The following is a 72,089-nucleotide window of genomic DNA, read 5'->3' on the forward strand; positions in this document are numbered from 1 at the left end:
AACCAGATCCAATAAAAATTCCTAGGTCTACTATTCACTAATGACCTTATCCCCACACTGGAAGTTAATGAAGAAAACACATTCAAGAAAGTCTCTGAGCTACATAATGGTTGGTCACCAAATATTCTACTGTGGTGGGGTAGGGTAGAGACGATCAAGATGATGATTACACCTGTCGTTAACTACCTTATCAGTATGCTTTCCATGATTCTATCAGAAGACATTACAAAGAAAATCGACAAAGCCCTCAACAACTTTTTATTGCAGGGAAAGAAGCCTAGAATTTGTTTGATAAAGCTGAAACTTTGCAAATCCAAAGGCAGAGTTGGACTACCCAATTTGAGGAACTACCACACTGCTTTCTTCTGCAGACAAGGGTCAGCCTGGTTTATAGAAAACCCACTGTACCACCCCCCCGTGGGTGGAAGTCGAGGCAAATCTAATTAAAGGCATCCCGCTACCCGCCATTATGACTAAGAACTCATTGATCCCTCCACACTCAAAATACATTATCCAAAACACTAAACAAGCTCTCACACGCTTAGAAGTTCACTCTGATGTCAGAATAGATAAATCCAACTTGGTGACACTATGGAATAATCCTAATCTGAAATTAGATAAACTCCCAATATTTTAGGAGGATTGGTCTCAGAAAAATATCAACATGATAAAAGATTTGTATAACAATACCCTCCCTAAGTCCTTTGCTAAACTACTAGAAAATAACCTGTAGGAACCTGGGGTCACCAGGCCCTAAGGGCGGTAACGTGGCGCGAGCCGGTCGGGCAACCAGAGGGCTATGTGTTAGGCAACCATACACCACACGCTTCTCATGGACTAGAGTCACACACAATAAGGGACGCCACACCGTTTAAATTATGCAAATACTTCAAGTTTATCCAAGTATAGCTGGTCAGTTGCAGTTCAGGAAATAACAAGGTAATACATGAATCATAATACCATCGTTCAGTACATGCGACACTCTGGGTGATATCTATGCAGTGCCTAACCTCGTTCATGTACCCACGCCCGCTGGTTAAATGCAGGAGATTCTAGCGCGGTGCGCGCTTATGTAAAGTCTGTCCCTGAACAGGCCGTCTAACACAGCGTAATACTGGTAAGGGGGAACATTGGGTTCATCAACATGGCGCCTGTCGAACTGAGCGCTCCTCGTGACCACTGGCCCCTAGTACTGTGAAGCAAGGCATATAAAACACAGCGCTACGCGCAATCAGTTGCATGTGGAAACGTTTGCGTAGAACAGTTATCACAACGCGTTACTCATAATCAGTCGCATAACATTACTTTCGAGCAGAGCATATAACACAATGCGCTACTCGCATTCCTAGGCATGTAACTACGGTCGAGCAGAGCATATAACACAGTGCGCTACTCGCGTTCCTGGGCATGTAATTACTTTCGAGCAGAGCATATAACACAGTGCGCTACTCGCATTCCTTGGCAGGTAATTACTTTCGAGCAGAGCATACAACACAGTGCGCTACTCGCATTCCTTGGCAGGTAATTACTTTCGAGCCGAGCATATAACACAGTGCGCTACTTGCAGTCCCGGTCTCTCCGGCTGGGGAAGCAGGGTCGGTGGCGTGAAGCGCCACACGAGGGTAATGTCAGTCAGTTCTTTGGGCGGCTTCCAGCGGGGAGGGTGACCGGACTTGAGGAGCGGGTCCCTATGCTCCGGTGCAGTTCACAGAGCACTGCGCTCAGTATTACAGAAGGGGGGACACGGACAGGATCCCTCGGCGGGGTCTCTCCGTCGCGCAGGCAGGGGCGGGGACTCCCACGGAGGGGACAACCCGGGCCAAGTGCGGTGTGGTTTCCAGACCAGCAGGGGGCGCACCAGGGGGGATCTCGGCCTCTGGGCTTACCTCCGTCTCGGCGTCAGCAGGCGTTCGTCCTCACGTCGTTGGGGGAACTCGGTCCCGATCTTGCGCACCTCCTCACACGGCTGCGACGGCAGCGACGGGGCCCCGGACTTCGCCTGGGCCTCGCGACACAGCAGGGCACTCCTCCAGGCCTCCAGGCCGCGGCGGTGAGCGCGCTGGCTTCGTCGTCGCAGGGGGGGGCTCAAATTAAGGATGGGGGTAAAGTGCTCAGCGGAGCACGCTGCCGGGGGTCCCAGACCAGGGCAGGGAGCGCGGGGGTCACAGCGCTAGTACCTGGTCGATCCCCGGTGACTTGGCAATCGGCTTAGTATTTTGTTCAATAGGGTAGCTTGAACACGCAGTCTCCGTTCTGGCATGCAAGGCTTACAGCTCGCTCTTGTCATGCAGTCTCAGTTCTTAAAGTTAGGTTTCAGTTCTCAGTTGACAGATGAAGTCTTTTGGCGCAGATGTATCTGGCGCCCTTAAGGGGTTCTGTTACAGGGGTAGGGATGGAGAGGGCGACTAGGTCCTTCCTAGTCAGGTTGGCAGAGAGTCTCTGGGTCCTCCTACTACTGGGCAAGATCAGTGGGATTCACAGGGCACCTCACTCACTTAAGAGGCAGTACCTAAATCCTGTCACTCTCAGAGGCATAAGTCCCTGGCAAGGCCCTACCGCCTACACTCCTGGTGGATTCTTCCAGCTCTGCTTCACCCCAATGGCCAACTCACCACAAACGTTTCCTTGCCACTCTTAAGTAGCCCTAGGTCAGGTGACCTCTAGCCAAGGCGGCAAAAGTAAAACCCCACCTCCCTTCTAGAAGGTTCCAGCTTCTTCCAGGAGCTTCCCCACTCTAACTATGGGACAAAAAGGCGGGCTGGTGTCACAACATTGTTGTGGGTCCCAGCCAGCTCCTGGCAGCTAGGGTGCTACTATGAAAAACGACCACCCTGCACTAGCAGGGGTCTGTGGCAGCCATCTTGGGCGAAGTAAGCACCTGCACCTTAACATTACGAAAACGAAAAAAATGAGGGAAAAAGGGCCAAGTCCAACATAACCCCTTTCCAGCCGAAAGCCAGGGTAGACCGATCAATGCCTTGATGGTCTTCCCTGCTTGGGGCGAGAAAAGGTGGACGCAGGCCCGCAACGGCAGGAGCACCCGCAGGTTCTCCGCCGCTCTGGAACCCAATGGTTCCCTAACAAACCTCACTGGACCAACGAAACCACCCCACTGGGGCTCCCTAGCTAGTTGTGACCAGGACCGGCCCCTGGGCCGTCCAGATGTCTCTGGCCCGGGTGATCTCGCGGAGTGGGGGGCAGTAGCCCCAGGCCTGTAGTGCCCGTTGACCACTCCGGTCCTCCTCCTTGCAGTCCTAAACTGCCTCTGGTCCTTCCTCCTGGGGTCCACACCCTTAGGCTGACCAGCCTTCAGGGACGAGGCTCTCCTCCCCCTAACTCTCCTTCTGGGGTTCCTCACCCTACCCTGCGAGGCACCCTCAGACCACCACTGTCTCCTCAGTACAGGGCCTTGACCCTTCAACTGATTCCTCAACCTAGGGTCTAAACCCTTAGGCTGAGCCGGTGCCAGAGGCGAGACCTTCCTCCCTCTGCACCTCCTTCCAGATTTCAGCACCCTCCTAACGGGAAAAGTACCCCTGGAAGTCAATTTCGGGGGGACCCTGTTAGCAGAGGCCCCACCCGCCAGGTCAGGCAACCCCTGAGCCCGGCACCCCAGCCCAGGATCTAAACCCTGCAACTGGGCCAACCCCAGAACCTCAGGAGCGCTGGTTACAGTCGCCCTGGGTCCTCCTGACACTAGGGGCTCCCCTGCACTGGATGGCCCATCGGGACAGCCTAGGCTCCCAACCTGGGGCTCCCTTGCGGAACTCTCCAGGCCCTGAGACTGCGGTTGGGGCACCTCGGGACACCTCCCCGTCTCACGCCTTCCTATAGATAGGTCGTGAGGCCCTACAACCCTCTCTCCCTGGGACCTAGCTGGGCTATCTGCCACTTCTCCCACCTCGCTGGGTTGGGAGATCCCTGCACCACCCCATTCAGGGTCACCCACCAATGCCTCCTCAGACACCCTGGTGATGTCATCCTGGGGTAAATAAAATTCTAGCTCCTGTGGAGCTTCCGGTATGCTGCCACCAGTGTCCTCACTGGACACATTCATCTGGAGGGCACGCAGCTCCAACTCCTTCATCCGAAGCTCGTGCGCCATCCTCCTCTCCTCCATTGCCCATTTCTTATTTTCCCTTTCCCTTTCTCTTTCCTGCTCCAACTTGGCTAGTTCCCATCTTAATTGCCTCTCTTCCCTTCTGTCCCCATACTCCTGTGGAGACGCGCTCCTACTAGACCCTGTCCTACTACTGGCCCCAGAACGTCTCCCTGGGGGCACATTTTCAGACTCCTTTACGTTTACAATGTCTAGGACTTCTTGGGCGCTCTCCTCCTGAGGTGCATCTGGCGCCCCCTGTCCCTCATCCCCTCTCCCTTCTGGGTGGGCTTCTACCCATGCCCTAATGGCGGTACGGAGTTCCGGCGCTTTGGCCCTCCGCATCCCAGGCACCCCCAACTCCTGCGCGAACTCCCTTAGTTGCTTCTCTGTGTACCCCTCGAGGTCAGCTAACCGGGATTCCATTCTGGCAGGTGGGGACCTAGACACTAAGGAGAAAATTCCTAGGGTGTAGGCAACAGTTAGTGGCTAACCAGGTTTCTTGCACTCTTTACCTGGACAGTAGAACTAATGATCCAGCAACAATGGTTTCTGAGCTGTGGAACAAAAAAAATGTAGGATAGGCGTTTAATTGTGGCGCCCTTCGCCTCACGGAAGGGTGCTGTATGGTCACAAGTCCCAAGGATCCCACCGCTGGCCAACAATGTAGGAACCTGGGGTCACCAGGCCCTATGGGCGGTAACGTGGCGCGAGCCGGTCGGGCAACCAGAGGGCTATGTGTTAAGCAACCATACACCGCACGCTTCTCATGGACTAGAGTCACACACAATAAGGGACGCCACACCGTTTAAATTATGCAAATACTTCAAGTTTATCCAAGTATAGCTGGTCAGTTGCAGTTCAGGAAATAACAAGGTAATACATGAATCATAATACCATCGTTCAGTACATGCGACACTCTGGGTGATATCTATGCAGTGCCTAACCTCGTTCATGTACCCACGCCCGCTGGTTAAATGCAGGAGATTCTAGCGCGGTGCGCGCTTATGTAAAGTCTGTCCCTGAACAGGCCGTCTAACACAGCGTAATACTGGTAAGGGGGAACATTGGGTTCATCAACATGGCGCCCGTCGAACTGAGCGCTCCTCGTGACCACTGGCCCCTAGTACTGTGAAGCAAGGCATATAAAACACAGCGCTACGCGCAATCAGTTGCATGTGGAAACGTTTGCGTAGAACAGTTATCACAACGCGTTACTCGTAATCAGTCGCATAACATTACTTTCGAGCAGAGCATATAACACAATGCGCTACTCGCATTCCTAGGCATGTAACTACGGTCGAGCAGAGCATATAACACAGTGCGCTACTCGCGTTCCTGGGCATGTAATTACTTTCGAGCAGAGCATATAACACAGTGCGCTACTCGCATTCCTTGGCAGGTAATTACTTTCGAGCAGAGCATACAACACAGTGCGCTACTCGCATTCCTTGGCAGGTAATTACTTTCGAGCCGAGCATATAACACAGTGCGCTACTTGCAGTCCCGGTCTCTCCGGCTGGGGAAGCAGGGTCGGTGGCGTGAAGCGCCACACGAGGGTAATGTCAGTCAGTTCTTTGGGCGGCTTCCAGCGGGGAGGGTGACCGGACTTGAGGAGCGGGTCCCTATGCTCCGGTGCAGTTCACAGAGCACCGCGCTCAGTATTACAGAAGGGGGGACACGGACAGGATCCCTCGGCGGGGTCTCTCCGTCGCGCAGGCAGGGGCGGGGACTCCCACGGAGGGGACAACCCAGGCCAAGTGCGGTGTGGTTTCCAGACCAGCAGGGGGCGCACCAGGGGGGATCTCGGCCTCCGGGCTTACCTCCGTCTCGGCATCAGCAGGCGTCCGTCCTCACGTCGTTGGGGGAACTCGGTCCCGATCTTGCGCACCTCCTCACGCGGCTGCGACGGCAGCGACTGGGCCCCGGACTTCGCCTGGGCCTCGCGACACAGCAGGGCACTCCTCCAGGCCTCCAGGCCGCGGCGGTGAGCGCGCTGGCTTCGTCGTCGCAGGGGGGGGGCTCAAATTAAGGATGGGGGTAAAGTGCTCAGCGGAGCACGCTGCCGGGGGTCCCAGACCAGGGCAGGGAGCGCGGGGGTCACAGCGCTAGTACCTGGTCGATCCCCGGTGACTTGGCAATCGGCTTAGTATTTTGTTCAATAGGGTAGCTTGAACACGCAGTCTCCGTTCTGGCATGCAAGGCTTACAGCTCGCTCTTGTCATGCAGTCTCAGTTCTTAAAGTTAGGTTTCAGTTCTCAGTTGACAGATGAAGTCTTTTGGCGCAGATGTATCTGGCGCCCTTAAGGGGTTCTGTTACAGGGGTAGGGATGGAGAGGGCAACTAGGTCCTTCCTAGTCAGGTTGGCAGAGAGTCTCTGGGTCCTCCTACTACTGGCCAAGATCAGTGGGATTCACAGGGCACCTCACTCACTTAAGAGGCAGTACCTAAATCCTGTCACTCTCAGAGGCATAAGTCCCTGGCTAGGCCCTACCGCCTACACTCCTGGTGGATTCTTCCAGCTCTGCTTCACCCCAATGGCCAACTCACCACAAAAGTTTCCCTCCCACTCTTAAGGAGCCCTAGGTCAGGTGACCTCTAGCCAAGGCGGCAAAAGTAAAACCCCACCTCCCTTCTAGAAGGTTCCAGCTTCTTCCAGGAGCTTCCCCACTCTAACTATGGGACAAAAAGGCGGGCTGGTGTCGCAACATTGTTGTGGGTCCCAGCCAGCTCCTGGCAGCTAGGGTGCTACTATGAAAAACGACCACCCTGCAGTAGCAGGGGTCTGTGGCAACCATCTTGGGCGAAGTAAGCACCTGCACCTTAACATTACGAAAACGAAAAAAATGAGGGAAAAAGGGCCAAGTCCAACATAACCTTAATAACATAGATCTATATACATTTTTGAAGCTTAAAGCTCAGATCTCTAAACAACCCATAAAACCGATACCCCTTTCTCTTCCCCTTACACTGAATCAACTAGCCATAGCGGGCCACATGGTGTCTAGAATATATAAACTACTCCTGTCTAAGCCAGGTAAACGACACATGGAAAGGAAATGGGAAAGTGAAACTAAAACTAATTGTATCATGTGGGATTGGAAACGCATTCATGTGACACCATTTAAGAATAAAATCTCGCCATCACTCTCACAAATGAAATACAAGATTATCAATAGATCATATTGGACACCAGCCAAGTTGCATAAACTTAACCTCACTCAATCTCCCCAGTAGGAGATTTAACACATATGTTATTCTATTGCCCTCTCTTGCAATCCTACTGGGATATGATCTTTGAATTCATTACACACAATTTACATATTAGACCAGCCAGAGACTTCTCATATGTTATCCTAGGTTTCCTAGACCCACAAATAAAAAATGACAATGACCGTGACCTCCTGGACCTAATGCTCACTCTAGCATGCAAAATAATATTGCGAAACTGGAAAAACTTCAAACAGATTGCCTACAAATCTTGGCAAGAAGAACTAATCTTCCTATGGGGTGCCGACAACATAGCTCTAAAACTATCTCCCTGGCGCTCTCCTTATAGGAAGATGCGGGGCACCTTGGACGCTTCCTCCCTTACCTTCAAGCCACCATGAAGGTCCTCTAAGACATCTATCTATTCACACCCAATCTCAGTACACCAGCCACCACTCATCCTGAGTAATCACACAATCCCAACATACATGCATCCTGCGACCATTGTAGCGTCCCTCTGGAATTAATTCTTTTTTTTCCATTTTCCTTCTTTCTTTTTTTTATAGAAAAAACAGGGTTTTACCACTCACTTTGGAAGTTTTATATTTCAGGTATAACAGGCTTTTGTCAATATGCGATGAGTAATCAGTAGACAATCGATACTAGAAGCTGTACTTGTGTATTTGTTAAACCTTCGTGAGATCCCTTTCACCAACGGTACACCAGAGGAACATACTATTAACTATGCCTGGATACGTTTTATTTGACAATATATATGTTAATGGTTATACCTAATAGCACTCATACTAAGTGAGTTTAAAATGTATCATGACTACCTGTATTTTTCTGCTTTTACTTCCCCTTTTTGTGTTTTATACCCTGATAAAAATTATTTGAAATCAAAAAAATAAAATAAAAAATTTGCATTGACATGTGTGTCTGCTAACTTACATGATGAGTTCATAAGTGACATAATTGTAATGTGTGCTGTGAACACTAATATTCAAGATAAATTATGGACTATGGGTGAATCTACTTTACAAGAAGTAATAGATGTTGTTAAAAAAGCGAAGTTAACTGTCAGATGCACTAAGGCAGTTGCACCTGACAGGGGGGATAGAGCAGTTATGGAGAAAGTAAGCAACATAGTTGCAAAAATGTACACTAAACACTAAGCCAAATTTGAGGATAACCCGGTTAATAGGAAACAGGTTGCAGATAAAAAATGTTCAGACCAAAGTGAGCTACCTATTTCAGAGCTAAAATGTTATAGCTGTGGTAGCAAAAAACATTTGGCCAATGATAAGAAATGTCCTGTGAAGAACCAGAGATGTTCAGGGTGCGGGGAAGTCAGATAATTTGTGAAGGTATGCAGGAAGCATAACGTCAAGGGTGTGAATCTTCTTACACATGATTCATCCATTAGTGCCGACGGCTCTGATAATTAGGAATTTGAGTATGTGCGTTTTGAGCGTTGGTGAAGATGGTGTAGCAAGTGAAACCAGCCACCTAAGAAAGAAACCCAGATGTGAAATCTGTATTAGTGGGGGGGTTGTGAACTGTAACAGCAGATTCAGGCTCCTCCTATACGATTCTTAATGGGAAGGCATGGCAAGAGAAATTTATACCTGTTCTAGGGGACAAATTAGTGCCCACAAATACATGTCCTAAAACCTTCACTGGTGAGGAAATCAAGCTGTTAGGTGTGAGGGCAGTAACATTTAATTTCAAAGACAGAGTGGCAGAAGGTAAACTGTATATCGCTGAAGTTGGTCCATCTGTTTTGGGCTGGTGGGATCAAGGAGAATTGGGTATTGCACTTTTTTTTTTAAACATCTGGTTATTAATTTTTACATAGTGATTACAACTTATAGCCATGCATTGTCTATCAAAGTTGTATACATTTTCAGTTAGTAGTTTTGTAAATGCAGGAGTCAGGACAAGAGAAAAGAGCATAAGAGAGCATACAGTATTCATATCTTTCTGCGCTTTGCTGGTCTTCTCGTCACTACAACATGTCTTACAGGGGTGGGAGTTAAGTCAGGCTGGCATTCTCTGTGCGTTAAATTCTAATAGCTTAATCATATATATAAAACATTTATTCTATGAAACGTATTAACAACAAGAGAGTCTATTGGTGAGAGACATGCTATGCGTACATTAGGCAGGTTGAGCTGGTGGTAGGCAGGCACTATATACATTTTTTATTTATCAATGCGATTATAACGGCCATCTAGAGGTCACCTAGGTGGGTTGGTGGTTCCCATCCCTAGACGAAGCTTGGCTATGGATCGTTTTTATTTATTGCAGAGAAGGGGTTCGGGATGCCACAGGAGAGCCATCGCCCCCAGATACAGCCTTTGCTTCCCATTATCGCACTACTTCCGACCACAAGTCCGCTATAGGGCGGCGTCACACTCCTCTGCTATCCTCCTCTATTAATTCTCTTTCTTCCGCCCGGGCCCAGGCTGTAACATCTTTTTCCTATTGCAGGATGCAGGGCCAGCAGAGGATTTCCATCTGAGAGCTATCCTCCTCCTAGTCAACACCAGGGCTAAATCTATAAATCGGTTTCCTATTTTTTTATGTTTAGGCCTATGGAATAGGCCCAGCACGCATGCCTCCATTGTGCAGGGGATAGTACGTTCTAAGACTGTGTGTAGTGACCTAAGAATATGATACCAATACGTAGATAGTGATGGGCAGTTCCAGACCTGACCATATGTTTAAAGTCTGCATCTGGCTGTGCGCAACGCGGGCATTGTTTGTCTGTGCTGCCCCCTATTACATTATGGCTGTGTGGAGTGAGATAGGTCATGGGTAAGGTGTTGAATTGGGTATATTTAAAGCTAGCGTTTCTGGAGATCATCTTGGGTGATCTCAGCACTCGGTTCCATTCTACCTCGGTGACGGTGCGCTCTATAGTCAGTTCCCATTTCTGTCGTAGCATAGGTAGCTGATTCTCAACCATTCCTCTCAAGGCCCATTTAATAAGGTGTACTGCCATTTCAAATGAGCTCATGGCATGCAGGAGCCTGTGCATTGTTTGGTTCGTGTGTTCACGCTCCCCATAAAGACTGGAATGTTTCCCGCAGCCCATGGTAAGTCAAGAATTGCCCACTGGGCACATTGGACTGGACAATCAGGCCCTTCAATGGGATCAGTGCTCCTTCCAGGTAGAGGTCCCCCACTTTTGAAAGGGCCACGTTTTCCCACTCCCTTAGTTGGTTCACAGTATAGGAGGAGTTTTTGGCATCTCCTCTCGGCAGCCCCACCAGTGGGAGGTCAGGTGAGTATAGTGTGATTCCTGGCGTTCGCATAAGGCTACTTTGCCAGCATTGCAGTGCCACCGTGACCAGTGCACCCCGAGGTCGGAATCGTTTCCTGGGGAGTATAAGCTGAGCCTGTAGTGTCTCATTTAGGTCGGTACAGTGCGGGTGGGTCAAGTGTCTCCAGCTCAATCCCCTCAAGCCATTGAGCCAACCACTGCAGTTGGGTAACCAAATACTATGCCTCAAAATCCGGGGCTCTCAACCCTCCTTTTTCTACAGATCTCTGGGACATAGCTAAGAACACTATGTTGCGGACCCCGTCCCAAATCAAGTCTCTCAGTAACATGTCTAATTCTTTAAACCAAGTCTTCCGGATGACCACCGGTATTGGGCATTGCACTTGATCCCAACACAGCCCGGAGCCCGTTCTAGTGGTACAACCTGTAGAGGATCTTACGCAGAACGTGTTGAAAGAATATCCGGAAGTCTTCTCTGGCGCTATAGGAGAACTTAAGGGATTTCAACATAAGATCCAGCTCAAACGCCATGCCAGTGCACATGTGCATAAGGCTAGGAACATACCTTTGGGCATTAGAGAGGCGGTAAAATGTGAGTTAGAAAAGTTGTGTGCAGAAGGAATTGAGAGAGTAGAAGCCTCAGATTGGGTTTCTCCCTTGGTTATTGCCCATAAGGCAAATGGGAAGCTTAGGTTATGTGTAGAAATGAGAGATTTGAATAAGAACATCATTGTGGAAAAATTTCCCTTAACAAAGATAAGAGAAATGCTTTCAGTCACCAAGGGTGTGCGATGGTTCACCACAATAGACCTCACAGCTGCCTACCACCAAGTACCTTTACATAAGAACAGCAGGAACCTTACTAGTTTCATAACTCCTTTTGGCTGTTTTAGGAATGTCAGAGTTCCTTTTGGACTCTCTTCTGCTGCTCCCATGTTTCAGCACATAATGTATGAATTATTTAAGGATGTAAATTATGTCATGTTTTCCCAAGATGATTTTTTGATTATGGGGAAGACCAAAACTGAAAACGACAAAACTGACAGGAAAGTAATGGACATTTTGAGCTCTAAAGGTTTAACTGCTGAGAGTGCTCGCTGTTGTCGTGACAAGTTCAGAATGTGAGCTCTAGGGGATGGAAAATGCTGTGCGGGGGAGACCGTTAGCGGAGCTTGTACAAGGAGCAACTGTGCGCTGTGCTAGGATCATAAATAGGATCATAAATAAACTACATGAAATCCTCCTGTGAGCTCTAGCCTGTGCCCAGCAGTAGCAAAGCCAAAATTGTAATAATTAAAGTCACTCATCACACGTCTGGTCTTTGCAGTTAGTTTATTTAATGAAGTAACAAAACCCCACACCGCATTCCTGCCAGGCACAGCTTGCTACTGACTGCCAACGTACAGCCCCAACATTCTCAATATGACATGGTAGAACGTGTGTATTTCATAATGTGGTTGTTATGTCCGCTTACTATTATTATTCAACATCGAATACTGTGTTGGCTTCACATTCCATGGAATATGGAACATGAAGCCTGTGTCCGGTGTTGGGTCAGTTACAGCTGTGGGGAGCTTACTGTCACATAGTTCGTGCTGCTTTTCTGTACCTGCCTGTTTTTTATGGAATAAAGTTACCCTGAAGACAAATCTTCAGTGTCCTTCATTAAAAAGAATGGCGACGAGTGGATTCTTCAAGAACCAGTGAAGGAGGATGAAACTGGATTGTGTGTAACTTTAACAAAGACAGGCAGAGTCGACGCGACGGCAGACTGACGCTTTATTCACATATTTACTGGGCACCCATCCGCAGTGTGGGAAATCGACGCAGCAATGCTGGTGAGCTACTGTTTTTTTTTTTTTAAACATATTTTATTAGTCGATTGCATACATATTACAGCCCCCTGAGTATTAGGGTCATCAGTGAAATCACATTGCATTATATCACTACAGCAAGCTGTTGGCATGTCTGCCGACCAGAGATACCACAAAATGTTATCCTGAACAATAACAAACTCCCCCCACCCTGTTCCTTGCCTCGCACCATGTGCATATATTCCCCATCCCAGCCGTAAAGTCCTGCTGCCACGTCATGTCCCGATGAGATGAATCCCCCTATCTTCCCCCCGGCCTGACCAGCCCCATAAATCATCCCCATGCATGCTCCTCGTCCTCCACGGGTTGTTCCAGCCACAGCCCCCGGTATTCCGCCCACCTTTTCCATATTTTGTATTGTTTGCGTGGACATCCCCGGGCTACAAATATGGGTTGTTCCAGGCCCATACAGAAGTGTAGGCCGTTCTTCCATGCTGTCACTGATGGAGCTCGAGGCGCCTTCCATGCTTTAGCGATGTCCCGCTTTGCTAGCGCAAGGCCCAGCCGCAGCAAGTGCCGCTTGTATATATTGCCCCCAATGCCCTCCATGACATGCAGCAGTGCAAATCGTGGCGTTCGTGGGACCGCCCACCCCAGTACTTCGGACAAGCAAGTAATCACCCCCCTCCAAAACCGGTCTAAGGCAGGGCAGTGCAAAATAGTATGAAGAAATGTTCCTTCCCCCTGGCCACACCTCAGGCAGTCCGGCGTAGCAATCATACCTGCTCGGAACAGTCTGGCCCGGGTGAAGTAAACCCTATGCAGGTATTTAAATTGTATGAGGCGCAGGCGCATCAATATAGCCGCCTCCCTCGGAGCCGCCAGGGCCTCTCTCCAGTCTTCCTCATCCAGGGCACCTACGTCAGATTCCCAGTCCCCCCGTAACTTCTGGAGCTATGTAGAGCAATGAATAACTAGGGCCTGGTAGATCCTGGAGATCTTTTGGGTCCCCAAGTCCCCCATAAAGAGTCTCGCTTCCAACGGACTAAACTCTGGGAGGGATGTAAGTCCCTCTAAGCTAGGGGACAGCGCATGACGCAGCTGGAGATATCTATAGAACTGTGATTGGGGCATAGAGAATTCTCTTTGTAGATCCTGGAATGATTTGAGCGTTGTGTCCCTCATAACATCTCCCAATGTCGAGATGCCAATTGCATCCCATCCGCGGAAGCCCCTGAGCGCCATCAGGTCTGGGAAGCGCCCATTGTTCCAAAGGGGGGTCTCTTCAGTTAAAACATTCCACCAGCCCATCCGACGCAGTGCCTGCCGCCAGATCAAGAAAACCACTTGCGTGGCCGACGGCATACTGCTGCGCACCAGCGGCGAGTACAGGATAGTATGTAGTGTATTAGATCCCATAAGCAGCCTCTCCAATGCGTATGCCGGGTCTTTCCTATCCCCATACCACCACTCGTTGAGAACAAGGAGGTGCGAGGCTTGATAGTAAGACAAGACATCCGAGGACGTAATTCCCCCGCAATACGAGGATAGAAAACATGTTCTCAGGGCCACTCGCACTTTACCCCCCTCCCACAGGAACCGCCCCAACACTGAATTCACCTGCCGGAACCATCGAGGCGGGATCGGATATGGATGATTTTGCAGCAGGTAGAGCAGCTTCGGCAGTGCCACCATCTTAAATATTGCCGACCTGCCATATAGTGTCAGTGGCATTCGAGACCAAGTCTTGAGATCCGAACGGATCCTCTCCCATTCCGGCGCTATGTTACGGTTCCAAGAAAGCGCCGGAGCCTCCGAAAGGAACACCCCCAAGTATTTTAGCCCTCCCACGGCCAGCTGAATATCCCTCGCCCACGCCCCGGGCCTCGAGCTGTCCCCCAGAATCCACAGTGTAGATTTGCGAGGATTCATATAAAGTCCCGACGTTTCCCCAAAGATCTGCATGATCCGTAGGAGTCGTGGCCCCGACACATCTAGTTCCGTAAGGAAGAACAGGACGTCATCCGCATATAGTGCGATTCTGTCCGATACCTCCGGGGACCACTCGAAGCCCCTGACCTGCGCATCCATACGCACCCATGCCGCCAACGGTTCCATCGCCAGCGTGAACAGGTATGGGGACAGGGGACATCCCTGCCTCGTACCCCGCCGTATGGGAAAGACAGGTGATGACGCCCCCGCCACCCGCACCGTCGCCGTCAAGTCCGTATAAAGGAGCCGGATGTAGGAAAGAAAGCGCGGGCCCAGATTGAGTCGGCACAGTAAGGCAAACAAGTATACCCAACTCAGAGAATCAAAGGCCCTATCCATGTCCGCCAACAGGAGCGCCGCCTGCTCCCCGGTATGTCGAACCGCTGCCACTGCCACATGCGCCCGCCTTATGTTATGTCTTGTGGCTCTCTTGGGCATGAACCCTGCCTGATCAGGGTGTATAAGAGCCGATATATGGGGCAGAAGATGATTGGCCAAGGCCTTGGCAAGGATCTTTGCCTCTACATTAAGAAGGGAGATAGGGCGATACGATGCCCGTTGATCCGGGGGTCGACCGGGTTTGAGAAATACCACCACTTCTGCGTGTCTCCAGTCTGGAGGGAGTATGCCCCTCTCCCTAGCCTCCTCCACCACAGCCCGGTAATATGGCGCCAATTGTGTGTTATAGCATTTGAAAAACTCGCTCAGGAACCCGTTGGGCCCAGGCACCTTCCCTGAATTAAGTTCCCCTAAGGCTGTGCCGAGTTATTCCTCCGTTAACGGAAGCTCCAGGCAATCCCGCGCCTCATCAGACACCGGAGTAGGGGGTAGATCAGCCAAGAATTGCTCAACGGTAGCCGCTGGCAGACATTCCCAGGGGGCATAAAGATCCGCATAATAGGCCGCAAAGCTTTCGGCTATAAGGAGTTGGTCAGTAATCGGTGCCCCTTCATTATCTAATAAGCCCTGGAGGGCCTGGTCGTGAAAGGCGCCCTGGCAGAGCCGATAGATCATTTTCCCAGATTTATCCCCCCACTGATATATCCTGCTACGTGTCGCCAGTCAAGTCTGGCGGGCTTCATCCATAAGAAGGGCTGCACAGGACTGTTGGGCCTGGAGCAGTTGCCTCACCCGCTGCTCTCCTCCCTCTTCCCTGGCCTGCCGCTCGAGTGCCTCAACGGAGGCCTCCGCTCGCGTCAGTTCTTCCCTGCGCCTGCTGCGGGCCACCGAACACCAAGAGATATCCACCCCTCGTAGAGTGGGCTTCAAGGCCTCCCACAAGGACCCGACACTAGACACCAACCCTCGTTTGAAGTGAAATAGTGGGAAATAGCTTCCCTCATATGTGAACTGAAGGCTGCATTCTGCAGGTGCCACAGCGACAGGCGCCACCAAAATGGCTGCCGCCCTCTGCCCATTGCCAGCTTGAGGGACACTGGAGAGTGATCATAGAAGCCCCGGGGCAGGATCTCTCCTAGCACCACTTCACTAGCCTTCACCCAGGGAATAAATATGCAGTCCAGCCTCGAGAAGGTGGCATGAACCGCCGAGAGGTACGTGTATTCCCGCCTATCCCCGTGAGTCCACCGCCAAACATCAATTCAGTCAAGACTAGCCACTAGGGAGCTTAGTTTCGTGGAGCAGCCCCTCCTCATACCTTCCACCCCCCACTTCGATCTCTGGCCAGGTCCATAACATCGTTCCAGTCTCCTCTCACTACAGAAATCATATCCGGCATATCCGCCCAAAGGGCCAGTACCTTCTCCACAAAAAACCACTGCAAGGGGGCGTTGGCATACACACTACCCAAAATCATGGGGACCGTCACAACCGTACCCCTAATAAAAAGATAGCGGCCCTGCGGGTCAATCCACTGTTGTGCGTGTACATATGGGACCCTACGATGAATTAGGATCGCCACCCCTCTGGATCCCCTCACAAATCCTGCGTGAAAGATCTGCTGGTACCCATAGCGCTGCAGGCATGGAGTCTTCGTACCCAAGAGATGCGTTTCCTGCAGCATAAGGATATCCGCCCGTGCCCTTTTGGCATGATGTAATATTGCTCCCCGCTTAATTTTGTCAAGGGCCCCCCTCACGTTCCAACTTACAATTCTGAGAGTACCTGGGACTCCTACGTCCCTTGACGTTGCGCTAGCCATAGGAAAGGGACCCCATCTCCCTCACCAGTAAAAAGCTGCGGCTAGATGTAAGAATAAAGTCAGAGGCCCACAATAGAAGTGCGATGCGAAACCTATAACAATTCTCCCCCAACAATCCCCCCACCCCATACCTCAATAACTCTGAAGCATCTGTCGCGGTGAGGGGGATACCCAGGCCCCAACGGGGGAAATGACACCGCCCCATCCAATGGATCCCCAACTCACAGCCCATGGTCCTTGGGACAAATCTCAACCAGAACTAGTCCAGCAGAAAGTCAGCCCACTCCTTACCTCCCCCAACCATTACAGTCCAAGTATTATGGTAAGTACATTGAGGGCCAGGGAGACCATCCCCACCCCTTACCAACCCCAAGCATCAGTAGATCAAAAATCAGTGTCCATGCTCCTGGCCTCCCCCGCGGAAGCCCCACCAGAACCAGAACGCCTCCTGGATCGTGACCGCCTGTCCCCCAACCGTTGCCGTCGCTTCTGATCTTTCCGGGCCACCTCTCCGGAGGAGGAATTGGACTCCCTACTGGGCGGCGTGGGTACTTGTATCCGCACAGTCTCGTCAGTCCATTTGAATACTTCCTCCGGGGAATCAAAGAAGTGAGTACGGAATTGGTACACCACCCGTAGGCGAGCCGGGAATAGCAGGGCATATGGTAGCTTAAGTTCTCGCAGCCTGGCCTTCGCTGTCATGAAAGATTGTCGCTGTTGCTGCACCAGGCGGGTATAGTCGGGGAAGATGGATATGCGCACATTTTCATACAGCAGCGGTTCTTTAGCCCGGGCTCGTTTCAAAATTGCATTGCGATCGGAATAGTTCAGAAAGCGTGCTATCACCGGCCGCGAGCGTGCCCCCGGCGGCGGCTTCTGTATCAGTGCCCGGTAACCCCGCTCCACCACGAAGCAACGGGACATCGTATCCGGCGGTAGCCAGCTGTCCTGCCACCGCGTGAGGAAGCGTTCCATATTGCCCGCCTCGCAGCCCTCCGGAAAACCCACGAACCTCAAGTTGTTCCGTCGGGCCCGTCCTTCTGCATCTTCCACCCGAAGCGCCAATACCCGCTGAATCTTTTCCATGGTCGCCATTTTATGCTTCAGCGTGGTAACATCGTCCTCCACCCCTGAGATCCGGGTCTCCGCTTCTGTGATGCGAGACACAGCGTTGCACAGGTCCTGGCGCAGCAGCGTGACTTCCGACCCAACCGCCCCAATTTTGGCATCAAGCATGTCTCTGGATTGGGTAATGGCTGCCATGAGGGCCGCGTTGTCTGGGACAGTCTCCGGCGGTCCCCCAGCCGCGCCAGCCGGCGCCCCGGGGCCAGTGAACTTATCGATAGGGCCATGGCGAGCAGAGCCACCGCCTTTGTCTCTTGTCATGGCCTCCTCCGGGGGCCTCCCACAGGGCCAATCGCGGCAAGGCCAATCGCCGGAGCAGCGGCCCCGGGCCCAATGAATCCCCCCGAGAGGTCGAAGCCCACTGACTCAATCCAGTCCTACCAACTGCTGGGTGGCCGCACCGTCCGCCGCCAACGCTGCCCGTCCTGGAGCTTCGAGTCCGGCCGCCCTCCACTCGGCGATCCACCAGGCCCAGTGCCTAGATTCCCGGCCTCTCCTCTCGCGGCCCGAATGTGCCGCCAATTTCATGCCGCCATGGTGTTCCGCCGATTCCCTGGGACCACCTCTCGTGTGTCGGGGGCCTGAGCGCCGACCCACCCCACTCCTCCATCAAGGGGCCGCCCTCCGGGCCACCGTACTCATCACACTCTCTCCTCACCTCCGCAGCCCGGCCAGTCCGCCGCCCTTGTCCATGGGGGGGCCCCCCGGCCCGCAGCAGGTCTTTGCCCACGCGTGGATGGCCTCCTCCACGCAGTCGGGGACCGGACCCTGCCAGTCCCGCCGCCGCAGTCCACAACTCCAAGGGGGCCCTGCAGTCTGCGCTCCGGGCCGTCCCTCTGCTTCTCCCGGCCCCCGGCTGCTGAGGAGGGGCTGGGGGGGGAGAGAGGTTCAGATGAAATGGACGTGAATCCTTCTGCCGCTGTGACTCCCAGCGCTCCCCCAGCGCCAGCTCTCAGTGTATTGTCTCCGATTTCGAGGGCACGACCCCTCTACTGGGCCCTCTGCCACTGCCGCCACTCCCTCCAGATGTCCGGCCGGCCCCACTTAGCTCTCCGTCCGGCTCCCGGGGACGTGGCCGGCCCTGCTTATGCCTCTTCAGTGACTCACAGGCTGCCAGCCCTCAGCGCCGCTCCCATCTCCTTTCGTCCGGCCCAGCACTCACAGTTTCGCCTGGGGCCAGGCGCACCGCTACCCGCCACCTCCAGGGGCCTCCCGGATGTCGCACTCGATTCCCCGGCTTCGGCGATGCACCTGGGCCCCGACCCGAGCGTGGCGCGAATCCGCCGCCGATCGCGCGCCCGGACGCCCCGGAGCTCCACCGGGTGTCCGCTCGGGGGAGTATCGTCCCCACACCCCCTTCTGGGAGGATAGTTGGTTGGGGGAGTCAGGATACTGCAGGATATTGCCGCGGGCTGGACGGAGCTTGCCTAACTCGCGTCCGCCATTACGGCTCGCTTGGCCACGCCCCGTGAGCTACTGTTTTAATATTTAATTATCCATCAGGCTTCAAATGTTATCTTTGGCCTTACCGGTATAATGTTGAAACCCTCGAAGTTCAAACGATAGTTACCCAGCAACGCGTCTTCGTGCCAATAGCTCGTGAACCTGCAACGCACTGTTTCCTGCTCCCTCGCGACTCACTGGATTGTTCTGTTCGCACATCAGACGTCATTACAGATTAGACGTGCTGTGTGACAACGTCACGGAGGACGGCCATTTTTAATTGGGAAACTGCTGGAATACATCGGTTTTTTTTGGCTAAGAAATTCAAACTAAGCAGACGCCAAAGATTATAAAGCCCCGCTATCCATTTCTGCAGCTTCAGGGAGCAATGTACTTCTTCAGGTGATTTTTTTCTTTACAATTTCTTAATTGGAAGTTTTGTTTCTCTCAGCACAAGTACACTGTGGTGAAGAAAGGACAGTGTTAGGCTCATATTTCACACTGAACAATTCCACATTTTCTTCTGATCTGATTTTACTTGGAAAGCTTTTTAGGAACAATGAGTCAACAAACCTTTACTTTAAGTACTTCACAAGTATTTTGGACTGGTGGAGCCAGACCAGTTCTTAAATGGACAGAATGGAAAGAATATTTCTTAAATTATATTGAAACTGTAGACTCTGATGGCAAAATGTCTGCTCAGCACAAGAAACGCATCTTATTACATTCTTTAGGCCCTCAAGGACTTAAAACATACAATCAAATGAACAAACCTGTGGTTGTTGGTGGTGATAGTAATGTTTTTAATATTGCTCTTGCCAATCTTGATAAGTACTTTGCCCCCAAAGTGTAAATAGGCATCACACGCTACAAATGTTTTCAAAGAAAACAGCTCAAAGCAGAATCTATAGATGATTGCGTGAGCGAGTTAAAGAAATTAGCCACTGATTGTGCGTTTGGTGGGTTATTGGAAGATTTTGTTCGGGACCAGGTGGCTATGCATGCTTTTAATCCTGCTATTCAGGAGAGTTTGTGGATGAATGGAGATGCTTGTTTGGATGACATTCTTGCTATAGTTCGTAAAGCCGAAACATCTAGTAGATGTGCCAACGCTTTGAAAACAGAGGCAATGGCAAGTGATACTATGGCCAAAATAAAAGCGAGTACTAAACCAAACTTTAACAGTAAACAAAGATCTGAAGGTTGACGCAGCTACAGGTCAGACAGATAACCGCCTATATTTTATAGATGTGGACGTCTTGAGCATTTGGCTTTTGCTAAATCTTGTCCAGCAAAAAAAGTCAAATGCAGTTCTTGTGGTATTGTTGGGCATTACACAAAGGTATGCAGAAGAAGATCTAAATCTGTGAAATGTGTTCAGGATGATATAGATTATGTTGGTGAGTTCAGCAGTAATGATGAACATGTTTCGGAATGTACTGCTGAAGTGAAAAAGAAGTTACTTTTGAACATCAGAGATGGATGTTTACTTATTGAAAACAAACCTGAATGCTGGGTTTGCATTAGTGGAGTGCGTGTTAAAATTTACGCTGATTCTGGTTCACCTTATTCCATTGTGAATGAAGAGGTATGGGAAAAGCACTTTATAGGTAAAGTTGTTACAAAACTATTTCCTTCTGATATTGAACCGGAAGGATATGGTGGAAAGAAAATTGATATAGTAGGTTATCTCTGGTACAAATTTGAGTTTAAGAATCGCCATTCTTATGGCAATTTGTATATTTCGAGAAAAGGTCCATCTGTTCTTGGATGGCGGGGACCAGAAAAACTTACATATCATGGAACAAGTATTCGTAATGGATGAAGGTACGAAAGGTACGAAAACTGGAGATAAACTTTCCTAAAAATTCCGTCTTTATTTAAAAAAATAAAATAGGCAAGTTGAAGGGATTTGAGCACAGAATAATACTCAAAGACGGTGCTACACCTAAAGTTCATATTCCAATTGCCTTAAGGAATGATGTGGCTCTGGAACTTGACAGATTAGTTACCTCTGATATCATAGAGCCTGTTGCAGCATCAGCATGGATTTCTCCCTTAGTGGTGGTCAAACGCAGTAATGGGAAATTGAGGCTGTGTGTGGACTTATGCCATTTAAATGAGAAAATCATAGTTGATCACTTCCCATTGCCCAAAATCAATGAAATGTTGGCTTTATTAGAGGGAGACAAGTGGTGCTCTACTATTGACTTATCTGCTGCATATCATCAGATCCCTCTTTCTAAGAGTAGCAAGAAATGTACAGCTTTTATCACACCGCAGGGTTGTTTTCAATTTAAAAGGATGCCTTTCGGTTTGGTGTCGGCCGTAGCTGTTTTTCAACGGTTAATGCACCAATTATTTGCCAAGGTCAAACCCACAAAAAAATTCAGGACGATATACTTGTTTTGGGGAAAAACAAAATTGAACATGATAAATCATTAGAGGATGTTTTAACGATTTTGGAATCGAATGGATTAACCATTGAATACTCCAAATGTACATTTGCCAGCAATAATGTCACTTATTTAGGACATGTTATTGATTGTGATTGTATCAGACCAAAGCCTAATCTAATTGATGCTATTAAGTGTGCACCTGCTCCCAACTGCAAAGATGATGTCAGATCTTTCATTGGTCTTGCTGAATTCTGTTCTAAATATATCCCAAATTTTGCCTCGAGAACATATAATATTAGGCAATTATTAAAGAACAGAAACAAATTTGATTGGTCATCACAATGTGCACAAGATTTTTGCAATATTAAAGATAACCTTGCAAAAGTCGCCTTCTTGAAGAGTTTTGACACCGATTCTCAAAGTGTTATAACAACGGATGCGAGTATCAAAGGTTTGGGTGCTGTTCTTACTCAAGTTGGTGTGGATGGTAAAGAACATGTTATAGATTATGCTCCTAGATCCTTGTCACCCACTGAGGAGAAGTACTCAGTAATTGAGAAGGAGACATTAGCCTGTGTTTGGGCTGTTGATCATTTTCAGACATTTGTATGGGGTAAACAGTTCACATTACGTTGTGATCACAAGCCTTTACTGAAAGTATTCACTAATGAAGGCACTATTAACACGTCTGCACTCGTTGCTAGATTATCTATCAGATTGCAAGACTATTGTTATAAAATGGAATTTGTTCCTGGTAAAAAGAATTGTATGGCTGATTTCCTTTCTAGAATGCCAAAACAACTTGACAAATGTAAGGATGAAGTATGAAACTCTTATAAGGTTGCTTATGTACAGGATTCTGGTGACAGTGGCATTCTTAAGGATAAATGGGAGAAGGAATACAAAAAAGATGAAGTATTGTGCAAAGTTAAATTGCATCTTAAACAGTAATGGCCAAGGACATTCGAGAAGGAGCACATATTAAAACTGTTTTGGGAAGTTAGATCTGATCTGTGTGCTCAAGGTGAGAATATTTGGAGATGTGATATGAGTAATTCCTCCGAAGAGTTTGCGCACCTCCATAATTGCTTTATGTCACGAAGGGCATTTTGGCATAGTCCGTTCTAAACAAACTGTATAAACTTCATTTTGGTGGCCTGGCATGGATGGTGACATTGAAGCATTTGTACGCAATTGTGAGCAGTGTAAAGTGGCTGATGAATCCTTAGTCACAATCAAACCACCTTTAGGTGAAATGACCAAACCCATATCACCGTGGGAATGTATTGCTATTAACATCATGGGCCCCATTGAGAAGGCGCAGAAATACATTTTGGTACTTACGGATATGTTTTCTAGATAACCTTATGTCAAAGTGGAAGGTAGGGCAGACACCGATACTGTTCTTCAATTTTTAGACCAGGCGTTTCAAATGGAAGGCATTCCCACCATTTTGTTAAGCGATAATGGTGTGCAGTTTACGTCAAATAGAGCTAGAGAATATTTCTGTAAACTGGGAATCAAACATAGAACAACTTCACTGTACAATCCGAACAGCAATGGCATGGTGTAACGCTTTGACAGAGGTATAAAAAACACTATCCAGATGACTGCTCAGCAAGGTGATTGGGAAACTCATGTGTTAAAAATGGTTATGGCCTACAGGGTATCAATTAGTGAAGCTATCTGGATATCCACCTTTCATTCTCATGAGTGGTAGGAATCCTAGAACAATATTTACACCTGGTTGGTTATTTAAGTCTAGCATTGTGCATTGGACTGAAGACTCGGTAAGAGAAAGAGCAGAATCCCTTTAAGCAAAAAAAGGAAAGAATGGTATGATTCTAAACATGGTGTGAAGGAGTCTGATATAACTGTCGGACAATGGTTTAGAGTAAAAAAACCTGGGAGGGTTTCTAAAGAGGAAAGTCGTTTTTTTTAACCTTTGCAGGTTGCTGAAGTTTTGTACAATGCAGTACATCTCACTGATGGTAAAGTTTGGAACCTTAAGAGAATAGCTAAATTTTCTGAACCTTCTTGTACTAATTTGATACCCAATATGTATGATGTTGATGATCTGTTGTTTGATGGTAATTTTGATGTCAGCAATTGTGTAAGTTCACCAGCAATCGAACAAGATAATATTCCAAATGATTCACATGATCGGAGGTCACGCAATTCTGAATGTGAAGTTGAGAGTTCTCCTGATTCAGATTTAGAGGAAACTGTCTCTGACTCCAAGCATTCCGAGCGAGGGAAAAAACCTCCTGTTTGATTAAAAGATTATATTTCTGAGAATTTTCCATTGTAATATAAACGCCTTATTTATTTTTATTTGTGACAATGTTAATGCATTTGCTGTGTTCTTCCTTTCCGTGGTTTTTATGTGGAATGTAAATAGTTTTATTTTCCATCGTTGAAAAAAAAGAGAGGGGATGTGTTATGTCCTCTTACTATTATTATTCAACATCGAATACTGTGTTGTCTTCACGTTCCATGGAATATGGAGTGAAGCCTGTGTCCAGTGTTGGGTCAGTTACAGCTGTGGGGAGCTTACTGTCACATAGTTTGAGCTGCTTTTCTGCACCTGTCTGTCTCTTATGGAATAAAGTTACCCTGAAGACAAATCCTCACAATGTCCTTCATTACACTCAGCCTGGCCGAAGCTGCCTAAGCACTTTACAACAGATATTTTAAAATGCAACGGTTTTGTGCACTCTAGAACAAATTTACTGTCACATCTGTCCCTGTTGCAAATAGCTTTGCAGCATATTTTTTTTAACTACATCTATAAAATGTGCAAGGACCGCCACCTCCTGACACCCGTTTTCCTCTGCCACATCTTGCCCCTAATGTATGGGCCCTCGGAGAAACTTTTTTCTTATTTCAGCACTGGGTACGCACCTCATTACTCTTACAGGCTAGGTAGTTCACACGGAACAACGGAGATTTTTTTTTAAAGTATCTCCATGTTTTAGCCCATATGATGCTAACTTGATTTAAGGAAACCATATTTCACCAAATCTAACCTCACTACGAACCACGTGCTCCGCAACACCCTCCCGCCACTTCTACCACCTGGCAGCCCCCTCCTGGGGTCGTCATCAACCAGCAGTCCAATCCCAGGACGGCCCTTGCAGCATCCAACCAACGCAACGGCATTTGTGGAATCCACGGCCAATGAGCACAAGGCCCCGAATCAGCACACGAACGATTGGCTGAGGTGCTAACTGTTTATCAGTCTCCGGACGTTTGACATATTACCAGTCTTCCTCGCTCCCAGACGAATCTGAAAATGTGTTCAGCATTGGGATTGGCTGTCACGTGACCCGGAAGCGCAGGCATTCTTAATAGAGGTCGTCCTCCAAGAGGTCCATGAAGAACAAGAGGGTTTGAGCTGCATTTACGGAACCCCCCCACCCCCCGTGTAAGTAGCCGGCAGGTGGGGACGTGCTTTTAAAACGGACAGTTTCCCCCTAAATGGGTGGACAGGTCTTCCAGAAATTCGTTCTGTTTGGATGTGTTCATGGGTTCCTTCTTGCAGTTCTCATTTTCTTGTATTTCTCAGTTTTGCACCCATTCTCCCGTAATAGCATTTGCTTAATTGAATTAGCTAAGAAGACTAGTAACAGTTTTGAATAATCTCAGGGTTCAAAATATTTATATTTCGAACAAATTTCCTATAACCAGGGGTTAATAATAAAATATTGCTATAAAGCCACTTAAATCGTAGGTTTATAAAAAAAAAACTGCGTGTAGAAACTCTCCCAAATTATTTCATTATCAAACTGTGTTTTTCGAAATGGTGCAAATGCATTTCAACTTAGATGGTTTCAACTTCATTGCTTCTAGCGACATAGCCATAGGAATGTGCATGTGATTAACACATCTATCAATCATTGCTACAAATAATAGCATTACATTATGGAAACTTCTTCAGAGAGTTCTAAAGTTTCTCCATTGCAAACATCATATAGATAGATCAAGCAAAATTTTGTGGTGTGATGGAGGCGGAAGGTTGCAGGAGATCATGGCGATATTAAAGAAACTTGATGGGAGATATGTTAAACCAGCTATGTTATCCTTAGCAACTTACATAGGTATCACTAAAATTTGGTGTTATTTAAGTTGCAATTAAAGGCACCAGCGACAATTACTGGAGCAGGCCATTGTGTCAATTCAATGTTTAGGTATTCATAAATAATCACAGGATCATAATTGAACCATAAACTGAACGCAAAGTAAATAAGGTTATCCTAGTAATGATTTCTACCATTGCCCACCTTCCCACACGTTCAGTAGCTTTTTTTCCCCACATTTGCAGCGATTTTTGTTTGGCTAAAATTACCTCCCTGCAAATAAAGGCTTTCGGTGATATCTACTGATCTCTTATTTGCATACAAGAAACTTCTCATTGACATCTGTTTTTGCTATTCTGTCCAATTCTTATAACGTCCGTTCCAAACTCCATCTTTCCACTTCCATTTTTACTTAGGACTATGGTCCCATTTTTAGGTCGAGCCCGAGTCAGCGGGCATGCGCTGCTCTGGCGATCTGCTGTAGTGTAGTATGGAAGAGAAGACCCGCCCACTTCTCCACCCATATTTTTTATTGCCTTGTTTCTTTGTCCTTCGTAAATGCTGGCTTCTGATTTGTTAATAGGCTTCTTAGTCCCGTCTTAGTACTGCCTTGTCTTCATTTGTATCCTCCCATGGCTGCTTGTCTTGTTACAATGTCTGCTTTATCATGGCTGTGAGCACTATTTTGTTTAATGATTTCCCCCATTCCATCCACGACATGTTTTTAGGTCTCGCCTGAGCCAGCACTTTAGCGCTGCTCTCGCGAGAGCTTTTGTAAACGGGGGATTTGAAAGTGCAAACTAGTGCTTTCAGGCCGCCAACTACAGTGCATGTGCGCCAGGCGCGCGCACCATTTGGCAGCCTGCGTGATCATTTCGCGGCCGCTTTGATGTTCAGTGAGCCACGCGGCCACTGAGAACATCAAAGCGGCCGCGAAAGTGCTCACCATTTGCCACCCCCTCCCTTATCCCACTTACTGCTTGTTTCACAATGGCGACAGCTTGTTTACGTACCCCATGCGCGGTGCCGCGCCCTCCTGTCGCCATCTCCCTCAGGCGCTGCCGGGGCCGTCCAACGTGTCGATAACGCAACTAGTGCGTTATCATATAAGCACACAGATACCTTCAGGTGTAGTTTGCGCTATATAAAACTAGTTTCTCGCTTACCCGCTGTTGCTCATTCCCTTTACAAATATCATTAATGTGCTCCCTGCGCAAGCAGTACCCGTCCGTCTTACCTTTGCTCCCGCCCCCTCCCCCGTCCCTCCTCTCTCCTTCGTCCCTCCTCTCTCCCTTTTCTGGGCACATGATACATTTTTGTTTGTTAAATATTTTTTTCAATCAAAAATGCACCAGCATACAAGCTGATCTCCTATTTCCACAGCGCGTCTCCTAGCTTCACACTATAAGGACAGCATCTGCCTGAGGTCTCTCGCGCTCCTCCTCTCAGCACGCTGTCGTAGCCTTATTTCCTCCAGCAGGCCCACTTGGCTTTTCTTCAATCGCTGCACGGGCCGGTCGTTCTTCCTTCTGGCATATTTAATACTTCCTCCCTCTGCCTTTCAGTTTCGTTCTTACTCTCCCTTTTCTCTTAATTTAACTCCATATATATTGAATTATGAACAAAAATTCCTTCCTGTCCTGTTTCTTCAGTGCCGGGGGCTCCAGTGTTGTGTTAATTTTACATTTCACGTTTTTATTTTCGTTCCACTCTCAGGGCTTGATTTATCTCGGCAATTCAAGGCCAGCCTTCGCAGTTACCAAGGGGAAAAGAAAATCAGCTCAACTGAAGAGCGACATTCCTGCTTTGAAGTCGGCTCTCAGGGTGAAACAGTTAATCAGCCCAAAGGCACTGCAGTCAGAGACTTTCCATTAACATCAGTGGGATGAAAAAACTGGCGGGTCTCTCATTGGGGCGTGGACGATATAATTCAGGGCAGGTTTAACAAGCATTTGCAATACAATAGGTCTCACATTTACGCGAGTTTGGCATTATAAATGACAATGCCTTTTATTTATGTTTTAAAAACCAAAACATAAATAAAATTCATTGTCATTTACAATGCTAATAGCTCAAATGCGCGTAAATGCGAGACCTATTGCATTGCAAATGCTTGTTCCTACAAGGCGGCATGCTGCTTGGCCGGTCTGCTTTAACTTTAGCGGCCCGCTTCTTTATTTAATTTAGCGGTGTGGTCCGCTATATCTTTAGCGGCCACCTCACTACGAACCCTTAGTTTAAAAACATTTTTTGAATGAAAGCGCACCATATGGTGCTTTCACTTTAATGGTAGCCACACCCTTTTATTTAGACGCTGCTCTTCATATTCAGCTTACACCGAGCCCCGTCTAAAGAAAGGGGCGCAGTCCACATTAAAGTGTAAGCTCCGCAGGGGGGGTTCACAATCAAATGATTTATTTTTGGTAAAAACTCCCCACTATCACTTTAAGAAAACAGCGTCCAATTGTGGTTAGAATAGCGAACTCTGTAGAAACTGCATTGCCCCGGAACTGTTTACCTGCGACTCAGCAGGGACAAGTTATTCAGCTGCACACATCACCAGCTTTCAAAAGCAGAGATGGCAGATTACTTCCAGGTTTTGCAGCGGGCCTGGAGTCATATCAGCAGGCACGGCGGAATCCGTGGTGCCATCTGACTGCTCCTCAGGTAAAGACAAGCATCTGTGTATAATGCCTATTATATGCCCTTTGACGAATTCATGCTTTCGAATGCACCACTTTCCCATGTCGCTTGTGTCACCTTGCATGGTACAAACTAATGGCGAGAAAAAAGGGACTATATTAGTAATATGACAATGTTTTGGGAATTGCCAGAGTTGTAATATTCCATAGCCGGAGCTTGTTAGCAAAGTAATATTTCAAAGCTTTATTTTTCATTCATGTGAGGAATTCAGTTTCAGATTAGATTGAGATTGCCAATTTAGAATTATTTTGGAAAGCATACCATCTATTAGTTTTTTTTTGTGTATTAGAATGCTAATTTGTTAAGTACTGTATAGGGATGTTTAGGAATTGTTTTCCATACACAAACACATTCATATTTTTGCTCTCTTGTCTTTATCGTTTAGCACTTGGCTGAAACCCTCACCAACATAGCCGCCTCTGTTACGCTTTTCATAGGTTACCAGTTTCCAGTATCTTGGAAAGTGTATGCCCAAATGTAGAAGGCAGTTTGATAGCTGTCAGTCAGTAAAGCATTTTTGTAATTTCTTGCTAAAGGCGGAAATGTATGTATGTATGTACTAGAGTAAGATACTTTTTTACGCTCCATTCTTGCTTCATTAACAGTTTTCAACCCTCTCTGTGCGTCTATAGAAGTTGAGAGAAAGTGATTTTCATCTGCGGTTCTATTGAATTGAATAGAGATGACTCGTTCGTTAGAGGGTGACGTTTTGAGGTGTTCAGGGCATGTAATCCCGTTGTAGTCTGCGGGAGGCATTTTGCTTGGTGTAAAGGTAAGTTCAAGAAGGATGACACCTTCAAATATGGATGAGTTCAGAGGCATGTAAATAGCTGCCAGACTTACACTTTATTTATGTCTGACATTTCCGTGTACAGTATTTACTTTGTGTTTGTATTTGACGTTTCAATTCCTTGTCTCAACAGGATTACTAATCGTAGTGTACCATGATTCAAAGTGGATGCCATTGAAAACAACAATAATAGGATAGTGGCATTAAATCACTTTAGAATCCTCTCTCCTTTCGTAGTTGGTTGAGGGAAATAATTTATTGAACGGGCAAGCCATTTTTAGGTCGAGCCGGAGCAGCGCATGTGCTGCTGCGAGGCAATCTGTGGGCATAGCCCCCCCCTTTTATCACTTAGGGCAGCTGCCACTCTTCTTCCTAAAAAGCTGGGAGAAAATAAATCGTCTTATTTTAGAGCTTTTAATGCTGCTATGTGGTTGTTCTTTAAAGTTTCAAGCATAAAATCAAAGCTGTCGTTCTGTATTAAATTCTGTATTTGTGAGTGACTGAGCTATTGGCATTGTAAATGACAATGCCTTTTATTTATGTGTTTTGAAAATCTGCAAGCGGTGCGCAAACACTCACTTTGTACTTGTAGACGTTGCTCTTTTACTGCCAGCCTCTAGTAAGCAAAGACTATAAGCACCGCTTGCAGGTTTTCAAAACACAAAAAAAAAGGCATTGACACTTACAATGGCAAAAGATCAGTCTCGCAAATGCGAGACCTATTGCATTGCAAATGCTTGTTCTCCATGTACCTTCCCTGTGCTCCCCCCCCCCCCCACCTCCCGCCCCTTTCACCCATAGAACCCCACCCCAAATATATTTTTTAGGGGAGCATTGTTTGTGACTATGAGCAAATGTCTAAACTCTTTATTAACTGTTCCATGTACCATGCTGGAGGCCAACCAGCAGATGAAAATAGATACTACTCATTTAAATTCAGACCTCTACTCAGCATAATATTTTTGCCCTAAATCTTTTGAGCTGTGTGCAAGCATAGGACCCCTTTTTATGGCTAAAGCCCATTTGCCAAGCATTTGGAGATTTAGCATCTTTCAAAATTTCATCCAACTAGTGCTAGGAAATATATGCTCAACATTTAAATATTTTACCAATAAATCTTGATTGGTACTTTATCAATTGAAGGTGCTCGCCCAAGTGTTTGCCTCGGTGAAGGGGTGTAATTGTAATCCTTATTATAGTTTTTCCCTGCTTGAGTCCTGTTCAGCTCCCTTGATGTTGGCCACCAGTCTCACCTACTTATCTCATTTTATATGCATGCCCAGCGGAGCTTGTCTTTTGTGTTCTTTCTCCCTGAGTCAGTGTCTTACCTATCTGCACCCCCTCTAGCCTTTGCAGCACGGTGGCCTGCTGCTTTTTGCGCTGAGTAGCATGGTGCTATGAGTGGGATCACAATTGAGTGGCACTCTTCTTATCATATCAGCTCGTTCTCTGCCCCCCTTGCTGGTTCAGGGGCTGGGATCTGTCAGACTGTAGAGGCTTCTACTGCATGCTGTGCTGCTTCTCTGGTGTACTCGGCATTCCCCTGTGCTTACTATTCTGCTGGTGTCACTGATGCACCTATATTATGCCCAGATATCCCCCAGTGTCAATAATACTCCTAGCTAGTGCACTTCTGGTCTCACTGGTGCTCCACTCCAGTTTTGTGTTCTTGTCCGGTGCTGCTCCTTTCCTTCCGTGGTTCATCACCTTAATCAGAGCTAAGTAGCACTTGATGTGTAAGAGCCCTGTCAATGACTAGCCTGAAAACTTCACTTGTGGAATGGGCCATGGTTGAGAGATGGTCCTCCTCCAGCCCCTGCAACTCTCAGGCTAGTGAGCCTGTCACCTTCTGTCCCAGCATTGCTTATTGGCAATAGTAATGAGCAGCGATTTCAATGTGCCAGGCAGCTGAGTGAAGAATGATGGTGCTTATATTGTAGTGCAGGGTGTTACTGAGGAGGGCGGAGAGCTGCAGATTGAGTATCATTTTCAGCATGCTTCTTATTAGTACTTTGTTTGTTTACACTTGGTATCTGGTTCAGTTAGTATGTCATTACCGATTGGCTTTTAAGCAAAAAGTATAATCTCACAATTTGTTAAATGTTTTACGTTCCTCTAAAGGAAATTGAGAGATAAAAGAAGAGTTGTGATTTTTACTGAATCTTCAAAATTCTCAATTTCTTTATAATAAAAATACATTCTTATTTTTTTTATAGTGGTCAGAAACTGCAGTTGTGTGTTAGCAAGAGCTATGCAAGACACAATATTGTTACTGATTTACTAAGCTGTTAACATAAATGTTTATTTCTTGTTGAATTTTGTGGAGAAAATGAGCACTCATCCGTGTAGCTGCTGTACCGCATCATGTGTTGCCGCGGTGTTCTTCTATGCATACTTTTGCTTTTCTGCATGTCATCCCAATGTATCCGAGTTGGTAGGGATATGTAATCATGTAGATGATATAACTTGTATTGCAGTTAATGTGTGTTCTTATTGTCCGATTCATGTTATTTGTTAAATTGATAGTTTAGACTTTTTTGGGTGAGGTGGCATACTGAGCATGAACCACATGGAAAATGTCCTGTGATGGGCTGTAGACCCCAGATATTGAATATCGTTTCTCTTTTTTGGGGACGTTGTTATGGTCATGTGTGTACCAGGTAATCCCGGTAAGTGCTTTCTACGTTTGTTTGCAAATCTTCGTAGTGACCAGTCCACGTCACCGGAATTGATGATGTGCCAGTGTTTTTTGACTGCTTTTTATCTGATTTGTTGCTATCCAGTAGGTTGTGACACTGGTTATATTGTTCATATCTTGGGGTTTATTTGTTTCTTCCAAGAGGCTCCCTCTGTTTTGATTCCTTGCATGTTTGTTGCACTTCCTCAGGATTTGCGTGGGATATTTCCCTGCCGTGAGGTTTTTCCATTAGACTGTTAGCTTGGTTCTTATAGTCTTTTAGATTGCCACAGTTGAGGCGAATTCTTAAGAATTGACTATACGGAAGATTGTCTCTGAGTGGGCGTGGATGGAAGCTCTCGAAGGGCAGCAGGCTATACCTATCCGTGGGCTTACGGTGGGTCTCAGTACTTTACCACTTATGGCTTTTAAAAAATGTGGCAATGCAAGAACAGTTTGATGAATGCAGACTGTCCTGCAGTTGTAGTGAAAGAACAGCCTGATCCTCAGGAGATGTGCAAGCGGCCCAATGGCCGATTTAGTAGTACTGAAATGTACTGGTGTTGCTCTGGCATTGTTCCAAGAATTGCAGTAGGAGTGATGCTGCGCTGCCAGGGTGTTCACAGGACATGGAAGCTGCTGTGCCCTCAATTGACTGCAGTAGTAGGCACCGGTAAAACGCTGCAGCTACTCCTGCGGACTCTGGTTCAGGCTCACAGATTCAGAGGGCTCATACTCCATAGAGCACCACCCATGCAGCCAGACCATGCATCCTGTACCGTTCATTTGTAGACAGACTCCCTTGAAACGGTTGAAAACCTCAAGCGAGGACTCTGCTATGGAAGGCACCCTTGTTATATTTTCATTATTGGATTCATTATAAAATACAACAGATGACTTTTAGGACCCCAACTATCAGATGTTTTATTCGGCAGATAAGCTCATGATTTCTGAGGGTTCCAGAGCTACTCCTGTCTCTGACCAAATCCTTCTGATTATCCCTAGACGAAAGAGGTCAGTATTTTCAAACCAGACTTTTTCTACTGACGCAGCACTTACCAAAGCTTTTTTCTCAGTTTGCTGTAAACTGATGTTTCATTTTGAACTTTTATGCAAGCTTTAAGTGACAACGAGCGGAAAAGGTTATTAAAGTAGAGGGTAAATGTTGTATTTGGTAACTTTTGATTTCCACTCTTGGATGGTATAAAATGGTTTGACCCAATAGTACTGTATTTGCTGTTGGCAGATGTAGCTAACACCACTTACTGGGGCACTATAGTTGTCACTATCTGTACATCATCATTTTTTATTTATACGTCTTGTAGGTAGATATCAGTCTTTATAGGTGGGAGGTTTGCTGGTGCATGCTAGGTGGGAAGTTGTAAGCGGGTGGATGATTGGTGTTGAGGATGTGGTCTTGTTATTTGATGTTGAACCCATAGGCTGGTGGATGAGTTGTGTTGAAAATGTGGTCTTGTGTTTGTTTGATGTTGAATCCATTGGTTGGAGGATGAGTGGTGTTGAGGATGTGGTCTTGTGGTTATTTGATGTGGCCACCATAGGCTGGTGGACGATTGGTGTTTTGGTTGTGAACTAATGCGTACTTGGCTTTGGAACTGGTACTGGTGGCCAATTAGTATTTGATTGTAGGCTAGTGGGTGCCTTGTGTGCGCCGATGGACATGTGGGTAAAGGGTGTTCTGTGATTGCAGATGAACGGATGGGTGTGTTAGGGAGGGTGTTTGGTGTTCAGATGATGGGCAGCAGGTGAATGTTTTGAGGCTATGAGTTGGTGGGTATTTGGGGTTGAGCCATTTCTGTGGTGTATGATTGAAGATGAGGGTATTAGCTGGGGGGATTTGGTGTTGAGTGTGTTGGTGGATAATTAGTGTTCCAGTTCTGGGCAGGTGAGTGTGTTATTTTAAGCCAGTGGCCTGGTGGCTGCTCAGTATTTTGGATGGGCTGGTCGGTGCAAGGGGCAGTGCCAATCTGCTGGTGGTTTCTTGTTGGCCCAGAGTGAAGTGCTGTTGTATGTTTTAGGGGCTGGTCGGTCCTTTGGTGGTGAGGGTGTGGGCTCATAGGTGCCTGGTGTAGTGCAAGGAACTCATTGTTGAAGTGGTGGCCTGGTGGGTGCCAGGTGATGAGGTTATCTAGGTGGATGTGGTGTTGTGGTGGGCGGAGGGGGTTGTTCTGAGTGATTTTTAGCTTGTGGCTGCATACTGTTATGAGCATGGGCTGGTGCGTGCCTGCAGGGTAGGTGTGTAGGTTTGTGTTTAACCACTGTGCTACTTTATAATTGGTGTTGAGGTGTTGGATTGTCTAGTAGCACTTCAAATCATGGTAGCATTGAAGGTTTGGTTGCTGCCTGGTGTTGTGGGCGGTTGGTGCATGTTCAGTGTTGAGCCAGTGTTACTGGTATTTGTTAAGGAAATGGGCTAAGGGTACTTGGTGTTGAAGAAGTGAGCATTTGAGTGCCTGGTGGTGAGTGAATGCCTAATGTTCTTTACTCCTGAAGGTGTGGGATGAGGGAGCTTGCTATTCAGGCAGTGAGCCCGAGAGTACATAGTGTTTGTGTAGTGAATACTTATTGTGTTCATTTATTTTTCTAGCTGGTGGATGGATGTTTTTAAAAAGTTGTGGTTTGGTGGGTGCTTGGCGCCGATTGTGGGTTATTGTGGGGGTTGGTTTGGTGTTACAACAGTGGCTTGGTGTTGTGTAGTGGACTTCTAGAACATTTGTATTGTGGAGGAGAACTGGCGGCTAACAGTTCAAATCACAGCAGCACCTTTGAAGGTCTGGTGTATGTGGGTTGGGGTTGACCCAATGCGCTGCTGGATAATTGGTGTTGAGGTTGTGGGCTGGTGGGTTCTTGGCTTTAAGGGGCTGGACTGGAGGAATACTCTGTGTTGTGAGGTTGGGCTGATGGGCATTTGGTGGAGTTAAACCAGAGAGTACTTGTTTAGGTGGTGGGTTACTGAGCGCTTGGTGTTGAGGCCGTGGCCTAGTGGGTGCTTGCGGCTGTAGGTTGGGAGGTGGGCGGGGGTAGTTGGTGGTCAGGTAGTGGCATGGTGTGTGCTTGGTGTTCAGGTGGCACACCAACTACGAACACTTCAAATTATGGCAACATTCAAGGGTGGCTTCTGCCAAGAGTGACTGCTAAAACCTTTGGGGCCTACTCTTGTAAGGAGTAATTTGTAGGCAGTAGTAAGATGGATTATAATTAATGCTCCCTGTTTTCCATTTTTACAGATAAATACAGACAGAAAACTTTTTTTCCTGTCTGTATTTATTTTAAAATACAGATAAAAACGGAAATTGGGTTGCTTTTTAAGTAATTCTACATACTGTCTGCTACGACTGCCAAGCCAATAGTTGTGTGGATCAATAGGTAACTGAGTTAAAGCCTCTTTGCTAAAATCCCTTCTTTTTAACAGCGGTAGATAAATGTACACAAGGTTGATACTGAAGTTTGCATATTTTCATGTAAGTGCAGTGATTTATCTTCAGCGGGTGTTCGCAGCATTGAAACCTGGCAGACATTCAAGCATGAGTGCATATTTATTGATTAAATGACTGTGAAATATACTAATCTTTGCTTCATTTTTTCCCAAAATTCTAAATAAATATGGATAAATACAGATAAATTAGCAAAGAATAAATATGGATAAATACAGGCGGAAATGTCAAAAAATAAATACCATAAAAGCGGGAGCCCTAATTATAAGGTTACTCTGATAGCATTCTTCCTACTGTGGAGGATACAGGCACTGCAGATTTCCGAGTAGGAGCAATGCCTACTTTAACGAAGCCCATATTGACCCATCATCAGAATTTCCTACTCTTTCAAAGGTAATTTGAAGACGCTGTTGTTTTATCTTGCTATCCATGTGACTGGGATGCATCTTAGAAAGGAGCTTGTGTCTTAGATCTGCCCAAATTCCTTCTCCTGTAACTTCAAACCAAAATGTCCTTTCCGGTATTGAAACCCATTCGGCAGAATTCATCATCAAAGGGTGTTGCAGATTCTACAATTGTAGGCAGTTAAAAGTTATGAAAATTGTAGTTTGTGTGCACTGTCTAGTTAGAGGCCTGCATTCGCCCAGGCTTGCACTGCACTCTTTATGCAAGTGACTGTCTTCAGGGTCTTTTCATCAGTCTATGGAATGTGGCCTTCTCTTTCTTACTTGTCATCTCATGTTTTTTACAGGAAGCGTCCGATCTGCCATCATGTCAGCTCTGCGTATCCTGTCCCTCACAGCCTCCAGGACTGGTAAGGGTTAGTGAATACTGTGCGGAATAGGGATACACGGCCTGCTATGCTCCTATTACAGAGAGCGTAGAAGAAGAGTGGGAACCCTTGTCTGCCCCTGTGCTGGCAACAGTAATGAGGTCTGGCTTCTCATTTCTTCACAGCCCTGTGAGAACAGTGACTGAAGCACTTGCTGTAGCATCATCAGACACACAACTTTCGGGTCACCTGCCTCCATCTGCCAGGCGATTTCATGTCTCAATCTTAGGGCCTGGTTTAGATCTTGGCGGACGGGTTACTCCATCAGAACGCTGGTAGATTCAGTCCGCTAAAATATAAATTCCATAGGATATAATGGGATTTATATGTTGGCGGACAGGATATCCGTCACCGTTGTGATGGAGTAACCGGTCTAGATTTAGATCTCAGCGGACCGGTTACTCCGTCACAACGGTGACTGATATCCCATCCGCCAACATATAAATCCCATTATATCCTATGGAATTAATATTTTGGCGGACTGAATATCCACCAGCGGACTGAATATACATCACCGTGACGGAGTAACCAGTCCGCCAAGATCTGAATCAGGCACGTAGTCTGCCACTCTGTGATGTCATGAGTGATATAGAGACAAAATCGCAGATAGGCTCTGCTACGTGATTGCCCACCTCTTGATTTACACGCAGCAGTTGTTTCCTCTTCTCCAGTGCAGAGCTCAGCTGTGTTGTAAGAGCCCCCGGGCTCCGCTGAACATTGGACATTCATGTGCCTAAAGTGTCTCTCCAAGTGCCGCACTTTACAGTGCGCTGTTGATTCTTATGTTTACTGTAGGCATTGAGATGTGTTTTTATTGAAGGAAGGCATGACTTCAGTTATGGAGGTCAAGCACATGGTGTAGTTTCTCCCATCCAACTAGATTCAGGTCTTCTCTGCATGTCACTGAATTCTGAGATCTGTAGGGTCCATAATTGGACTGTTTTTAAAGAGGAAATGAATAATCTGTGGCACAGCTTTTTCCTAACTAGAGAGATATGTGTGTTACCCCTGAATTAAAAAAACAAAAAAAAAATTAGCTAACCGTAGCCGCTTTACTGATCACTGGGATCAGTGTACAGTGACGGGAACGGGGAGCTGCATGTTACCCCCTTTGACCAGTTCAAGGTCAGTGAAGAATAAAGATGTTCCTAACCAAAGAGCTGGGGCGAGAGAGATACAAGAGAGTCTGCAGCTGCCTTCACCCAGCACTGCTCTGCTCATATGTGTGGATATGCGACACTGTTCTAGCTGCTACCTGTTCTGCAGAGTGCCCCGGCTCACCAGCACAAAGACTGTACTCAGTCTGTTTCTTAGCCTCTTGCACAACATGAGAACCAACGGATGAATCCATTCCAATCCATTGGAAGTGAAGATGTCCCTTTATTCCAACATTTAAGTATGAGTAATCTTAACTATACTTAATTATTCAATTGGTGTCAAATAGGAATTCAAATGAAGTACAAACATTGCTGTTTTCAACATCATTAGTGTGTTTGTGCTTTTAAAAATGTGAAGTAACCGGACTTCCAAGGTTATAAAGAATCGAACCAACCGATATTACATATAATTCAGTATAACAACACCATTTATTAATCCGAGGATTTAACTTATTGGGTAACACTGGGTCTAGCTTTCTTAATGATATCATGACACTACATGGTGCACCATATGTGACGTGACCAAACCCTCGAGGAGACGTTCTGCCAAAAATGACACCTGGCCCCCTCTGCATCAGTATATTAGTACCAATATCTGCACAGTTCCACAGGGCGGGACAGGCCAGGCCACCACAACACACTTTCATGTTGTGTGGCTTGTGGAACTATGTGTTTTGTTGCTTAGTGACCAGATGGCGGTTTTATTCCAAGAATGAAATGGAAACTTAAAAATCATGCTACCACTCACAGAGGAGCATCCTGGCACTGTATGGAAAGAAATGACTCAATCAAGCAAGAAAAATAGACAGGAGGATACCAGGTCAGAGATTAGGAGGGTAACAATGCACATCGGGGGATTTTAAAAAAGCCAGGTCTTCATATGCTTTCTGAAAAATACTTCAGATTCAATCAATCTTAAATGATTGGGAAGTTAGTTCCATTCCTTAGTACCCAGAACTGAGAAGGATTTACTGCATCAAGTTCCGAGTCTGAAAGAGAGGGGCATAAGGAGATTTGCATGGGAAGATCTTGGGGTCCTTTTAGTTGTAGAATGGGTAAATCTGGCCATTAGATATATCCACCCTGTAGATCTGTAAGTTCTAAAGGTTAATAGCAGAATTTTAAAAAGGACCCTTTTATGTAGTCGTAGCCAGTGTAAGGCTTTCTGGGCTGCCGAGGCAGATGATCAACTGGGAAGTTTCAGTACAAGCCTGGCCGCCGCATGCTGCACACCCGCGGGTTTACGAATAGTTTGTTTTGAGGATCCTGCTTAAAGACGATTGCAGTGGTCCAGTCTAGAAGTTATGAGGGCGAAGGCAACTGTCTTCAATGATTTCATTAGATTAAAATACATGCCTGCTACTGCAAGAGCTTGTGGGCGGAAGGACAAGGAGGCATCACATTTTACTCCAAGATTTCTTACGACCTCAAATGTGGCAGTCAGGAGGGCATCGAATTCGGCCACTATTGTGCTGGGGCGAGATAATTTGACTTGACTTGCCAAGCAGCATAATCTCAGTTTTATTAGTATTACATTTTAAATGATTGGATTGCATCCGCCAGATAACTTTTCTTATGGCCGTTTTCAAAATTGAGCTCTGAGCCTATGGATGCTTTGTCCCTAGATAAGATCAGCTGCGTATCATCTGCATATGAGGTGGTTTCTATTCTGAAGGAAGTAATCCGAGAAATCGGAGGGGTCGCGTCAATATTAAATAGTACAGGACCCTGTGGAACCTATGATATCGCAGTTCTTTCTGAGGATGAAAAAGATCCTAACAAAACATTTTGTCTACGATCTGTTAGGAAGGATTTAATCCAGGACAGGGCGAGATGAGAAATCCCACAGTCCTTGATATGTTGGAGCGAAATGTTGTATCAGATGGTGTCGAATGCAGCAGATGAGGCTAATAAAATCAACGTGCATTATTTCCCGTATAAATTGTAGGGTATCTGCGACTTCCAAGAGGGCAAGAGTAACAATATGTAGATAAACATGACTCCCACTTGAAATTTTGATCTTGTGTGTATATATATCCCAAACTGTATTGTATCTTCACGCTTTAAAGATGTAACATGATGGTGCTTATTTTATCATGTGCTTTACTGTTTTCGAAGCTCCCCATGTGCATAAAATGGACAGCACTTTTTTCTGTGGATTAAACTAGGACATATTTTAATAGAAACATAATTGTTTTGTCCAAAATCAAAAAAAAAGTGTTGTATTATTTCTGCATCCTACCTAAACAAAACTGAAACCGCATAACCAGTGGTGCTCGGCTTTGGATTATCAAGACAGCTACACACAGAGGACTCCTTCAATCATCGCCAGAATGGTGAAAGCCAGGTTGGTCCTGTCAGAATTTTAACCGGTAACCAGGATACAGGATCACAGTAAACCTGTTAAGTTATTTTTATTATCTTTGAATTTGCTATCGGCCCCTCTTCTCCCAACCTCCCCGCCAACACACAAGTACAGTGACTGAGGAACGGGTAAGTTTGTTTATGGCAGGCTCCATTTTCTCTATGTGCCAATCTGCACTAAGACTCGGATGTTTGAGGTGCGCCCGGTATTTTCTGACCCTGAGCAACAAATTGGCAGGCCATAAAGTATTTTGATTAAATCCTTTTTATACACTTTAATGCCGCAGATAAACATAAGAAAGAAGTATAAGACTTCTGTAGTAGTCTATGTAAATCTTTGATCTCCTAGCTCCATTTTTGACTATTTGAGCCATATGAGCTTCCCAAACTGATTGAAGCAAAACAGTGTGGACAAGAAATAATCTCAGGAGCCAGAACCCCGAGTTGCAGGATACCCCAGGTTTCTGACTTTGACTCCATTTTTCTCTGCAGGTACCCCAGTCAGCACACTGATTGCGCGCCATTTCAGTGTCACGCTGCAGCGAGGAGCCTTCAGTGAGTACAAGTCTGATACTCTTCATAACCTGACCAGCAGTCATGTTTGTTGACAGAAGCTCTGTTTGTAAAGGATGTGGCTGACCAAGGCCACTTGGGATGGTGTGTGTCACAGCTTTGATCAAGTGTAGCCTTTGACCTCTTTGTTCTGATTGTGTCTTGCCTAGTAGTAATCTCTGCTAGTTGTGGATTTCTCTATGGTTTTAGTCCCATGTAGGGAGCAGGGGTGACCCCGCCTCCGTCCACTCTTCATTCAACATATGTGCATGTTGGAGCATTGATCGCGAGCGGAATAGTTGTAGGGTTCCTTGGTGTTTATCCCGTGGGGTGGTGACCTTACAAATACCAATCATCGCTTTGGGCCTTAAGCTGAAGATCATCAGTGAGTCTTTTTGGATGTGGTGGCTGTTTTTTTATGAGTCAGTGCCTTCCTGTGTGTGTAGGGCTCAGTGTCTCCTTGTGTAGGGCTCAGTGTCTCCCTTGTGCAGGAGCCAGTGTCTCCCTTATTGTGTAGGGCTCAGTGTCTCCCTTATTGTGTAGGGCTCAGTGTCTCCCTTATTGTGCAGGAGTCAGTGTCTCCCTTATTGTGCAGGAGTCAGTGTTTCCCTTATTGTGTAGGGCTCAGTGTCTGTAGTATGCTCAAATCCAATAAAGTTGAGACAGTTATCCTTTTGAAGAAAGTTGAGGTTTATTCACGACAAGACCCACGACCGTCTTCATACAACGCCCCAGTCAGTTATAATAAAACAAAGCTTAACATTCTCTCATGACCTAACAAGAATTCTATATTCCACATTCTTTAAAGCAACATACATTAATTAACCCTAATGCTCCTACTAACATAAAAAGTTCACTTCCACATATTGCACATCCCCCTTTCCATAAATCAAATAAGACATTAAAGCAATAACACAGAAAACATCTATATACAAATATACAATACACTTGCACACAAAATGCATTGACTCTAACATAAATAAAAACAAGCAAACATAGAAAATATACATGTTCATAAATTAGAAAATATACGTGTTCATAAATTACTAATAATATACAAAGTCCCTTGAATGAATAGGAGCAGATCTAATTCTAGAACTACTCCTGACTAAAGCATCTCCACCACCTGTAGACTGGAAACTAGATGGCATAGAAGGGACAACTGTATTGTCACTGCTCCCCATACCATCACCTTGATTCAAATTGTTATGCAAATCCCTACTGCGGCCCACACATGTATGAGCATCTAAATCAAACCAATCCTGTCTTACCCTGCTACCATGTCCCTTCACCCTTTCACAAATGATACCAGCTTGCTTAGGAGTAATTTTGACTAAAGCATTGCAACTCCACCACCCTCTATCTTGCAATAGAACTGCAGTTCTGTTTATCCTAATAACTTTTACAGGTTCAGAGAATTTTGACTGCCCCTTACTAACCCTATGCGGTTTTTTTATAAGGACCCAATCTCCCACACACAACGTTCCTTCCTTAACATGCATTCTGGAATCATAGTTTTTTTTATAACAATCCTGTTTAACACGGACATGTTCTCTGAGACTTTGTAAGTCTACTTTTTGATGACGTTCCACTTTATCCAATAACCAATTTGGACTAATGGCAGAAATAGGTTTCCTTCCTCTCAACAAAATGAAAGGAGCAACATCTGTTGTACTCTGTGGTGTAATATTATAATTCCACACCTTGAACTGTAAGTAATCTCTGACATCAAGGTTATTAGCAATTGCCGTTTGAACACCTTCCTTAATTAACCTATTTGCCCTTTCAACTAAACCATTAGAAGAGGGACTATATAAAGGTACCCTAATATGTTTTACATCATTTTTATCCCAAAAATTGGTGAACATCTCAGAAATAAAATGGGATCCATTATCCGTTACGATCTCCTTAACTCTTCCTTCTATGTAAAACAGATGTTTCAAAAATGTAATGACAGACGCAGAATCAGTGGACTTAACAAACGAAAAGTACAACCATTTTGAAAAATAATCAATAGCCACAATTAAAAACTTTTCATCATAACCAACCAAGTTAATAGGGCCAGAAAAATCTAACCCAATTTTTTCCCAAGCATTGTTGGGCCAAGTAACCGGACACAAAGGAACCGTAGAGGTTTTCCAATGCTTGTCTGAACACAAGCATTCCGTGCAAGAATCCACAAATCTTCTAACCTGCCCATCAATACCAGGCCACCAATAGATTTGCTTAATTTTCTTAGATGTTGCCGAAATACCCAAATGTCCTTCATGTGCCAAAGCAATAATCTTTGGACGTAAAACACTGGGAGGGACAAACAAATCTTGTCTAACCAAGATACCGTTAACAATCGACATTTCTGAAGCAACCTGATGAAAACATCTCAACTCCATTGACATAGATCTTTCGTTGGGCCAACCCTCAATTAAGAATTTCTTCACTTGAGTCATACACTCATCTTTGTCACATTGCTCAACCCATTCTTTCTCAGAAATCCGAAATTGTTCATTTATATCTCCAATAGTAAACACATACTCCAATCCTTCCCATTTTTTATCCACCACATCCTCACCATCAATAGGCAACCGTGATAAACAGTCCGCTCTTACATTTTTCCCACCAGGAATGTATTTTATGTCAAAATTGAACTCTTGTAACCTAGCCAACAATCTAATTAGTCTAGATGAAGCTTTATTCGAACAACTATCTCCCAACATGTATATTAAGGGTTTATGGTCCGTATGCAATTCAAATTTGCTCCCCCAAATGTACATTTTAAATTTTTCAGAGGCCCAAGAGCACGCTAATGCTTCCCTCTCGATCGTACTATAGTTTTTCTCCGCCACATTCAAGGTACGTGAGGCAAATGCAATGGTACATTCTTGACCATTAACCACTTGACTGAGTACTGCCCCCAAACCTCTGCCACTAGCATCAACTGTAATTATGCACTTTGCTCCATGCATGAATGGCTTAATAGCAGAAGCAGTAGTGATTAATGTTTTTATAGCTACAAATGCCTCCTGACACTCCTTGGACCATATGAATTTCTCATTTTTTTTCAAGAGATTTCTTAAAGGCTGCACAACCACTGCATAACCTTGCACGAAACGTGCATAGTACTCACTCAACCCTAAAAACGCCCTAAGAGAATCTTTGTCACCTGGAACTGCCGCTTCATGTATACCTTTTAACAATGATTCTTTGGGTCTGATACCATCAGCTGAAATGTTGTGTCCTAAATAATTAACCTGTTGTGTTAAAAATTTGCATTTTTCAAAATTTACTGTCATACCACAAGCACCCAATTTACCTAAGACTTCTTCTAAAAGTACAATGTGTTCATCTAGGCTTTCCGTGTGAACTAGAATATCATCTTGGAAAGTCTGTACACCCCCAAGATCTCCAAACACTTGATCCATTAAACGTTGAAAAACGCTGGCAGCAGATGCTAAACCAAACGGCATACGCCTGTACATATATACGCCAAAAGGTGTCACAAACGTAGTCAAATGTTGTGAATTTTTAGCCAATGGAATCTGATGGTACGCTGAGCGTAAATCAATTGTAGAAAAATATTTACTACCTCCTAATCTGGCAAGCATTTCATGAATACGTGGAAGGGGATGACAATCCACAAGGATATTTCTATTAAGAACTCTTAGATCAGCACACAGGCGTATATCTCCGTTACTTTTTCGTGCGACAACTGCCGCAGAAACCCATTCTGACGATTCCACACGTTTAATAATGCCCTGATCACACATATCATTCAGTAAATTCTTAAGATCATCTCTGGCTGACAAAGGTACAGGTCTTACTTTTTGTATCACTGGCACCGCATTACTTTTGAGTACAATTTCATGTTCAAAATTTTTAATGACTCCTATCTTGCTAGAAAACACTTGAGGAAATTTATTTTGTAGCATCCTAGTGAAATTGTCACAAATGTTTGTCTCCTGAATCGCTAAAATGGGCATCTCACCTAAAGTCACTGGCTCCTCATGACCTGGCCGTAAGATAATGCCGAACTTTGCTTGGTCCTGCCAACCTAGAATATCCCGTCCATTAACAGCTACATAAATTTTAGTAAAAATGTTCCTCCCCTTGAACAACACACTATCCTCAAAGTATCCTTTCATGATTATGTCATACTCCCCAAAAGCCTTGGGATTAATAGTTGTGGATTTAAGTAATTTCTCAGACCAAAATTTGTGAAATGTGTTCTCTGCTAAAATTGTAATTGGAGAACCAGAATCCGCCATCACATCTCCAATTTTAACGTCACATATAGGACCCTTACATCTTTTCTCACATTCACCTAATGCACTAATTTCTAGTGATGACACCGATACATTGTTAATAGCTTCAGCCAGTATATCATTCTCAACGTCAAGTTGACTAACCTTGACTCTAGTTTTACTCGCATGACACTCATTATAGAAGTGCCCAATTTTCTTGCAATTGTTGCATCTCTTGCCCTGAGCTGGGCAATTCTGAAAATTCCCTAAATGGAATCTCGACCCACATCTGTAGCATGCTCCACTCACTCTCTTCTCAACATTCCTTCTCACATTACCCTTATGTGTAACTAAATTTATATTAGCCTCATTACTAACAGGTGTGACCTCCACTGCTGAAACTTTAGCGATGTCAGAAGACCCACTAATGTTAGCCTCCGATAAAATTTTAGATGAAACCACAGAACGTTCTATGCTTCTTGCTATATCCATGACCTCATCTAAAGATGGGTTCTTACACGTCAAGATACGTTCTTGAATCTTTTTGTTAAAGCAGTTAAAAACTAATTGATCACGTAAGGCAGTGTCTAGATAATTCCCAAAAACACATTTAGATGCTAATACACGCAAAACTGCCAAATAATCCTCGATTGATTCCTCCGCAGATTGTTTGCGTTTAAAAAATGTGTGTCTTTCCACCATTACAGAAGGTTCATCAACATACTGCCTTCCCATACGTGCAAGTGCTTCCTTGTAAACATCCCAAGAGTCATCTCGTGCAGGTGCCGGAAACACCGGTAAATTATCGTACACTTCTTGTCCAGCATTACCCAAAAGATTAAATAAAATGGCTTTCTTCCGAGCTGGTGAAAATTTTAAACCATCAATGGCTTCCAGATAATTCTCAAAGATTCTTAGCCATTTATGCCACGGTTTAATGGGTTTTCCAGGCAGTTCCAAAAAAGAGGGTGGTTGCAAAACATTAGAATTACTATTATTAGCCATACTTTAGTGTTTCTTGACTAAATAATGTTGTTTCTATCACCAATATGTTTACTAAGAACTAGGTTGCAGACGCGTTGAAAAATGATGAAAACACGGTCACTTTCCGTGTACGATCTCCGTATCTAGCTTGCTTAACTCGTTGCTAGGAAACTAGCAACAACAGATTCAAAATGGAAGCACGCAGCGTCTACTAACGTGATGACTAATCACGCTGTGCCGTGAGCGAGATCGCGTGAAAGCTTGCGTTATTCATCGCGCTCAGAAGCTGATGAGTATCGTGTTGCTGTCTGGAACTCTCCGCTCCGTTTGAAGAATGCTGCTCCCTTCGCTGATGAGCCGTTGGAGGGGTCTTGTAGCTGATGCAGCAACACCACGGGGCCAACTGTAAGTTAAGACTAACACCAAGTCTTTACGCTGTCAAAGCCGTCCGACGAAATAAAACAGAAAACACAAATCCAAAAGTGTATTCTTTCGTTTCCCGATGAATCCGTAACCTTTTCCTGTCGTATGAATCAAGCAGGAATCCAATTCACTTGCAACTTTCACGATGAATTTCCACGAAATAGTCACTGTCTCACACAGGACACGCAGCTCCCAAAACATATATGTGCGAACTCCCAGCAGGCTTTCAGCACTCTTGAGAAATTTCAAATTTCTACTGTCGGTGGGTCTCTGTCTTAGATCGTCGCCATAAATTGTAGTATGCTCAAATCCAATAAAGTTGAGACAGTTATCCTTTTGAAGAAAGTTGAGGTTTATTCACGACAAGACCCACGACCGTCTTCATACAACGCCCCAGTCAGTTATAATAAAACAAAGCTTAACATTCTCTCATGACCTAACAAGAATTCTATATTCCACATTCTTTAAAGCAACATACATTAATTAACCCTAATGCTCCTACTAACATAAAAAGTTCACTTCCACATATTACAGTGTCTCCCTGCCACAGTCTCTGCCCCTATGATTTCTCTTCTGTGTCACTCACTACCCCTGTCCCTATGCCCCAGGCTTTGTGCCTTGCCCCCCCATGCCCACACCCTTTTCTCCCTGCCCTTACCACCTATATCACCATGTCCCTGTGAGTTCGGGCCCACACCCTATTCTTCTCCATATTCCTTTCTCCCCTTTGGCCACTGACCCCTATACATGTAGCACTATAGGGTGTGATTCCCGGACCCTGTAGTAGGTCTTTCTAGTTCTAAAATACTTCTGCTCCTTGCCCGTGCTTAAGAGTTTCGATAAACAGGGGACACAGGACGGCACCTTGCTCCTTTTCCGTGGTGGTAGGAGATAACAAAGACCCAGATTTGTAAACAGCCTTTGGTTTCCTTTTACTCTGTTTTCCCTCATTGCATCAGTCTGAACCACAGACACTAAAGGTGCTTCTGAGATGGGGAATGCCGCAGACCAGGCGAGCCTGCTACTTTGGTTTCTGGTAGCACCTTGTATGCCGTTTGAATATGCTGCTGGCACTTGAATGTGGGTGCTGCTGTTGGGCTGCTGCATGTCTTTCTTACAGCACTTACCATCTTCAGGAGTTTTCATTCCCTGCATGGTGTGTTCAGTGGGAGATGGTACCTGTGCTCTGAAGAAGGGACTTGCTCCTGTTTTGCAAATGCTTTCTGTGTCAAGATGCACCAGAGAAAGCTGGCACTAGGTGCCCTGGATTCACAGATACATGTAAGGTGTCTACTGTTTGGGAGGGCTGAACAAAACGTGTGCTAGCTGGCCACGTTTACTGAGCTCATGTCTTTTTTTCTTTCCTTTCCTCGATTTCAGAGTATGTGAACGCCAGAGAGCTGCCGGACGACATGAAGTCCATCACTGACCGAGCTGCACAGACGCTGCTGTGGACCGAGCTCTACCGAGGTGCGTGGCGGCTTCTGGTACAGACTCTTCGGTAAACCTGGACCATGAGCAGCTCTTCAGACGCAGAGCTTCAGAGAGAGACAGTTAGGGTCCCAGATCCTCTGGATTCACCTCTTGCCTGACACGTCATCTGTATGAATTGCTCCCTTTACCTGCAGGTTTCTCCTTCTCTGAAGTGACCTGGAGAACAGCCGGTTCTTTTCAGTCTGTACATGTGGGACTCGTGTAAATAATGCCTGCTTATGAGGCACACACACCTCAGACTACTCAATGCCAATGCAGCGATGTACAAGGAAACGCAATGGCACTCATTGTATCAATCTGAAAAGGGTGAAAGGTGCCCTCTTGTACCACATAATATACATTGACATATTAGAAGTGCTTACATTGGTCCAATGTCCCTGGGTGTAAAGGACTCTAGTGTTTTGAGACACCGAGGGAGCTGTAGCCTTGAGTAGCTCCATGGCGTAGATTGTGGTTTGTGCATGGCTCTAAAGTTTCAGTCACTCGTTAACCTTCTGTAGAAACAGCTCTGCAGCAAAAGAAGCAACATGCCCGAGTGCTGTGCCCCTTCCTCTGAAGCCTGTAGACCTGCCAGCTCTATAGAGGCAGCGCCCCATCCGCTCTTCTCACTGCCAGCCCCAGAGGATTCTCCTTGCCAGTTTTCTCTGCCTTGCTTCTCTATATTGGTATTTTAGTGCTATTGTAATCATTTTCCAGGTTTGTTCCCTGTCTCACAGGATTGCTTTCAAGGGGTCGAAAAGGCCCAGAACTGTAGACCTCATTCTTTATCTCTAGAGCTGTACTCTCAAGGCAAGGACTGTGCCCGAACACACTTGTACTCTCCCTTTCCCAACGAAGGCCTGCTAGTCGATGCCAGGCCTGCATCATGCCTGGGATAGAACACCTGCTTCTTAGTCTGCGTTCCTTGAAATTGGAAACGCAAGAGGCCATGCCCGCCCTACTGGAGTGCGCCCCTCCATCAGCTTACCCCAAAATTGCTTTCTGTATAGCCTTTAATCTACACCTAAGTTGCCTGAATTTGTCACTTTCCCTCACAGTGGCAGAGCTGACAACAGGTTTTTAGATCTGCAGTAGGGCCTGTAATTGTGGGGGCCTTTATTTGGTGAAGGAGGACCAAGGTGGTGAGGAGAGTATTAGGAAAAGGGCAGAGGAAGGATACATGTGCCATCTGAGGACACCAAGTGTATTGTTGCTCAAGTCTATGTGTACGGAACACTTTTTATTGCATCATATGGAGCCCTGTCAGGAACACTGGATTGGAATTAGAGGATCATTTGCACAAGAAGTCCTTTGAGGTTGCAGAAATATCCTTTTACTCAGTTGATTTCACTCGTGACCTCCTTAAAATCTCAGGGTTCACTTTCTCCATTTGTTTTATCATTGTTCACCATTCCCACCATTCTCTTCGGTCTTGTGTTTATCTAGTAGCTCTTTCCTTTTACTCTTTATAGAACTTTCTCAACCACCTGTTACCATTGCTATCCTTTTCTGGATTTCTGCCTTTTCCCTTTGTCTATAGTCCCTTCCCCCATCTCTCATTTCTGTCTGTCCTTCGCTTATATATTTCTCCCTGTGTTTCTCTTTTGCCTTCTTGTCTTTCTTACACTTCCTTTTCTCTTCCTTCTCTTATCCTTCTTTCTCGTCAGGCCTGGCCATGACAATGAGTTACCTGTTCCGTGAGCCTGCCACCATCAACTATCCGTTCGAGAAGGGGCCGTTGAGTCCGCGCTTCCGGGGTGAACACGCCCTGCGCAGATACCCATCCGGAGAGGAGCGGTGCATTGCCTGCAAGCTATGCGAAGCCATCTGTCCTGCTCAGGTGAGGATCTGAACCTGAGAGGAGCATCCAGGGTCCCTTGAACCTAAAGATGTGAAGTCCTGGCCTAGTCAAATGACCATTTACCCTTTGCCACCAAACTGCATCTCTAAGCCCAAGCCCTTCATTAAGAGGTATGTGCAGCTGAATTTCTGAGTGGAATTTCGCTCCGCAGCACTCAAAGTTCCCTGGTGTTTCCACTCCAGAAAATCCAGCTGGTAAAATCACATTGGGAAAGGGCTGCATTGCAGCTAGGACCTGTTTAACAGGTTACATGTCAGTCCCTCTGTCAAAGCACAAGTAGGGGTGTTACATGCTGCCCTAGCAGGGTACATCATCCCCTTCTCTCTTACCACCCCTTCCTGCTAAAGTCCTCATAGACATGTATCGCCTGCTTGGGGCAACTGATCAATGTCTGTTTTAAAACCCCTGGGATCATGAATGCAGTGTGGGATTGCACCTGGTAAAACCGAGTCTGCGCAGTTCCCAACGCCATGGAGTTTAACTCCTAGAGGTGTAATTGGTTGCAGACACTGTCCGACAACCCACTACACCTCGACCGGAAGAGCTGCCTGAGGCTCCAGTCTTCACCACAGAAGTGTCTGAGTCCACGGCAGTGAAGACTGTGTTTTATTGTCCAGACCACTCGCTGGGGTTTGTCCTTTAAGGGTTTATTAGCTCTACTATATTATTAAGTTCAATCTGTAAGAACTCGTAATTAATGCCGCAGTCCCTCCTTTGATCCGCGACCTGCCCAATATTTGCTCACTGTCCAGCTCTTCTTCTGAGGGCCAAAGATTTACCAAGACGCACATTAAGACCTGTTTTCCGGATCTCCCTCTTTCAAACAGCAGCTCTGCAGTCGCATCATTATGCCTTTTTGTTCACAGGCCATCACGATTGAAGCCGAGCCCCGAGCCGATGGCAGCCGTCGAACCACCCGCTACGACATCGACATGACCAAGTGTATCTACTGCGGGTTCTGCCAGGAGGCCTGTCCTGTGGATGCCATTGTGGAGGTGAGCAGTGCACACTGAGGGATGTGTCTGTCTCATTGTGGAGGTGAGCAGTGCACACTGAGGGATGTCTGTCTCATTGTGGAGGTGAGCAGTGCACACTGAGGGATGTGTCTGTCTCATTGTGGAGGTGAGCAGTGCACACTGAGGGATGTGTCTGTCTCATTGTGGAGGTGAGCAGTGCACACTGAGGGATGTGTCTGTCTCATTGTGGAGGTGAGCAGTGCACACTGAGTGATGTGTCTGTCTCATTGTGGAGGTGAGCAGTGCACACTGAGGGATGTGTCTGTCTCATTGTGGAGGTGAGCAGTGCACACTGAGGGATGTGTCTGTCTCATTGTGGAGGTGAGCAGTGCACACTGAGGGATGTGTATGTCTCATTGTGGAGGTGAGCAGTGCACACTGAGGGATGTGTCTGTCTCATTGTGGAGGTGAGCAGTGCACACTGAGGGATGTGTCTGTCTCATTGTGGAGGTGAGCAGTGCACACTGAGGGATGTGTCTGTCTCATTGTGGAGGTGAGCAGTGCACACTGAGGGATGTGTCTGTCTCATTGTGGAGGTGAGCAGTGCACACTGAGGGATGTGTCTGTCTCATTGAGTGGAAGTGAGTTCTTTGTGCCGAGCTCATCTATTCAACATGTGCATTCGAGAGGTGGGGCGGTCTACCCTGCGGCGTACCCTGCGGCGTACCCTGCGGCGTACCCTGTGGCGTACCCTGTGGCGTACCCTGTGGCGTACCCTGTGGCGTACCCTGCGGCGTACCCTGCGGCGTACCCTGCGGCGTACCCTGCGGCGTACCCTGCGGCGTACCCTGCGGCGTACCCTGCGGTGTGCCCTGTAGTTACCAGGAAGGCCTGAGTTCATGTAAATACGGTCCGGGCTCGTGTCATTTCTGTCCATCTGCTGCTTTGGGGTATTTCCCTCCTCAGTGGAGACTCATTTTCCTGTCCTAATGCTCTGCTGGGGTAAGGATCATCTGAGCAACAGTTTTTGTGTTTTTCTCAGTATGTAGAGGCCCTCAATGGAAAACAAGTACACCGTCCTCTTGAATCTGACGCTACAAGCGCTAGTAGAAGGCCCTGCTTCGCGGCAGCCGCCCCAGCTCTAATGACTCGATTGCTGGATTGCTGAACACTCTTCCTTCGCCTTCTTTATTGTTCTTATGTGTGACTTGTAAAGCACATGTCTACCTGAAAAAACAAGTTTCCTAGCACTAGTCTCCTCACTAAACCAGAGTCAACGGCACAGTTGCAATTAAGATGTGGAACCATCCAGGTTTGAAGCTGCTTGCGAAAGATGTGAGCACTTTCCAGGCTCTCGGCGAGTTTTGCAGGTTGTTTCAAAGTTTGAGGCCCAGATACAGAAATGCCTGGCCACCGCGGCGAGATTTCCTAACTCTAGGAACCACTGAAATATCCTGATGGCTGAAGCGGAGCGTGTCCAGACACCAGAGGTTTCAGATACACTGGCCCTGCGTCAGCGAGGTGCTTGTGCATATAGCGTAAGGCCTTCAATTGGAGGCGCCGTTCAATGGGCAGCCAGTGCAGGGTATGTAGAAAACCTTTAAAACCTCATTTCTTTTAGAATCCCTCCACCCCTCTGCACGCTGCGTTCCACGTTTGTGGGATTCTTTTTCTTCAGGGCTTGGTGGTAGAGTATTCCTTGTTATTTTCATTGCTTTGCTATTCAAGAAGGGCGTCAAAAGCAGCGTTGTGTGTCATCGCGGGATAAACACGCTAAGCCTCAATTTTAACTAGTGTAGAGGCATTGCCTCTCCACCCTAGCAGTTTTTTGCCGCTGCTGGTTTATTTGAACCTTCATTACCAGAGTGGCAAGGCCATGGTGGTGGAATGGCGAGGCGTCATTTGGTATCAGCATGTCCCTTTTCTTTCTGGCCGCCCTGTAGGGCCTCCTCGTGCATGACACATTGGAGCTGCCTGCCGCCTTTTGATTTCTCTGCCCCCCCCCCCCCCCCCCGCTGCCCCGCCAACCCCCCCAACTGCACTACCATAAATGCGTGGGATTCCCAAGCGCAAATAACCCTGTAAGCCTCGTGACTGCCTTCCGTGGGGCGCACAGACTGCCCTCAGTGAAAGAGATCCCCAGTGGTCCTCTTTGCCAAGGACAGAGGATGCTAGCAACCCAGGGGGGGGGGGGGGGGATCCTAAGGAGCACACAGAAAACTCTTCAAGTGTCCTGTCTGCAGCAGTGCATCTAGCTGAAGCTTTCCAACTCAAATCTGCCCAAGAGATTTCTCAGTCGTGTTAAAATCCTTGAAATCGCACTGGTGATCTCGGAGCACCGTTTTGGGGGCGCGAGGCGAAGCTCTTTTCTTAACAGATCATCGAGGGCATGTTGGATGTGTGTGGCCTGACTTGAGAGAGGAAGTTTCACACAGCCAGCCCTACGAAGGGAAGCACTGTGCCCCAAATGATTATTGCATATTGAAGAATAATCAGGGGATTATAGCAAATGTTGACTGAAAACAGAACAAATTAATCTGTAGCCAAAGAAAGCAGGGACTAGTTTTAAGAAGGCGTGAGCAATATTAGGAGACATTGAAAGAAAATGATCTGTCAAACTGTGAGCAGTGTACATCAAGGTATGGCCGAGACCAGAGCGATCCCCGTTTCCGAAGACCACAGGATGTGGGATGGACCAGTTTGTCGAGCGGTACGACATTCTATCCAGCGTCCAACCACACGGAACCGAGACCTATGCTTGACACCTCTCAAGTTTAGAAAGTGGCATTCATCACAAAGGCACGGTGTGATGTCCCCTGAGGTGTAGTTTTAATTGACATCTATGCATAGGCAAGAAAGCTGAAAGCAGGATGGGCAGAGCAATAATAAAGGGTGAAAAACAAAAGGAAAACTGATACCCGTGAGCAGGCGCATGATATTTGAATTGTTTGGAGCAGTTTGGTCCACATGAAACCAACCACCTGTGTGAAGTCCTCTCAAACGGCAATTGTCCGTCTCAGGGCTGTCTCCAAAACTCATGTCAGGAGCATGCCTCGCAGGTACAGCGTGCTCCACTGTGTGTTGCTGCAGACAGGTCTAGTAATATTACACCGCGCTGTGGCTGGCACCCTCTTTTCCAGTGTTACGTGGCACGCGGGAGGCACCCCGACGGATGCACCCCCTCGGCTCGCATCGGAGCAGCCTGCGAAGAAGATGAACAGATTATGTATGGGCTGCACAAGCGCTCTGATCCTGTGGGACCCAGAGGGGGCTCTGCATCATTATCAATAGAGAGCGTTCTCATTGCTTCTCTTTCCTAATCAATCAGAGAATGGCCATGATTTGCTTAGTTTGAGCGGAATCTGCTTTATGTAGCCTTGAATATAGATGTACTCTGTAGATCCGATCCGATATTGCCCTGGGACTGGGGATTGGTGTGGCTGAGTTGAATTGTGTATTGTATCACACTGCTGCATGGAGAACACAACGAGCTCAGAGGCGATGCCCTTTTCCAATTCAAATCTGCTCTAATAATGTCCGTGCCACGTCTGCCTTCTGCCTCGCCAGCTCCTCGTGGCGCAGTTACCTTGTCTGGTAAGGCATGCAGGGGTGTGCATGCATGGATAGGGAAAGCATGTGTGTGACTTCTTTGTGAGGTATATGAAGTCCTTAGCTGTGTTCTGATCAGGTCACAGGGAACTAGACTGGCATAAGCAAGGAGAATGATTGCACAGTAGTGCTGCCTGGAGACTCTATGCAGGTACAGCAGGTGTGGTGGGGGGGGAAGGGTCACAAAGGATTTGAGCAACGCCAGTGTGAGATTGCGCCGGTGGGGCTGCATGTATGTGAAGGTGTGGTGCATGAAGCCCAGAAAAGTTGTCTAATTGTAGAGCAGCAGAGATGATGCAGCAGCCAGCTGGATGTTGTGTTAGAGCAGGGGTCTTCAAACTACGGCCCACAGGCCATGATGGCCTCCCACCGCAGCTGTAAGATGGGGGGGCAGTTGTTTCTCCTCTGAAGCCCCCGCAGTCGAACAGTGGCCTATGAATATCAAAGCAGCTCCCACCTTACTGACTTTTAGGGAACTGCTCAAAACCTGGCTTTCAACACCGAGTCCTTCTTTTCTTTCTTGCCCAACTGCCGCGCCTTTTCAGCGCCAAAACACCCACGGGGGGTATTTGTGCGCTTTAGAAATCGATTAACATAACATATCCGGCCCTCTACAAGATTTTATCTGTCTCTCAGCAACTTTAGCATTAATGGGCTAAAATGTAATTTCTCTGTTTTGCCAAGCCTCTGATTCCGCTGATCAAAGGGAAATGTATATCCAATTCCTTTGGCAGCCTGTAGGTGGCAGCAAAGCCTCTTGAGTTTTCATTATATATCATTTCTTAGTTTGAGCACAGCATTGTTTCTTTGTAATTGTCACATTTCTCCTTTGTTCTCAATCCTATCATGCTGAATACAAAAAAGATCCAAGTAAATCGTATTCATTCATTAAAATTGAATTAATTCATTTATAACACTGATTTTTATTCAGACCACAAATACTTTTAAAATATACAATGTGGCCCTTGTACTGAAAAGTTGGGAGACCCCTATGTTAGATGAATGGCGCTATAGTGTGTAGGAGAGAAAGGGGCAACCCTTGGGTAGAAGATGCACAAGATAGAAGCAGGTGTGGATCCTACAGAATGCCTGATGTGAAAGTGAGTGACGAAGACGTGACCAAGGAAGGATGTGGAAAGCGTGCGCCTTCCAGTTGAAGAGGAACTGTGTAACCAATCCATGTCCTGTCTTAAACACGAGCGCTACATAGCAGAGGATGACGGCGGTCTGTTTACTCTTCTATTCTCGCCCTCTCATCTTATTTGCAGGATCTCCGGTTACAAACTACGCCTAAGAACACTTGGGCGGCACAATAGAGCCTCTGACCTGTAATCTAATTCACAGAAACAGGCGTCTCCGCCGTATTCATTCACCAGTCCTTAATTTTCCGCCTTACAGTTTCTGAGAAGTGTCTCCTATCTTGGTGCTTCAAATCAGAACTGAGATGGCTGCCATGAGTAGGGCTTTCCTGGTCCTCCTAGCTTCACCCCCTAGGCGCAAAATCCTTATTTTCTATCTAGGGTCTTTTCGTATAAAAAGTGATAGAATTTACTTTTTAATAAGATGCTTTAAGAAATGTTGCTGGCAGCCTCCCACCTTCACCATTTGTGTGTTCTAAAGCAAGGAATCTGAAAAAGATCCCTCAATGAGAAGAAAGATTAGAGTATCCTTAACTCTTCCTTGGGTAATGCTTGTCCCCCTCTCTTCTTCTTTAGGGACCCAACTTTGAATTCTCTACAGAGACTCACGAGGAACTGCTCTACAACAAAGAGAAACTGCTCAACAATGGAGACAAATGGGAGTCCGAGATTGGCGCCAACCTGCAGGCTGACTTCCTGTATCGGTGACCCACAGCCGCCTCTCCGGGTGCTGCCACTGTTGCTCTTCTCTGTGTGTGTGCTATCACTTCTGCAACATTGTCTGACCGATGTGAAATTTTTGCCGTATTTAATTGAGTCCTGTAAAAATAAAAAGTTTGGAGTAAGTAGTATGTGACCTCCATTCTATACTCTGTGGATAGCCAATAATCCACCGTCCGGCCCAGAACTGCCATTTTCTTGGCCTGATGAGGAATGTTCAGGGCGCACTTGCTGTAGCAGGCCCTGTGGGTTTGATTGCTACACCCTCGTGCAAGGTGGACTGCTATATCAACCACATGCTGAGGAGTGTCCAGGAAGGCATGTTTCCTTTCTCTTCATCTTAAGCAGGTTTTCTCAGGCATAACAAGGTATTGTTCTATTTTCGATTTGCCAATTTTGTTTTGCATGGTGTGGCCATGTCTCAAGTGAGACAGCATACTTTATTGCGAAATGCTGAGAATGTGTTTTTCAAATGTTTTGATAGTAGTGGAGAGTAGTGTGGAAGACATAGTACAAGGAATGGTGAACATCCAATTATAGACCACAGACCTGATTTGTGGAGTGGTGCACCACTCGATGTTTAAGACGAGCTGTAGGTAATTAGTCCATGAGTCTTGTGATTTAAGACTGGAATCATTCTTTATTTTTCAAAAATGTCAGCCAACGCGTTTCGTTCATGAGAATGAACTTCTTCAGGGCATACGTATCAACTCCTGGTTGGGGAAAACAATAGTGTCGGATGGTAGTCCGGGCTGCAAGGACCACCTGGATATGGTCCGATGTGCGCTAAGTCTAGTATTGAGGCTGAGAGTAGAGCTGTCCACTCTTCACAAGCGGACAGCTCTACTCTCAGCCTCAATACCAGACTTTGCGCACATCGGCCCTTATCCAGGTGGCCCTTGCAGCCCGGACTAACATCCGACACTATTGTTTTCCCCAACCAGGAGTTGATACGCATGCCCTGAAGAAGTTCATTCTCATGAACGAAACGTGTTGGCTGACATTTTTGAAAAATAAAGAATTATTCCAGTCTTTTAAATCGCAAGACTCATGGTCTAATTAACTACCGCTTGTCTTACACATTGAGTGGTGCACCGCTCCACAAATCAGACTTTCTCATTTATCTGCATAGCAGTTGGCACTCAACGACGGCGAGTGCTGGAGTGGTTTTTGTGCACACACAACCAGATTGACTACTTTTTTCAAAAACAACAAGGGAACTTCACAGGGTAGTGCGGTCACTGTGTCCGCCGTTGTGTGGAACTATTTTTTGCATAGACCACAGACCTGTTCCCTACATCTCGGATCCGTTCAATAAATTGATCCCGGTGGAGAGTGAGATGTGTTTTGGTCATCCTTACTGTAGTGCTGTTGCCAACCAGTAGTGTTGTACAGCATGAATGAAGAGGAATTGTCTCCTCTGCACCACACACCATACATTGGGTTTTCTAACTGTATTTTAGAACAAGAAATTTAAATATTGAAATTTCGTGTGCATTGGTATGGAGCTAAAAAGTAACGGCATTCATGTGCCAGATAGGGCTCATTCGAGCGGAGGAACAAAGCTCCTCTTTAATGGTTTATTCAAGATTTATGTAGCCAGTCCCAGTTATCATTTTGTGGCAGCACCCGTAAGTTTTAGGGCCACATGTATATTTGTTTTTTTAACTGCCGCAAACAGCCCGATTCTGTTAATTGGGCCGTTTGCGACTGGGAAAAAAGGCTTTCCCAATGTACCCAACCCTGTTTTGCGATTTGGTAACCTATTACCAAATCGCAAAATGGTTTAGTAATTCGCTATTAGGAAGGGGCGTGTTTAGGGTGCCCCTTCCTAATATCGAATCACATCGGTATGTTGGAATGTTTTGTGACCGAAATGCAGTCGCAAAACATTTACATTTTACCACCTATACCAGTTGGTGGTAACCTATTCGCAAATGGGAAGTTGTCCCCAAGAGACCCCTTCCCCTTTGTGAATTTCTGAATGTATGCAAATACTTTAAGAGCAGGCAGTGGCCCCACGGACCACTGCCTACTCCTGGAAAATACAAAGAAAACTTTTCATTTTTATTTTTTTAAACGCAACTTGATTTCCTTTAAGGAAAACGGGCTGCATCAAAAAAAAAAAGCTTTTTTAAAAAGCAATCACGGACATGCAGGTTTGTTAACCCCATTGCAGGCCACCATTCTCATGATTTTAGCGTTTCCTAGAGGATCGCAAATTGCGACCTACCTCATTAATAAAGGTAGGTTGATTTGCGAACCCCTATGAATCGCTATATGAAACTCTTGGAGTTTATACATTTGAAATAGCGATCACCCAATTGCTATTCTCAGAAAATCACAATTAGGTAATCGCTATTACAAATGTTGATGCATGTGGCTCATAGTTAATTAATATAACTGTCCCCAGACACCTGATCGATTATTTCCAAATCCGCACACAGTGATCTCATTGTTTTCTTAACCTTATTACTTCCCCATCGATATGCATGTCTGAAATCGCTGTTGGGGAAAACTCCACTGAGGTTGACGCTACACCGAGTGTTTTTAGCACTGCATGTATCTGTTAATGGCAGGACTGGGCACCGAAAACGACACCGGGGACTTATATTTATATTTCTTCTAGTGTGGTGCTGTACCCACAAGTATTGGGGTGCTTCAGAAAAAGCGTTGAAGAACACTACGCTGTGCGACCGAGGTTCGCTGTAGAGTGTGGGAGTTATACAAGGAACCCGTGCAGAACAAACATCTCTGGTGCTACCCTCTGGTAGCTGAACCCATAGCTGCTTAGTTGTTTCAAAGAAGTCTTTGGAGAGGGGTTTACATGACCAAGCCCTGAGAGGAGTGCGTCCCCTGGTCCCCCTGTGTATTGCTGATTCCACGAAGAGGCAGAGACTGCGCCTCTGGTCTTGGAGAAGCTGCGCTCAGTTGCATATGAAGGACCCATTAGCCAAGACTGCTGGAGGAGCTTTCGGCCAAGCTAGACCTCCTGGAGCAGGACAGCTCGGTCCGGTGCGCAGGGGCTGAGGCGGAGTCGTGGAGAGTTTGCATCTTTTCCTCACCCCCACCCTGGTCAGATAAGCCCAGGGTGATTGGCTGCCCTGACTGGATCTTTTCGAGGAGCCTCTTGTTATATCTGGGATCCCGCTTCCATTTTTATTGAGAGTAGAATTCTTGCCGTTTCTGCTGCGAGATGTAAATGATGGGGTTGTTTCCTTTCTCTCAAGTATTGATTTGTTATTTAAATGGTATTTTCTGTGAGAGCTGCTTAATGAAAATATTGTTGAAGAGAAATGGAAATTGAGCGGAGATTAGTAGTAATAAAAAGGAAACAGTGAATGTTCTTAGCAATGCAATGTCCTATCTAACATGTTCTGCTTCTGTCTCTAGTCCTGTAGAGCCTTCACCCAAAGTATAGCGTGAAAAGGTTTTCTGAGCCTCAGGGATATCGGGCGATGTTGTAAGCTGCACCCGTAACGAGTTCTTGGGTGTTCGCTTATCATGGTCATGCTAACAAAGGTTCATGAAGTATTGCCAAGTACCAGCAGGTCATTTTCTTTGCAAGTGTGCATCAAACCATAGACCGTTGTGGGCTCCCACTGGTGATCTCACGGTGCACAAGTGACGGAGCAGCTGCGTGTATGTTAGGGTGTCCAGCTGAGCAGGGAGTCCCAAGAGGAGGTCTCCTAAACTTGAAATAACCTCTCAATATTTATAGCAGAACAGAATCCCTTGGTTTGACTGCATTCGCAACGTTGGTGCCGTTTCAACCTTATAAGTGGTTTGGAAGGTCGTCACCAGGACTATAAACAGTGCATGCAAGCACATCAGATATGTAAAATGAGGAGGAAAATGCTCGCCTATGAAAGCCCCAGGAACAATCAGGATGGTGGGAGAGGTGTGGCACAGCGGCCAGAGAGGCTGACTCCGGAGCATGGGGCTCATGCTTCAATCTCCGGCACCCGTGGCAACCCCGCTCAGCATCAAGTGACTCTGGGCTCACTTAATCACCCCAACGGCGCCCCAGCGCCTGGATACCCTTAGGGGGGGTAAGCTGCGCTTTACAATCTGGAATTATTATTATGTTCATTAACAGTGCTGTGCTTGCCTCCATGATCAACAGGGCATTTAAAATATAGGACCTAGAAAGCAGCAGTAATCGTTTTTAATAAATTGTGAAACTAAAGAAATGTATGTGTGTGATGGCCATGTTTTTTCTGAGGCTAAAGTTAGGCCATAAAAGAAACCTTTCCATTCTACCGAGCGCTTTACCAACACTGCAGCTAAAGTGTAACTACAAGGAGAGCGAACCTTCCAGAAGTAACACCTGGAAGGAAGAAGGGGGGGGGGGAAAAAGCAGCAATATGCTTCTGTACTCTTGCGTCTTCAGTGAGTAGGATTGTTCACTATTCTGCGTACTAAGAGACGGAGCCAAATGTGAGGTGGCCCCTCCTTGCTTCCATAGAACATCATATATAAGAAAGATCTATGATAATGGTGAGGGGTGGGCTTCCAGGGATGACACGGATTCTGGAGGAGATGCTGAAATGCAGAGTTCCAACTTTAGGCATAGTAAGCGACATGGGGAAGCTTGACATCACTGGGCATATTGCATGTTTAATTTAAGTAGGGTTTAGGCCTAATTGAGTAGAGATGTGTGATAAAATATGATTGGGGCTTTCCTACGTTTTCCCTAATTTGTATAATAAGTGCTGAATTGTTAATTATATTTATATCCATTCTAATGCATATTATTTTGAGAGGAATAATGTATAATAAATAATTATATAGGCTAAAATACCCACTACTGTGTCTGCCTTCTGATTTCAGGGCATGCTGCAGTTCTCTGTTTGCTACCTTCAGAAGATAGATTCTCTGGTTCCTAATACTTCTGTCTACTCATGCGTAACATAAGGAGGAATTTTCTTTTCTCCGAAAAAGCATTTGATGCTCAAGAGTATCTACTGGGTGTGGCCCTAATAATTAGGAGATCACAACACAACACTAACCTACCATGCTGCATTCCACCTTTGGGATACCAATCCATGCTACCACAAGGGTGCTGAGATAGCACACTGCATCCTAGGCAGACTACCCAAAAGGCACTCAAAACCCTACCACATCCTCAAACTAATCAACTTTCTAGAATGCCTACGTTTGGTGATTATTAGAGGTGCAGGTTGGGTAAAGGGAACTGTTTTTCTCTACTATGACCCCTGTAAAGGGGCATCCGGTGAAAGATTACATCCAATTCAAAGCCGTGGACAGTGTCCTGATGTAGTCTCCCCATATCTTTAGAGGGTTAGGAAATTTGCAAGTGCCACCAGTGTCCGGCACATAAATAGAACCAGTCACCCTGTAGCTCTCAAACACCACAGGATACTGCTCCACCTTGGTGGAAGCTGAGCTGCAGAATCTGGAAGACCTAGGGGTTATCGAGAAGGTATCCGGCCTCATGCCCTAAGAATTGCCAATGCTTGTGGCACTTGCATAGACTTGTGGCTACTCAAATGGGCCATACAAAGAAAAAGGCCCATCACTGTGTCTGTTGATGACTTGATCAACACCCTCAATGAAGCCCACTGAATTTAACACTCGACCTGAACACGGGCTATCATCAGCTCGAGGTAAGTGAGGAATGTTGTTATATTGTCACGTTCTCAGCCCACGCTGGTCACTGAGGATACCGTTGTCTCAGTTTTGGAATCTCAGTGGCAGGAAAAGTATTTCATAATGCCGTACGAGAGTGCGGTCAGGCTCTGACAACGTTTTGAATGCCATTATCATTCATGTAACATCCATTGAAGAACACCAGCGGCAACTCGCAGCCACGCTCCAGCGGATAGCAAAGATGGGTCTGACACTAAATAGGTAAAATTGCCAATTCCGGCAGAAAGAAGTGGAGTTTTATGACGTCATATTTTCAGGATAAGGCATCCGATTCAACTCTGCCAAAGCTGTCTATTAGAGAGGTGGAACCACCTCCGTCTGCTTCTGAAGTGCGAATCTTCCTTGGCCTCGCTACCTACTGTGGGAGGTTCATCCCTAACTTAGCCACCTTTGCCAGCACACAGAAAGATCACGAAAGCGTCTGATCCATGGCACTGGGTTGTGGGAGAAGTGAAGGCATGCCAAGGCATAAATAAAAAGACCCTCCTGCTGGACACAACAATGGCATACTTTAACCCAGCCAAGGACTCTGAATTGATTATTGATGCCAGCACCATTGGACTCGTAGTTGTGGTAGCGCAACACACGGGGCGCAATGATTGGCGACCCATTGAGTTGGCAAACAAGAGTGCTCACCAGCACAGAGAAATGGTACGCCAACATTGAAAAAGGTGGCAGTGCACGCATTTTCATATTTATCTATATGGACACCCCTATAAGGTGGCCACAAGCCCCTAATCCCACTGTATCCGGGTTCATGCTTCACCCACCACCAAGAGACATGAGTTCTTCAACTACAGAAATACAGTTCAGATTCAGGTACTAGCCAGGGTGTACTAATCCAGCAGACCATCAATCCCGTCAACCTTGCAAGCCAGAGACCGCCGGGGCGCGAATGGCAGCGCGGATGATTGCGTGGAGTGATTTGCCTCTGTGATCCGTCCTCAAATGATACATTTGAGGAAATTGCAGAAGTAACTAAATCTGATGCATGCCTGCCGCACTATTGAGTCACACCAGTTGAAAGACTTCCTGAGGAATGTAACTGTGACAAGGTCAGTAATCGGGAGAGCACAGCCCTCTGGACGGTTTGGGATGTGCTCCATGTCACAGAGGATGGCCTCCGTCCTTCTTTAAGGGCACTAGATATCAATTCCCTGTACTCTGTGACCATGCATGCTGCGCTTTGCTCTCATAGGACACCAGGGGGTGAACAAGACAGAAGCTGGACTCGGGAGCAAGATGTGGTTCTCATAAAGCTTGTTGGCATTGACTACCTAACTGGTGTGTAGTGACAAGCCTTCTTGACCGGTCCGCCCCTGTTATCACCGATGGCTCCAGTGAGGGGCTGTAGCAAGACATCAGCAATGACTGTGGCTTGCTTCCTAATGGACGCCAGACACATATTCCAGATTTCTAGTGGTGGAGTTACAGGCTTACACAAACTTCAATCAAACCAGAGAAAAGCTAGGGTGTTGGCCCAGGAAAATGGAGCAGTCAAGAGTATAGTGTGAACAAGGCCATTAGAACTGGCTTAGAGTCAATTCACTGAAGAAACAACCGATGAGTTCCTTGGGGCTCACTGGCCAACACCTCATAGCACTACAATAAGAGCCCCTGCTGAGGGCATGTCTGGCCGTGCCATAGTGGATATGGCCTCTCATGCTCATACATGGCGGTCACACTTGATGGACCCCGTAGCCATTATCCTCCGGAGAAGACAATGGCTGAGCCAGCCAAGACCGTCCGAAAGTCAAGTATCCGCGTTGGTAAGGAACCACCATGGAGGGGAAAACTTTTGTCTCCCCTTTGAAAGACACCTGTTATTGGTAACAGGGTAACAGCACAGAGGGGAATTGACTAGGTCACAAGGAACATCTGCATTGCAGAAGTGGCGAAATGACTGCCCAGAGGACAGTGGCAGCGATGAATGGGACGACAGCATGGAGGGAGCGCACGGACTAAGCCATGTTGACCAGCAGGAGTCAACTTCAAGTGACTGAGACACTATCCCCGCTGTGGACCCTCCATCCTGCGGACATCCCTATCATCTATGACCTCAGACCACCCAACCCCAGAAGCTAAAAGACTATATTTGTGACTGTTTGTTGTGTAAGATCTGAAGACATTTGTTCAGTTGAGTTGCTTATAGTTGAGCAAAAGAAAATCTTTGTAGGAATGTAGTGAGCCATGTGACACACGTAAAGAGGGGAGGGCACCACGAGGGGCGGTGCGAGGGATTCATTAAAGTTCTGGCCGACCCTTGCTCAGACCATCCGAGCTGTTCTCCAGCACATCCCTGTATTGAATCCCTCCGCCCTGGCGATGCACATGCTAGGGAGGCCTCCACACTCGTTTTTTCAGATTTCAAGATGGAGTTTCCCAGTTCTGATTTATGACTGAGAACTGAATGGGTCAGGGTGGGAAATTGAAAAGTTACTTAGATCTCACAGTCATTGTGTGTAAACAGTAGAACAACTGCTCAGTGTGGTGGATCTCACAGGCTCAGCACTGGGACTGTCAATCAGATTTCAGTGACCGTTCAGGTTTATATATGAGACAGATCCCATAGGTGACACCAGTCCCACAGGTGCAGCTCAGGGCCACTAATGTCAAAGCCAAAGAATGCAATCCAGACGACGAAGCGCGTCTGAGTAAGTCATGAAATAACAGGCACAACAGCCCTTTGGCAAGAACTAACATCAGCAATAACTGTACACAAAAGACCAACAGTTGCTTCTCAGAGCTGTAATACTTTATGGCCATGCTGCAACTTTTACTCTCCAGCATCCGCTTTACGCTTAGCCTCAAATAGATACGTTTTTGCAAAATAAACTCGCATTTTCACAACTTACTCACTTTTTATTTCCAAATACCAGCGTTTAATAAACTCCGCTACATAGCTATTTAATAAATATATTGGATAAAATAAAAAACTCAATATTTTCTGTAAATCAGTTTTTGTACCCAAATACCAGATTTCATTTTTTCAGAATGCATGCTGTTGCTCCTCATGGATAGCCGCTCCCTCACATGCCTATGAATTACCATTGTGTTAGGCAGGCCCACCTACTGCCAGAGGTAGAAGCCAGTGTGAGGAGATGCGGTGTATTATAGTGTGTGACTGTGCGCCCTCACAGTGTAATAAACTCACAGACCTGTCTTGGGTCCAGTCAGGCTTGTCTTTAAAACCCTGCGCTCAGACCTGGGTAGCTGTGGCTTCGAACAGTCCGGCTTTAACAAAGGAACAAGTGGAAAGCATTTAGAAGTACCAAAACAATTGACTAAGAAACACACACGTCCTGAAGAAAATCCGACCTAATTTATCAAAATTGGTCTTATGTTTATGAATTTTTTAGACCTGTAAACAAATAACATCCACCAGAGGCTTCTGGAGATACAACTTAAGTAAATCGTAAATCACTAAATGTTTATGCTAATCGCAAACCAGCATTGGCAGCTACCACACTTGGTGGTTGCTTTGAGAACTTTTGTAAACTTTTGAGTTTGGTTACTCGAGCCTGCTCTAGGCGACTAACTCCGCAGCAAGTCAGAGGGGCCAGTACGGCTTAGCAGAATAGTTACCTTGCACTCAAAGCAATCTCCAGTCCAGTTCCAGGGTCTATGGCAGAGCTTCTACAGACATCAAAGGAGTGGTCATAATGCAAGGGCTACAGGATGCTGTGAATGTTGATCTGGTCGATGGGGGTTTCCTGGGGCCACCCCTTGGTCCACAAACATGGTAGGGCAATTTTGGTTACAGAGGTCAATATCCCTCTAAGCCAGGAAAAGGCCAGCCAAAAGCCAGTTGCCACTGGTCTCCAGTCACAGCGAAACCAGTGGTTCCCTTTAACTGCGGCTAGTGTTTGTCTTGGGTGACCAAACTGCACTTTGACGACTCCCGGGTCCAGGAGATGTTGGTGCAACCTTTGAGAGTCAGGGGTCAGTCTCCGAGACTGCCAAGTAGCAATCCGCACTAAATAAGCAAGTGTCTACACCAACTTGGCCAAGACGGCTTCTTCAGCTTTTGTGGCCCTGATACTATAACAGGAAGCCAGCCTACTGACTCTTAGGATTCACTTCTGTCTGGGGCTCGGGATGACTGTTCCTCAAGCAGGGCACCACAGACAGTCCTTTCTTTGCTAGACCAGGAGTAGCAGATGCAATCCAGTATTTGATGTAGCCTCTCTCTTTTCCAGGTCTAGGGAATAGCAGGCAGTCCTCCTTCGGTCCTCCCTCCAATGCAGACTGGATCAGAAGCCTGTGTGTCAGGGATCCCACTTTTATGCCCACAACTTGACCCTGGGGGGCTTTGGTGACTGCTAGCTAGACAATGGGCTGCCAGGTTCCCTCCTGCCTTATGACGACTTCCTGCAATGTGTGGAATCTAGCAAGGTGCAGCATTTTTCCCACTCCCGAGATGGCAGAACCCTTCTTTCGGTGTGTGGAGCTTCATTGCCCACCCTGAAGGCATGTCTACCTGAGGGCTACACGCCCATGAGAAAACCAGTTTGGCAACTGTTTTCCCTCTCTTTATCCCTGACGCCACCCTGTCTACCAGAACAAAAAGGCATCCCCTTTCGTGTGTGTCCACTATTTGACCTTCTAAGGCTACTTCCCCTTTGAAACTCTTCATTTAGGTTTACAACTTTTGTGGCTTCCCAGGGGAGAGGTAACTGTGAGAAAGTGGCTCTGTTTATACTGTTCCCAAATAGGTACAGGGTGTACAGAGTCCACAGTCCCCAGAGGCTTGGCAGAGGCTAAAGTTAGATATAACCTTACTCTCTAAAGTGGTAGCTTGGTCGAGCAGTAAGGCAGTATCAGAGGACAGTGTAAAGCATTTGTTGTGCACACTCAGTCAGCAAATGGTCTCACACACTCAATAACTGAACTCTAGGCCAATGGTTTATATATCAAAAAAATATATGCTTGTTTTATTTTAGAACCAACAATTGGAATCAAAATATACTTTCTCAGAATGAGATGCTTTATATAAATACTTTTGCAGAATGTAATTGACTTTTGTAAACAGTTACAAGTGGTTGCAATAGGCAACACTATTTTAAACACAATAATGCATCGAGTTCAATGGAAGTTTCATGTTATTTGCCACAGATTACTTTTAGGATTACTTTTGGAATTCCAGGACTGGATCCTAGATTCAGTCCTGGGTCAGTACTTAGAATCAAGTGATAAAAGTCGACTTAATTACTGTGATGATTTTTAAACAATATTTAGCTATTTTAAAAGTTGACAGAAAATATTTCAAAGAAAACAGTCAAAGATTCCCTATGGAAGAAAATTCAAGTTGCAGGTACAGCATGTTCTCGTTACTTTTGTAATCCAGTACTGGGTGCCTAGACTCAGTACTGGGACCTTTATCCAAAACAGGTAAGTTATTAATCAAATCAAATCAAAACAAGCTTTATTCGATTTAGGATAAAATCATAAAAGCACATAATACAAAAAATTTTTAAGATAAAACAGGGTCAACAACATAAGCTTATTCGATCATACATTCAAGATAAAATATCATTAAAAAGAGATTCAGATCATAATAATTCGGGAACAGATTAAGAACATGAGGATTGCATAGATTTTCTAAATTTAATTACTAATTTTAAGAAACTTGAAACTGCATGAATAAGGGAATCATCTTCTAATAGCAGTAATTTCATGTATGCTAATTTACAGGTACGAATCCCCCATGCCCTCAGAACGGGTAACAGAAGAGCTCTACGCGGGACTTTGTAAAATACACAAAAAAAGACACAATGTATGTCCGATTGTCTGGAGATATCATCACATGGGCACAAAGGAATTTCAGTGGACCAGTCATTACAGAGGGGAAAAGTAACTAAGTGAAAAAACATGCCTAATCTGAGGCGAGTCAGCAATGTGCGTGCATATGGGCTTAATTCTGAGCTAAGATAATATTGGAGACCCTCGCACTGAGTAATTTCCTGAAACCGGAGTACAGTAGGTTTCATTTTCTCCTTGTCCCATCTTTCCATTACCTGGTGGTCAAGAGCCAACTTTTTCAAGGCGGCTCTCGATAGCCCATCCAAACTGGGCGGGTTATCAAAGAATTCTGGGTGTCCTATCTTTACACAAAGATTTTTCACGTAGGAGAGCCACCTAATATTGGCCATTCCGTTCATTGTGAGACAGTCGGTAATTACTTCCCTATTTAAGGTTGTCTCCTCTGTCACCCAGACCTTATGCCACAGTAAAAGAGGGGATATGTTAACAATGTCACTAATGTAGGGAAGGCCTACTTCTATATGGGTCATGTAAATTGATGAAAATTTAGAGACTCCTAGTAAGTGGCAGATAAACTGATTCTCACAGCTTTGTAGCGTCTGCACATTTTCTATCCCCCAGAGCCCTGCCCCATAGGTGGCTGAGGAGACAACTGTGGCCTTATAGATTTGTATTAGTTCCATAGCGGGCTTCCCCCCAATTTTTGCAGAAAAATTGTTCAGGGCTCCCGCAGAACGTAAAAAGGCTAATTTCCTTGTTGCTATTGCCGGCTTCCAGCTCCCCCTCCTATCAAAAGTCACACCTAAATAACAGAATTTCTCAGTGGTTTCAATTTTTTGGGCGTCCAGATAAATAGAACAAGGTGCACTTCTAAGGCCCCTGCCACAGACCATGTTGTAAGATTTAGAAGTGTTCACCTTTAATTCCCTATCCCTCATAAAGGAGGTAAATTGAACCACCGCCCGCTGTAGACCTATCCTAGTACGCGACATAATTGCCGCGTCGTCAGCATAGAGTAATAGGGGCACTGAGGTACCCTTTATGGCGGGGTAGTCATATTGAAAATTACTTAGGTGTTCTCCAATAGTGTTAATGTAAATGGTAAACAACAGGGGAGCCAATATGCACCCCTGTCTGACCCCCCGCGAGATAGGGAATTTATCTGAGCATTCCCCCAGACGTCCAAATCTGACCCTTGCCCCTGCGTCCCTGTAAAGTTCACGAATAAACGTGATGATTTGGGCATCAAGGCCCAAAGAAGAGTGTGTTCCAGAGGAATTCATGATTCACACAATCGAACGCTGAGCTTAGGTCAATGAAGGAAATGTATAACTTTTCGCTCTTCGCTTGAGTGTACTTTGCAATAATTAAGGCCAGGTTCAAGCACTGCTCAACCGTTCCCTTGCCCGTCCTAAAACCATATTGTAAGTTAGAGATGGCCTGATTTTCAGTCTCCCAGCTCTGGATCCGGTTTAGGATAATCCTGCCGGCCACCTTCATCAGTGCATCCAGAAGAGAGATTGGCCTATAACAATTTGGGTCGTTTCTGTCACCCTTCTTGAATATTGGCACGACAGTAGCGTCAGGCCAAGATGCCACAAATCCCTGTTGGTTAGACTTGTTTAAAACATTGGTAAGTAAGGGTGCCCATAAATCCATCTCTGCCTTATAGACGTCGATTGGGACACCGTCGGGACCCGGAGCCTTACCGGGTGAACTGTCCTTAATAGCTTTAATGACCTCTTGGAGGCTGAAAGTAATATTCAACGGAAAAGCATTTCGCTCGCCTGGTCCGCCGGGGTCCATCAAACTGAGAGTTAGCGAAGGAGGACAGTGCCCTACAGTCGAACTGTTATATAACTGCTTAAAATGGTTCACCCAGGTGTCCCCTGGGATAGCCACATCTAAGATATCTTCCGCTCTGCTTTGCAGGTACGGGGCATTTACCACTTTCCAAAATAATGTACTATCGCGTTGTAGCGAGGCCTCACGTAAGGCCGTCCACGCCTCCCGCTTAAGGGTGGCTTTTCTCGTTTTAATGGTCAATTTGTAAGCTCCTCTAGCTTGACGGATTAGGTCTTGGTTTTTTGGTTTAGTCTGTAGGGCCTTTTTGAGAGAAGTCAAAGCTTTGGTGCATTTATTATCAAACCAACCCTGTGGGCGCTTAGCTGTTTGCCTATGTTCTCTAAATAAAAGATCTTTTACTGACCGTTGGATATTAGAAAAGGCAGCCACGACTTTATCAGGCTCCATGTCAGCTGTTAAACATACGTGAATATCCTCAAGAGACGTCGAAACCAAGCTCTTTAGGAAGCCAGCTGGCTCAACTTTATCCCATTTGACAACATACCCATTTACAGCACCGAGATTATCCTTGGGGGCATAATTAGGGTTCTTCTTGGGTTGACTACATTCTCCCATTGTTTTTACAGAGAATGATATGGGGTAATGATCTCCGAAGAGAGCCTTTCCAGTCTCCCAGAGGGTTATGCAGCCAGCATGGGCCAGGGACATTAGGGTGAAATCTATGGTGGAGTTACACCCTCGCCCATTGAAAGTTGGTTGAAACGGGACGATCGGGCTGCACAGTTCGTTTACAAAGGATAAATTCAAATAGAACATCATGTTATTTAAGGAGTTGCCTAATTTTGAGTGGGTGAAATGGGTAGGGCAGTCTTCCCCATAATCTGCTTGGCCACACAAACCAGTTGCAGAAAGGGGGCAGACTGTGCAATTGAAGTCACCTACCCAGATTAACACCTTCTCACCTACAAGATTGTCTATTAAAGATATTATGCTATTTAGAAGGTTGTGAAGAACGTGCTCTGTATGGATAGATGGTACGTTATTATGAAAATTAATTAAAATTAAATTGACAGAGCGGGGCCCTTTAAAGACCAGGACCTGATAAAACTCTGCGTTAAGACACTTGTTGACCCTGAGTTCCGCAGTTGTAGCCACATAAGTACAAAGGCCTCCTTTATTCCTGCCCTGCTTACTAATAAGTGCGGGAGAATGAAAGGTTTGGAATCCTATAATGTGGATTTCCTCGGTCGTCCAGGTTTCCTGCAAACAGGCTATGGTATGTTTATTAATAACATCCAGCCATGCTTGCTGGTGGACCTTTTTACTCAAACCTGCCACGTTCCACGTAATCAGGCTGTAAGATGAAAAACTCGGCCTAACTTCCGTGGTTGCTACACTGGAGCTTAAACTAAAGCTAATATCGCTGGGTAAATGTTGTCGTTAATATCTGAGGAGTCACAATGGAGGAAGAAAGCCTACATTCCCTATTGGTTGTGCTAGCACCGTCAGGCGCCTGTGTCCCCTCTGTTTCGCCAAATATAACTGGGTTGTTTAAATCCGGTGTATTGACATTGTCCATAATAGACTTTGGGTTAATGGGGTCAATCAATGTTAGTGGTCAATCGACCATTTCTAGACCGCTGAATCGGTTATGTGTGGGAATACCGGACCAAGGAACCCAGCGAGTGCGCTCATGGTTTACCGCCCTCAACGTATGTGTCCCACCCCAACTGTCCCAGTCTCTACCCAGGTGTCGATGCCCCACCGTTTTCCAAGAATTGTCATATTGGGGATGGCAGGGACCCATTGTCTGCCTGTGGCTGTCATGGTCGAAATAGCGGGGACCCATCGGTTGCCAAGATGGCTCTTGGGTGTTTGACAACCTTGGTGGGTAAAAGAAGGAAAGCCGTTTGATGCTTATTCCTCCACTTTCACATGATTTTTCCCATGCACAGATATGGTCGACTGCTCTAGGATCATCAAAGGTTACCACGATGCAGTCGCCTGGCAGTGATTTTCGGCCTTGGCCCACCCAGGTGGTTCTACGTACCATAAGGATCCTGTAGGACCTTGTCGGTGGGACAGGGCAATTAGTGTTGAGCCAGAATTGCACTTTATTCTTTAGGGACCATGTGGGTTCAGAATTATAATCCAAGAGTTCAGGGACACCTGTCATTACTGCCACAAGGGGGTAGGCTTCCGGGGGCAAGTCAACAGGAAGTCTGGGCAGTTGATCTACCCTCATACCACCTGTGTCAGAAACTGAGGGTGCCGTTTTTGAAGCTATCAACGGCCAGGCCGGATTTGTTGAGGCTTGAGCATTTTGTACCATTGTTTTTTGGGGCAAGGTACTTGCCACTGTTGAGGTGGCGGTGTTTTTAGGGGCGGGTTTTACTGGACTATTAATTTTTGAGTTAGTAGATGGAATTAATTTTTGTAATGGGGCAGTAGGAGTAGAAATACAATTTTGTGGGGGTGCTGATTTGGCTGGATTCTGAATCTGGTTTTTTGCTCGTGGAATTTGTGTCCCTGATACCTGCTTAGTCTTATGCAGATTTAAAAGATTGGTCAATTTATTTTCTATTTTCGTTAACCTAAGTTCTATTGGGGTGAGTAGTGATTTCAATAGATCCGCTATACTGTTTAATGACATCTGTAAGTTATCAGACCGGAGTGGGTCTCCACCACTAGGGACATCAGTCAATGAGGCCACAAAGATGGGGTCGGAACTATCGTGTGCTGAGCGATGTAATATCGCAGAGTGAACTACTTGTACCTTTCTCGAGTGTAGGTTCTCCGTTGAACTAGGCCTAGAAACTGATTTATTAAAAACTGGTGTATTGGGAACTAGGGAAGGCTGGTTTATGTCTATCTTCCTTTTCCTCACAGCACCCTCCCTCCTCCCTCTATCTCTTCTTGTTTCGTCTGGTGTAACTTGCGAGGATAGCTGTGGGGATAGCGGGAGGAGGTCGGGGGATTTTTCCAGATCTGTGCTGGTCTGTAGGTCTGATAGCGGAGATGCAGATAAATCCACCATGCTTGGTAAGCTACGCCTACCTTCATTCAGTGACCTAGATTCAGGAGCAGTAACTAGCTCAGGGGATCTTACACTCGCTAGAGTACCCAAGGAAGATCTCTTGGCGCGTGCAAGGTCTAAAGACACCCTACCCTCCATAAGGCTAATACTCTGATCAATAAAAGAGTTTGCCTTAATGATAAAATCGTCCATTGGTCCTAGGAGGTTACCCACCCCTCCCGCTGCCTTTTTTTTCCTGCCTCTTGTTAGCACAATTGTATCAGTGG

At 46.2% G+C, this 72,089-nt stretch overlaps 1 protein-coding gene across 1 annotated transcript; it reads left to right on the plus strand.

Annotated features, from left to right (window-relative positions):
- The first annotated feature begins 24,817 nt into the window (after positions 1–24,817).
- Positions 24,818–55,669, plus strand: NDUFS8 (NADH:ubiquinone oxidoreductase core subunit S8). Its single transcript, XM_085651610.1, has 7 exons — positions 24,818–24,959; positions 35,988–36,050; positions 40,082–40,144; positions 47,167–47,256; positions 48,927–49,099; positions 49,987–50,115; positions 55,401–55,669. Exons 2-7 carry the CDS (start codon positions 36,008–36,010, stop codon positions 55,530–55,532), a joined length of 630 nt encoding a protein of 209 aa, XP_085507736.1. The 5' UTR covers positions 24,818–24,959; positions 35,988–36,007; the 3' UTR covers positions 55,533–55,669.
- Positions 55,670–72,089: the final 16,420 nt, after the last annotated feature.

The sequence above is a fragment of the Triturus cristatus genome, chromosome 4_1, assembly GCF_964204655.1.
Source record: "Triturus cristatus chromosome 4_1, aTriCri1.1, whole genome shotgun sequence".
NCBI classification, from domain to species: Eukaryota; Metazoa; Chordata; class Amphibia; order Caudata; family Salamandridae; genus Triturus; species Triturus cristatus.

Bases quoted from the DNA above. Each gene is read 5' to 3' on its own strand.
- NDUFS8 (XM_085651610.1), top strand. From the start codon at position 36,008: ATGTCAGCTCTGCGTATCCTGTCCCTCACAGCCTCCAGGACTG. The intron at 40,145-47,166 runs GTGAGTACAAGT...CCTCGATTTCAG, and splicing joins GCTGCAGCGAGGAGCCTTCA to AGTATGTGAACGCCAGAGAG. The intron at 49,100-49,986 runs GTGAGGATCTGA...TTTTGTTCACAG, and splicing joins AAGCCATCTGTCCTGCTCAG to GCCATCACGATTGAAGCCGA.